Source organism: Cupressus sempervirens, chromosome 10 (genome assembly GCF_028749045.1).
Source record: "Cupressus sempervirens isolate cs-2001-9-10 chromosome 10, ASM2874904v1, whole genome shotgun sequence".
Classification (NCBI taxonomy): domain Eukaryota; kingdom Viridiplantae; phylum Streptophyta; class Pinopsida; order Cupressales; family Cupressaceae; genus Cupressus; species Cupressus sempervirens.
This window is the reverse complement of record NC_143127.1, coordinates 390,233,360-390,305,448: the sequence shown is the minus strand read 5'-3', so window position 1 is coordinate 390,305,448 and position 72,089 is coordinate 390,233,360. Positions and strand designations below refer to the sequence as shown.

Here is a 72,089-nt window from a genome sequence, read left to right as displayed (position 1 = left end):
AGATAGAAAATAGTTCTAGAATCAGCGTAACAAGCAACTATACATGTGTGAATGGCATAATGGTAGAGGAAGAAAGTAAGAACTAGGAGGTTATGGGTTTGAAACCCATAAAATATTTTGACAGAAAAAACCACCTTATCTTCCACCAAGGTGCCACATGGCACAAGCTAGTTTGCATGTTTTTGACATGTCACTACCATAGTAAATGTTCTGTAGATGCCACATCTTTCATTTGTGAACATTTTTTACTACCACATCACTAGTCATCTGCCATGTGTCATTTTTTGGTTGGCTAACTCTATTGATTGGATTTTTGATGCCATGCTAATGTCATCTGGTAAACCCTTTTCCTAGGTAACTTTGATCGACCATAACTTTTGCATATGTACTCCACTTTTTAAATAAACAATAGCTCCAATATTAGTGCAATGAGCACTACAATTTAGTTTCATTTTTTCTTGGATTTAGGACAATCCATTTTTCCACTTTTTTTCTTTGTCAACCTTTTTTTAGCTAGTTTGACCAAACCTTTGAGTGAGCATAACTTTGGCATATGAGCTCCTTTTGACCCCATTCAAATCACATCAAGTCCAATTTTATGAGCTCTTTGCAATTATGATAATTTTGAGATATTTTGAGACTGTGATTTGTTTTTCTTTTTTCTAGATCTACCTAGATTACCCTTTGATAGAGCTATGTAGGTTACCACTTGTTTGGGTAAGATTTGTTGGCTTGCCTTTAAAATTTTGGGATGAGAAAATTTTAAGGTGGACAGAGAACTCCTTTGGTCACTATGTATCTACAAATATAGTTACTTTATAAAAGTCAAGACTTGTGTATGCTCATTTCTATGTTAATGTGGCGATTAACAAAGCTTTACCTAACTTTGTTACTCTTAACACAAAATGGGGGGAAAAATAAAAAGCCATAGTATATGAAAATGTTGGACTATATTGTCAAGAAATGCTCAAAGTCTAGTCATGTGCCTATGAATTGTAAGACCCCTTAGCCAAAGGAGAAAGAGAAGGTGAGATCTCCATGATTCTAAAGGAGATTGTGGTGTAGGGAGGGTCTTCAACTTTTCCTCCCATTGAGTCCCTAAAAAAATTTCTTGTAGAGAAGAACGACCCAAGGAGAACATTGAAGATAATAAAATCGATGACTATCCTTTCTAGCAAGGCATTGATGACTTGTTAAAAACCCTTAATAAGGTTTTAGAAACTAAGACCTCAAAGTATGATGTCCTTTTGGAGGAGGGGGAGATCCAAGAAGCATAAGGTGGGCTAGTAGTAAATGCTGAAGTAAGTGATAAGTGCATCACTAGGGAATCAGGGGTCGTAGGGGCTATAAAACAACAATGTTGGGTGACAGTTTTTTCTCTTCTAGCCCAAAAGGGGCATTAGTTATGTTTGCTCCCCTTGCACCTCCTCCCAAGAAGATGATTGACTTGGTTGGTGGAAACTTATTGGGATTCCAGATGGCTCCCTCCTCACCACAGGTTAGTGAGGCTAGTGAATGGAAAGTATTAAAAAAATGACTAGAGGAGGTAAGAAAGTTGATGTAGGTAATGAGTTTAAGAAAGGAAGACCTTCTAATAGAAGCAGAAGGACAAAGTAGATTGTAAGGGATATTTCTAGTGGTAGGCAATCAACTTTGGAAAACACCTAAAAAGTTAAGAAATGAAGTTTCTTTCTTGGAATATGTGAGGGTTGAATGGTCCTCAGAAATAGTTTTCCCTTAAACAAGCAATTTTCTCTTTGAAGATTGATTTTCTGCTATTCCAAGAAGTAAAGATGTCCTCCTTGATATTTTCCAAGCTAGCAGAGAAGATATGCCCTGGGGCTATGTCTATTTACAGTGAGGCAGAGGGTGCTTCAAGGGGTGTGGCCACTCTCTCAAATCCTAGGGTGATTTTTGGAAAGACAATGTTGAAGAATTTTTTTAAAAATTCTACTAAACAATTTAATTACAATACTTCCTAGTGTATCATGAATACTTAGCTCCCAATATGAGAGTGGGAAGACTTGAGACTTGGGAGGTAATTTCTACTTACATGTCTAACAAAAGGGATTAGAATTTTATGTACATGGGTGATTTCAACTCACCCTTTTCTCTTTTGAGAAGCTTGGTGGAGTTAGTTATTTCACAGGAAGTATGCAAGATTTGGCAAAGTTAATAAATAGGAATGAACTATTAGATGTGGACTTACAAGGGAATATCTTTAATTTATCAAACAATAGGAAAGGAAAGGATATAATATAAGTTAAACTAGATAGACTTCTTGTCTTGGCTGACTGGCAATTGTTGACGACCTCTACTTTGACAACACTTCCTAGGACTATTTTGTATTGCTCCCCAAATCTCTTTAACTGTTTTGATGGTATCTACAGTGGTCTAAAGCCTTTTCTTTATGAGATAATGTGGCAATTCCACCCTCACTTTAGACAATATGTTGAAGAGTGGTGGGAAATTTCTATAGAAGGAACTACTATGTATAGACTTACTACTAAATTGGAGAATGTCAAGAGGAAAGCTATTAGCTAGAGTAACAATACCTTGGAGATATTTTCAAAAAGAATGGTGAAATTGAGGAAAACTTAGATAAGCTCCAAAAGGCCATGGCTAATGGAGATAACTTTGTTGGCACTCTAGTGGAAGAGGAAGCTTGTAGGGGTCAACGGAAAGATGTCATGGCTAAGGAAGAAGTGTATTGGAAGCAAAGGTCCAAAATCCAATGGCTTAAAGAAGGGGATAGGGGTACTACTTTTTTTCATAGATCAATTTTTAAGCATAAGAAAATAAATATTATTATCTCTTTGGGGGACAAGAATAACAACATTCTTATGGAACAAGAAGACATTGGGAGATGGTATTCTAATTCCTTCTCTAAGGCCTATGCATGTCAAAATAGAAATGTGGATATGGAGAAAAGACAAATACCTATTCATTCATTACTAAGAGTGTTGAAGGAAGAGGATAATGAGTTCATTTTCAGTCTGGTTATTGAGGAAGAATTTAAAAGGGTGGTGTTCTCAATGAAAGCTCATCAAGCTCTAGGACTAGATGGGTTTATGCTAGCTTTTTTCCAACATTTTTGGGAGACTATTAAGAAGGATTTAACCAGGGTTACCAAGGATTTCTTTAGAACATGTAAGATGTTGAGGAGACTTATAACATCTAACTAATTTCAGATCCATTAATGTGGATATTGTTTCCCTAGCCCAAAGGCTCTAACTAATTTCAGATCCATTAATTTGTGCAACACAATCTATAAAGTGTTTTCTAAGATTCTTGTGAATAGAATAAAACTCTTCTTGGGGAAACTTCATTGGCACGCCCCAAAAGGGTTTTGTGTTGGGTTGATAGATTCTAGATGTAATGATAACCACCCATGAAGTTATTCACTCTATGGACAAGAGTAGAAATCCTAGTAAGGTCCTTAAGCTAGATATTTTCAAAGTGTATGATAAGATTGACTAGGATTTCCTCTATGAATTCCTTTAGAGGCTTGGTTTCAAAAAACAAAATTTATTGGGGTGATCAAAACCATGGTCAAAACTACCAATTTTTAGGCCCTGGTAAATGGTACTCCTTGGGGTTCCTTTAGGGTTGGGAGGGGTCTAATGCAAGGGGACCTATCTCCCCTTATCTTTTTACTATGGTTGCTAAGGTAATGGGTAGATCCTTCTCTAGACTTTCAAGCTCGGTGGCACTATCAGGATTAAATTTGCCACCTGCTTACCTCCCAAATTTATTCAACAATTTGTTGATGATACCTTCTTATATGGTTTCTCATATGTGGTTGAAGTAAAATCTTGGTACAACCTTCTGGATGATTATGCGGTTAACTTGGGAAAGCATAAACTTTAGTAAGAATAAGATTTTTTTTTGAAATGGACCAAGATCATCAAAGGTGTATGACTAATATTTTGGGATGTCAATATGTTGGTCTTTCAAATACCTACCTTGGTCTACCCTTAATGATGAAGGAATTCTCTAACCAATTTTTGAACATCATCTTAGAAAAATACAAAATAAATTAGCAGGATGGAAGAGTAAGTTATTGAGTAGTGTTGGAAAACTTCAATTTTTAATTGTGTCTCTTTGGGGGGGCCAGTGTACTTTCTCTCTATCTCTTCAAATTCTCTCAAGGTATGGCTAACAAGCTACAAAAGCTTCAAAAAAAAATTATGGACTGGGAATGAAGAAAGGAATAGACTAAGCCATGTTAACTAAGATACAGTGTGAAAACCCAAGGATAAGGGGAGATTGGGAGTGTAGTGCCTCCTATGTTTGCATTATGTACCATGACCTATTTTGACTTAGGAGATACTTTATAATATTCATGTTATGTGCATTTGAGATGCTTCGATGATTTGACATTATTTTGATTGCCAATATCATAGTTGATAGATGTTAGATGCTAAAAATTTAAGCTTGATCATATTTGCATGATTATGCTAGTGATGTAACATGATGTTTTATGATGATATCTGGGTTTTTTTTTTAATTCAGACATGAACTTTGTTTATGGTTATATGATGGATTTTATCATATTTATTGTTGATGTGTTTTTGCTATGAAGATTTATGTAGTTCTTGCAGTAGACTCTTATTATGATGCAAATGAATAATTTAAATAAATTATTTTAATGAAAATAATGAAAGGATTATCTAAAAAGTTTTGTGCATTTTTTCTTTAGTTATATTATTATTGTGCATCTACACTTGATCGGGTTGTTTGCTTTGCAGGACTTATATCCTTGGCAGTGGCACATGGAGCTAGTGATTCGAATATTCATATTGAGCCAATGTCATCTCAGTATAGATGACATATTAGTGTTAATTAGAATAATAAACTCTTTGATTAATTTTTTAAATTCATATTCATTATGCATTGTGATTAGACCCGTGAGTGTGTTTGTCAATGTAAGAATTTGTAGTGGTTGTGGAAGTTATTAATTTATTGTGATTTAATTGTTTTAGGGAAACTTTATATTTGATTTAAATTTAATTTCTAATTACTGACTAATTTTTCATAGCTAAATCCCAAACAACTGGGATCATCTAATTTATTTTTTATTAAGCAAGATAGTTAGATTAGCTTATTTTATTAATAATATAATTTATATGTCACTTTTTAAAAGTGCATATAGGGGGTAAAAGTGAGTTTATTCTCACTTCTCTCTTTTGGAATTCAGGATTTTGGAGCAAATCCTCCAAAAGCCTTTATGAGCAATTTGGCATTTTGTTCGTTGTGTGAGTTGTGCTCATGGGATCACCACGAGAATAGGCTTATTGGATTCATAGCAGGGAACTCCTCCTTTTTTGAAAATTTCATCACTTTAAATGCCCCTATTATTTTGTGGCATTATTTTTTTGTTTCTACCCTTTTGGCTATGAGGTAGGGTTTTTTAGTTTTAATGGTTTTGGTTTGTTTAAATTTTTGTTTTCAATTTCTTAATAGTTGAGGTTGAGAACTAGTGCTCCCCTTCATTTTCATATGTTAATTTGGCCTGATTGGGAAGGAATGAGTAAATGGGGCTTTTTGATGTTTTAATTTGTAAGTTTCATGGGGTTATGCTGGATGTTTTTGCATACAAACTTGAAACTTGATTTTTATTTAATTTTTGGTCGTTTGACCCCCATTTGAGAAATGGGCTTTAATTTTGTCAATTTTTGTTAGCCTTCATTTTTTAGCAATTTTTGTATTGCCTCATTTGGTGTTTCGCCCAAATTTCTCAATAATTCTTGGCACTTGTTTTTTCCATGGATTTGGAATGTTCGTTAGGTTTCTAATCTGGTCATGGTTTTAACTTGTCTTATTTGGGATTCATGTCAAATAGTCACTCCCAGTAATATGCTCAGTTGAGAGTATTTTACACTTAGTGTTTGTTGTCATTTCTCATCCAACCCTTATTTAGTATTGATTTAGTGTGGATGGTTGTTTCCATACATGAGTGAGTGTGTGTGTGTGTGTGTGTGTGTGTGCGTGCGCGTGCATGCATGCATGCGCGTGTGTGTGTGTGCGTGTGACAAGATCTTGTGAGACCTAAACTCCCAAAATTAGGTCAATTGAGAGTCTGTTCATTTTGGGGTTGTTTGGGAAATTACATTGCCTACAGGCACTCATCATGTGATGGGCATGGGTATGTAGGGTAGATGTGTGGAGTGGCTTCTCTCATGTATCGTAGCTTGGAAGTAGCTGACAAGGTAACATGAAGAGGTTCTAATAAGTGATAATTGAGACTTATACTTTGGTAATTCAACTTAATATAAGATAAGATCATTTAACACCTAGTCTCCCAAGGGAGTTGGAACGAGGGTGCATGTGTTTGGCCTCTGGAGAGAGTTGGAATGAAGACATAGTATCTAGCCTCCTGAGGGAATTAGAATGAAGATATATTATGAGTCTGGCCTCCAAAAGGAGTTAGAATGAAGGCTCAAGGTACTTGTGCTTTCAAGGAAAGTAGTGACACTCCACTAGAGTCCCTAGATAGTTATCCCTTATAGTGTCTTCCCAAGACACATTGTACTACATTATCTCATGATTTGTGTTTAAGTTCCTTGTTCTACTTTGTGTGAGTGTTACCCTTGGATAATTGTTCTTCTTTTTTGTGGTTGAATCACTATCTCCATCAGCATGATAGGAGTGCACCTACAGGTACCACGTGATTGGGAGGCATAGCTACCTATACCATTATTGGAGCTAGTGTACAGATTTGGCCTTCCTCCATATTAGGTCTAAAGCTTGATGCTTCACTTGGTTCTCTGTAGATTCTAGAGTATTTTTCATTGTGATTTATATTCTCATTTGATATCATGTTTAGAGATAGTATCTTGTGGTTCTTTACTTTAGTTCACTACAATGTTGTTTAAGTTCATGCTTATCATGATTATGTTAATGAAATGGACACATGATTTTTTGATTTGCATGTTAGCTTGTTAGGGTTATTATACTTCCTCTATTCTTTCAAGTGGTCACTCCTTGACTTTGGTGATTCTGGTACTCCCTGGTGTGGAGGTTCTAACCCTACCTTTCTATCTGGGTTGGCCAACTGGCCTTGTGAGTTAACCTAGGTGACAGTTGCTTAGCACTGTATGATACTAGAAAGTATTGCATTGCAATACTATGGAATAATGCCCCTAGTTAGGAGAAATGTCATATGATACGACTAAACTATTGTATTGCCTTTATATGGTCTATCTCCTAGTAGTATTGTGAAATATCGCTTCGAAACTTTTAAAAGACCAGCTCTACCAATTAGTGGGTATTCTTGGCTCATCCAATGAGTTTTTTGAAAGATGATTGGATGCCCTTTTGGAAGTTATTTCTCCCTACATATTGACCATTCAGTGATAGGATGTTTAGGGTTCGAGTATTGTCCTTCGTCATCATTGCATTGTCTTAAATCGTAAACTGACTTGTATGAATTAAAACCTTAGGAACCTTGGATGTTGGATAGAAAATGAATCCATAATTGAATGTTAGATGTAAATTGGGAATGAACATTTTATGCTTAATGCATGTAGTTGGTTAATGAATGTGTTGGTTAGTAATGATGCTTGGGGATCTTTGGCGGATGGTTTATGTTCTCTTCCATTGAAATCTTGTGTAGTTGTTGTTTTTGTTTCATCTTAACTAGAAAAAAATATTATCTTTTGTTTATCCTTGTTCCAAGGATCTTCAAGTGAGGCATTATAGGGAGTTAGAAAGATATTGGATCTCGATAGAGCTCTTCTTAGTAAGGTTGGGTGGAGGCTAGCTAAGAATCAAGTGAGATGTTGTGGGATTATGAAAGCTAAGTACCTCAACAATACCCCCTTTGTGTATTGTCTCAAGGATAATGATTGGTTGTCAGGTTTTAAAATATGGAACAACTTGATAAAGATAAAAATCTTCATAGAGAAGGGTTGCATTAGATAGTTTGGAATGGAAATAGGATAATATTTAGGGAGGATAACTGGCTTGGAGGAAAATATTCATCCCAGAGTAAATTTGGCACTAGAGAAAATCTTAAAGCATGCTTGTGAGGAAAAGGTTAGTGATTACATTACTAGGAAAAGGAAATGGAAAAGAATTTTACAGGAGTTGTTCCTTATTTACCTAAGGCCTCTGGCTAGGGAATTGATGAAGATCTTGGATTCCTATAGAATTAAGCAGTTCTCAGGGGAAGATAGGTTTATTTGGGATGATTAGAGGGAACTTCTCAATCAAGACTGTCTACCTCATGTTGTTTGTGAGAGACCAAACCCCCGCCCCCCCGCCAACTAGAAGAAATTTTGGAACAACCAAATTATTCTTAAAGTGAAAAAAAAAAATATTGCATTACATTACATAGAAGAATTCTCACAATTGATAATGTAAGGAAAAGAAGCTTTCAAGTTCCAAATAGATGTTATCTTTGCAAGATCGAGGAGGAGAGTATACAGCATATCTTCCTTCAATACCCGTTTGCTTTATAAGTATGGCACCTAATCCTTTAGAAGTTTCCTTTAGACTGTACCTTCCAAAATGATTTACAATATAAAAAAATTAAACTGTGATTGCCCTTTTATACATTCATTGATCAAATTGCTATGGAAAATGATCCCCCTAATGTTTGTTAGGGAATCCAGAAGGGGGCAAATAACTAGATTTTCAAGGAAGTTGAGAACCTCGAGGAAGTGGAGACCAATATAATAATCAAGTTTCTAAAGGAGAATTTAGAGAATAGTAAATGGAAGCCCCCCTAGACCCCTCCTTCAATTGGTGAACAAAAGATAGCTATGAGTTAAAAACTTCCAGAGTCCTTTCATGTTTATGATAGCTCAAACTCCCTAGTAAGGAGGAACACTAAGTGGATACCTCTCATCGCATGTCGAAATGTAACTTTGATGGAGTTGCAAGGAATGGATGTGTTTCTGGTGGGGGTATACTAAGGGACTCAGCTGGTCACTATCTGATGGCATATGCAAAAAAATTGGGCAATGCCTCTAACAATGTGGTGGAGGTGATGACGCTCTTTTGGGGATTAAAATTGATTGTCAACTTAGGATGGAAACACAACAATATTGAAGGAGATTCTAAAGTGATTATGGACATGGTGAAAGGTTGTATGGACCTAGGTTGATCAATAGATCATGTTATGGCAGACATCTGGAACCTCCTTGACAAGTTGGAAAGCTATGATCTACAGCACATCTACAAGGAAGATAATGTTTTTGTTGATTCTATGGATAGCTTGGGGCTACAAGTCCAAGGATACAGTGTTGGCAGTAGATGGAAACTCAAACGGTGGAGGTTTGAGCCCTTATAGAAGGGGAAGATTTTATTATACAAAGGGATTAGTGAACAACTTTAGGATGGAACACCATTATTGGAAAATTTTAGCACTACTTATTTTTAAAGCAGGGTACGACTTCGTATTCAAATTTAGATTGCATGAAGAAGGATTGGAGTAATTTAAATAATGTTATGGTATATTGAAACTCATGTTATATTATCATTTATGAGAATTAATGTGTGGATGTCGAAGGAGATTATTAGTGATCTTGTCATAAAAAGATTTGATAATCGTATTCATTAACCTTTCATTATTATTTTGCCTTGGCATAGCAAGAACAACCTCTAGAGGCCAACTAGTTGTTTTATTGATTGCACGGAAGGTTGTACACATGTGTTAACCTTCCAAAGAAGGGAAAGGTTTTTTATTTCCACTCTATGTTAAAACTATGGTATCTTTAATCATTTCATTAATTGCATTATTGAGCTTTCTAGGAGCAATTTTTTCTGAGTCAAAGTTGTTGGATTAAGGGAATTACCAAAATTGTCAATATGGAGCTTTCACAGAACTCTGGTCGGGATTCTAAAATGGGTGGTGATATGGTGTGAATCGAACCATCCAAGATTAAGGATTATGTAAGAAAACTATGCACCTAGATGGCTCTAAGAGAAGGATAGGTTTTGTTCATGGAATCCATGGTGGGTCATGACAACAATATTTCTTCTTAGTTTGTCAATTCCTAGACGGATAGATTGGTCACAATCAATGGTATCTCTTATCAAGTGAATGGGGAGATTATTGCTATGGAAATGGGGTTACCCATGGAAGGAAGGAAGTGGCAAAAAGTTGTGAAGGTGTCTAATGAAACAAGCCTAAACAATTTTTTCAAAAGTGATGAAGAGCCTATGAAATTTAGAGGTGGGTTTAGTCGTGAAGACCTCCCAAATCTTTGGGATGAGGTATGTCTTGTGCTCATTAAGTAGCTTACCCTTGAAGGCAAGTTTGGTGTCTATTACTTTAACCATTATCCTCTTTTGAATCATTTTAAGCATCATGATGAAGTATCCATTCGATTTTCCCTTTTACATAATATGGAAGCCACTGTTATGGAGGTTAAGGATAGAAGGAAGAAAGGTAAAATTTTCACCATCCTTCATCTATGTCTTATCCTTTAGATCTATAAGTTTCACCTTTCCCTTTTTCCTCTTTGTTGCATTGCCTTAATTGATAACCAAGGCTTGCAAAATCCTACTAGAACTGGTTGGGGGGGTTTTGTGTGGCCCCACTCCTCAACCATCCCCTTCTTCTACCCCTTATGGTAACACCAAAAAATACAAGTAGATTTCAAATGAGTCTCATATTACTAAGAAGCCTAAAATGAGAAAATCAGTAGAAATTTACCTTGTTGGTTTTGAAGAAGAGAATGACAATGGTGGTAGGAGGCCGTGTAGTCTAACCAAAAGAAGGGCTAGACAAAAACAAAAGGATTATAGAGATATGGATGCTAGAGAGGAGGAGTTGGGGTGATATGCCAGTGAGAAGAATGAGTGAAGAAGTGAAGAAGGATGGTGATACTGAGGTAGAGATGTAAGAGAATACTTTAGACTTTAAGGACTATAAAATTAAGCAAACAAAGAAGCTCAGTCGAGACACCACTCATGTGTCTATTATTTTCATAATGAACATTATCGACTTCACCTCCAGTACCATCCCTCTTACCTATACTCCCAAAGATACTTCATAGTTGAGAACTACCTCCCCAATGAGGATGGAGTTAAAAGTTGAGGGAGTATTTTCTACTAACCCTAATGTGATGCAGGTTCAGGAATTCGAGGTACCTAAAGGAAAATGTGTTGGATGCCACGAGCTAAGTGGTTTGGTTGGAGACATCAAACATGATATGGAGGCACTCAATGCCCAATTCAATTCTTTGGATGAAATTTTTAGGACTCTGTATATTTTTTCTCTGAAGGTGACCCATGTTGTTGCCACCACACTCCAGCTGCTTCACAAGGAAAGTGAAGAAGAAGGTCTTCACACTGAGGATTCAAAGAAATTATATGGATTCCTTGTTGATGATTAGGCCAAAGTACTGCTTGCAAAAAAGGGAAAGGAAAAGGCTAAAGTTTAAAGTTTAAGCCTTTGTTTTGCTATGTTTTATGTTGTGTTCTTTGGAGTTGTTGGTATACTCCTAGATTTAAACTATTTGGACTCTCTGATGGGACTTACAGATTTTATTAATTTGTTAAGTAGTTATAGTAGGTATGTTGTTAGTATATATGATAGGTATGTTTTTTAGTCTTTTAAAAGGGAGAACCATATGTTAGTTGCTAGTAATTTTTCTTTGGTTACTAGTAATTGTGATACTTTATTAGATACTTTTCTAATAGGCAGTATTGGTTTGGGGAAGGTTTTTTTGATATAAAGGGACAGGGTTATGAATGTGTTGGTAGTTTAGTTTATCATCTTCTATTGTGGATGATTTAATTATTGTTTGGTTCTAAGGGCCATCACGTGGTTTTTGGTTGCTTTAATATAAAAATCAATCACCTCCATGAACACAAATGATCCTTATTTTGAGTACACTTAATTGTGGAAGTTAATATTAGTCTCAATTGGTTTTTTTTTTGTCAATAGTGAACCCCTTCAACACTATATGAAATATAAATTAAAAGAATAACTAACATCCTAGGCACTTAGGTACCCCTTGACAATGTTGTTGAAACAATGAATGACATAAAATTTACAAGGTTGTTGACGCCTTAATCCTAACAATATTCTCATGATTCTACCCATTTTTGTTGCTTTTTCATAATGAAATTGAACACAAGCTTGTGGAATGCAATATGTTTCATTTTTCATGTCATGCATATTGTAGATGATACTAGTTTCGTTGTGCACGTGCATGCAAATTCAGAGATGTAACCTCATTAAGAACCTTGAGAGGGTGAACATATTGTCCAAAATTGTATCCTTGCAAAATATGCTTTCTAGTTACCTACTATCTTATTCTAATGTAACATGCATGATTCATATAACTGATATAGATAAAGTGTATGTTCCCCACTTATCTTCTCACTTTGGTTACATACTTAGACCGAAGGCATATTACACTCACATATGGATGTAAAAATGTTCATTAATAGAAACTAGAAGCATTGAATTTAACATGTTTATCACAATTACATCTAATATATAAAAGCGGTATCATAATCAAATAATGATATATTACCTTAACAAAAAAATTAATTTTTAAGAGTTTAATATAAATAATAACAATTTGATTGAAAATATAAAAGATAATTAAAATGTAACAATATAATCATATTTTTATGATTATATAATAAATAAAAACATATTAAGGTCCCTAGTCTTCACTTTGAAATCTTGTTAAGTAACAAGTTCTTGGTGATCCTTAGTCTCTGGTAACATTGAGCTTTTCCCTAATGCAAATGAGGTTATTATTAGTACACTTTATTCTTTTGAAGAATATGGTTTGGTGTCAAGCAAATCATAAGTTTGGAGGAATCCCTCTTTTTTGGCCAAATTTTAGACAAACTTCTTTAATTCTCTTATTGAACCACTCAATGTGCACTTAGTGTGGGTTTGTCTACCCAATCTTCCACTCCATTTTTGGAAGATTTCTTGCTTTACGGTCGTTAGAATTTCGTTGGCTATTTCTTGAAGGTGGATGAGGCTACAATTTTGTTAGGCCTCTACTTTCCTCACATTTTGGTTGACATGGATATCTCCACACCACTCCCAAGGGATGCGGTGCTCATTGTTAGGGACATGCCTTGGACTAAACCATTAGGTTAAAAGGGGGGCACCTTCTTTTATCAACAATGCTTCTCTACTAGTCATCTAGCTACATACTCTCATCTTTTACATCATAAAGGTGTTGCTACTTGGTGGACGGATGCAAATGATGATCATTTGATTTTACAAGCTTTTGACTCTATCTTTAAGGATTCCTCACAAGCTGATGATGATTCCCCTAGGGTGATGCTTATGTTGAATGGTCTATTGTGATCTAATGGACCTAACTTCATCTCTCATTGTTGGTGTGGTCCCTTTTGGTCGCACAAACCCTTCTCCTATTGTTGCCTTTGATCTATACTTTAGCTTTTGGTGGCTGATGTACGAAGTTCCCAACACTCTGTCCTTAAGTATTGACGATCCCATAATGGGGATTTCACTACCATGTGGTAGGTACCCTAGTGATAGAATTGCTTGAAAGTTTGTCCCTTGGTGAAGGAAAAAATCACTCTCTTATTCTCCTCCCTGTATTGTGAGTGAGTTGGTTTCTCACTCTTGATGTGAATTGCTAGTTATGTTGCATTTTTGTTAATGGTATATTTTTTACCTTGTAAATCCTTCCCTTATACCAACACCTTTGTTAATGTGGTGTTGATATCTTCACAACTTTTGTTTGTGATTAAGGGTCAATCTATTCGCTAAGTTGTTGAACGTAATTAATAATAATAAAATCATAATGAATATTTAATAATTTCACAATATAATAATGATTTTATATTGACTAAGGTCATTCCAATGTCGTGTAATGCACTCCACCCTGTATTGTGTGAATGGTAACAAGTCAGGCAAAGAGTTTTGGCGAAAGTGTTTCTTGTCCTACGTAATCATCGGATCTCCTATATATTTGAACCCGCAATGAAAGTCCAATCTCCTTCAGCATTCATGACTACTCTAAATATATGTCATTTTGGTCATTCTGGACATGCATTTTGATTTGAAGTTCCATCGTAACGTTAAACTCGATAGTGACAATTTATGTTAATTTTTTTCAGTGCTCACAAAAGTGTTTCATTTTAAACCAATCACAATAAGGGTTGATAGTTCACGAAAACATCCGAACAACAAATACTCACGTGACAAGTCAAATAAAAATCTGCAATGGAGAAATTTTAAAAATATAAAAAAGGTGCTTTGATAAATAGAGGGGTCATCGAGTTTGACTCAAAATCACACACTTAAATCCTGATATTCACATCACAATTTGACTAGCTGTGGAAATCATCTCCTACTTATCAATTGATGAGCTTAAGGGGCTTTCTAATGAATGGTTCATAAGGCACAACACTTGGTGAAGGTTTTGCAAATGGGGTTGCAAGCTTTGGGTTTAACTGTGGAGGAAACTCCGTAGTTAAGCGCGCTCAGGCTGGAGTAGTACTGGGATGGGTGACCTCCCGGGAAGTCCCGGTGCTTCACCCCTGTGAGCATCACCTAGATCTAATGAGTGCTAAGTGTTCCATTTATTCTCATGAGAGATGGATTCATGTTGAATCACTATTCATGAAACATGGGTCATCGAGTTTGACTCAAAATCACACAATTAAATCCTGATATTCACATCACAAATAGAGGGGTATTTGTAACGATATATTTAAATAATAAACTGTGCACTTTAATTTTATAAAATTATGAAATATTATGTAAATAAATATGTTTGTTTTATTAATTTGTAATATATATTATAGTCGTCTACTTTCATTTACCGGTTCTAATTTTTTAAATGAACAATGCATTGTATTTCAAATTAGTTTTTTTGGTTGTGTACTATGTGAATGTGGAGTTTTAAGTCTTAGAGATTATAATAATGTTATGTATAGGTATCTAATATTGGTCATTTAGAGGTGTGCATTCTAAATAATCATGTACTATGGTTACAAAAAGGTGTCCAGTATGTAATTCAAAAATTACATAACTTAAAATAAATTAGATACATACTAAATGCTGAATTCTTGGCTAACTAAAATAACTACATGTTCATCTCTGATAAATAGTAAAAAATGTAAATCTTTCTTTTTCAATTTTTTGTTGATTACATGTTAAAATATTATTGAACTTTTAAATATGACTTATTTGAATTTCGTTGCATACTTTTTAAATATTGTTTCCAGTAGTAAATGTCATTACTCATATAATATAATAATATTATTTTCTTATTCTTTAATAGAATCTATATATAATTATAGAGATAAATGTTGCCATCGAAATAACTAATATATTTTGTAAAACTAAAATCACAAATATATATTCATCTTCAATACCAAGAAGAAGAATGAAAGAAAGAAAGGAGAAGGGTAAGACAAAGTGGAAGAAGAAGCCTTTTAAAGGAGAAGAAAAAGGAGGAGGAGGAGGGGAAGGGGAAGGGGAAGAATAAAGGAAGAGAAGGAGGAGAATAAGAAGAAGAAGTGGGAGAGGAGGAAGAAGAGGAAGGAGAAGGGGAAGGAGAAGGAGGAGAAAGTTGAGATAAAGTGGAAGAACAAGAAAAAGTCAAAGAAAAAGAAAATGGAGAAGGGTGTGGTGGAAGAAGAAGAGGGAGAAGAAAAAGATGAAGAAGAGGAAGAGGAAGAAGATGAAGAAAAATTAGTATCATTAGTTGAATTCTACAATAATGTCACTACAAATAGTTGAGAGGTAATAGAGTGTAAAGCTGAAAAAACACTTTTTTGAAACTATGCAAAATTATGAAATTAAAATGATATAAGTTATCCAAATATATCACATAACGTGTGGGTTGTTGGAAACTCTTTTTCAAATGATTCAACATATATTGCTGTCGGCATAACTATTGCACCTCCTTTTGGTGCGAGTGCTGGTAATATTTAAAGGTGATGAGCGCATGTATAAAATTTAAACTGATTAACCTATCATCACCATCAAGAACTAACCACCTAGTAAGCTCTACTAATTTTCCTAATGCTTTGTCATGTTCTGGATTTTGATTGACATTTTCCTAGGATAAGATTATAATGTTTTATATATTGTTATTTATTCCTTTGATCAAAACAATTTTATATAGAGATGTTTATTCCTAGGAAAACATTAATCAATATCTATGAAAATGTTATCCCTATTTCATTTGGTGATGGTTTAAATGCAAGAACGGTGAAGAAATTGCAAACCCCTGTACCCTGACCTGTAGGAAGCTACGATTTAATACTATGAAGAATTAGAAACTAAATTTCAAACCCTATAATCAGATAAATATATTACTCAAGATGCTTCAATTTATACAAAGAGCATTATCACTAACATGGAAGACTACAGTTGTCATCAACCTGCTGCTTGCAAATCTCGTGTTCTGAATTCTTTTGTTTGATAAATTAGATTGTCATTTCGAAACTCCATCCCTATTGACAAATTATAAAATAATCTATTAACAGTTTTAGGTCATGAATTGAACATTCATGTCTACATTAATCATTTGATGTTGCTAAATTGATGTTGACCAATCTGAAAAAAAAGTTTGTCTTTTGGATGATGAGCCCAGTAGGATCAACATTGTTATATCAATCACTCGTAAATTACTGTACCATGAAAAAACAAAAATTGTGTCCATACATATTCATTTTACTCACACAAAATTTCAAATAAATGCATTCGACAAGCTACAAATTATATTTTACTAGAAAACATGATAGGCAGAAAATGAACTTTTCAAATCAGACTAGTCATTTACGAAATAATAAAGATTTAGTTTTCATACCACACCTAAGATTGATCACTACTCTGATACTGTAGCGAAAAGTAATGTCAAATTTCACACCATATGAAGTGAAAATATTATTTTTAGTTCATAAATTGATTTCACTACATTATTCCAAGAGCATGAACCACAAATTATGCACACCGCCACTGTCCACTATACAATATTAAGACTACAGAAAGAGCAAATGATCTTCTGATTTTTAAATGCTGTTGAACAGGATTCCAGAGTGCATGTCCGCCAATTTAGAAACAAAATCAACCTTAAACAAATTTTTGAGAGACTACTAACATTATTACAATATGAAGAGAAACTGGCTAAACTAATGTAAATATTCTTCAGAGAAGCGCCAAACAGTAGACATGGCATTAATCATCAGCAAAGGCAATATAAAAATTACACACGTCATGTGCTTGAGCCTGTCATTTAGCCAAAAGCATGCTTCTGCGCCAACTAAGAACCAAATCCAGAAGATATCGGGACATGGGAAGCTGCTTCGTGGTCAGATGAGTAGTCTAAGACTCGTGTGGTGCCTCAAACCTTGCTGGTGTTTCAATTCCCATCATACAGCTAAGACCAAACAGCAATATTATCAGAAGAACAAGACCCTGTAGAATTAATACAACAGCATTAGTTATGCCCAACAACAAAGTTGTTACATTAAATGACCAGAATGATTTTATATCCGGGGCCACCTGAGAGGTTCTATTTAACATGAAAGCATATATATAGTTAGATAAATAATCTAAAATAATTAACCTTATTCTCAGGAATAGAACTAAGATGACATTTCGAATAAACTATTCTGTCTAACAATTAATTATTAAAATAACAAATCTTAAACTACAATGGCCATAAAAATACACTGTAGTGACCAATTGACAGAAACAAATGTATTATCATATTTTATTGAACTGCAGGTCATGACAATCTCATTATGCTGCGAAAATGGGCATATAATTTTCCTTTGAGCTTTTCATGTAAAAGGTGCATCAACAACCCTATTTAGTTGTACAAGCATTGTAATCAGAAACTAAGGATAAAATATTGAGCCTTATTTTCAAGTATAGGACAAAGAGAACATTTCTAATTGACTATTCTGGCATAGAGCTAATTATATTAACAAATTCATTTACCATGAACATAAAATAATAATATAGCTATCAATTAACAGAAACAAAAGTAGTATCAAAATTTATTGAACTGCTGGTCATAATGGTCTCTTCATCCCACAGAAATGGGCATGTAATTTCGTTTGAGCTTTTCACTTAAAAGAATGCATCAAAAATCTTATCCGAGCTTTTGTCTCCATTGGTAATCATCGCTTGAAAATTCCTGACCATTCAAGGGAAGCAATTTAACTAGCTAATCAACATCTTGTCAATAAAATTAAGATAACCTAATCCGATGAGAACACTAAGCTGTTTTTTTTACATAATCATTGCCAGTCCAAGACATGGGGTAAGTTAGTGCCAGTAATGTGACAGGGACACCATTAAGATTAAGGAAACACAAATAAATGAACACTGAATATGGGTATGGCTACACAAATGTAGTCGCCAAAAATTGAGCGTATGGGACCAAAGATGTAACCCTCAATTCACTATCTCTAGGTTGCAATAAGGCTAGCTAGAACATGCAAAGAAATGATGGCCAAATCCAGAGAGTCATCATCTAGAACTTCCCTTGGCTCTTCGTCTACTTGATCTTGAGCATCTAGATTCTACAACAGTGCCCCTTCAACAACTACTACTAACACAAAGCCTCAACTTTATGTTCTTTGGATTCCTTTGAGGAAATTCTAACAATGAAGTGGCATCTTCTCAATCACTAGAGAATAAATAAAGCTAAAGTTGTTGGCAGGTTCTCAATCAAACTATACATGCTAGCAATTACAATAGATAAAGGACCAAAAATAATTAAATTTGCTCAACCAAGAAAATGCCCTGATACAAATTGTAGTGAAGCTTCTTGATCAATGGAGAATATAGATCAGAACAAAGCTTTACTAAATATTTATCAATTTGATGGGTCAATCTCCCATTACAATAATACTCAAATGCTAGCTTCTAACACAGAGCCTTGGCTCTATGTTCTTTGAACTCATTTCAGGAAATTCTAACAATGCAAAGGCATATTTTCAGTCATTTAAAAAATAAACAAAGCTAATGCTGTTGACAGGTTCTAGCTCAAACTATACATGCTGGCAGTTTCAATGGATAAAGAGCAAAAAATAAGTATACTTAACCAAAATGATGACATGACATCAATTGTAGGGAAGTTTCTTGATCGGTAGAATATGTACATCAGAATAGAGGCTTTACTTAATATTTATCAATTTGATGAAGCAACCTCCTATTACAGTAATACTCAAATGCTAGGCATCATTCATTGATAACAAAATAGTCACATGCTACCTAATATAACAGAGATGAAGAAAAGAAGAAAAAATAACAGATACTCACATGCTACCTGATATATCTGGAACATCTAAAAAAATATGAATAGTCCATCACATGATACCTAATATATATGGAATTAATAAAAGTATTTAAGGGAGAAATGGGGAAAAGAGAAGAATTAAGAGACAAAAGGGATAGAAGAAAACATGAGATAAGAGGTGGGGTATATGACAATGTGTAGTAACGCTATGTCTTCAAATTATGTGAGCAAATCAAGTGGGAAAACTCTTAAAAATACAAAAGAAAACTGCAATGACCCTATAAAACCTAATTGATAGGGTCATGACATCTTCGTTGTGACATTTTTTAGAAAAATAAACCATTGAAAAAAAAATTGTGAGCAAATCAAGTGGGAAGACTACTAAAAATACAAAAGAAAATTGCAATTACCCTATAAAACCTAATTGATAGGGTCATGACATTTTCTCACGACTTTTTTTAGAAAAATAATAATTGAAAACAAATTATTCCCAATGCACTTTTATCCTTTTAGCTCATAATGAAAGGAAATGTATAACAAGAGCTCTTGTATGTTTTCCTAGTGTCCTTTTAAATATGTAAATTTTTTGCCATATGTCCTAAAAAATATCATAACAAAAATGATGACATAAGAACTAAGCAAGAAACTTACAACAAGAAACCCTTCTAATATTGATGCTTTTGATTGACAGACTTTATCACAATAAGTCACATTTGTGGAGGCATTCCCAGAGGCATTGGAGATAAGGAGTCTTTCCAATTTCTCAAACCTCAGAGCTGGAGCCCTTTCATATGGATCTGATGTATACAAAACAGAGTATGCAATCCCACTCTGTTTTAGGCCCATGAGAATACTGGCTAGGTTTTTTCCTGCAACAAAGGTTGTCATTTGGGATATGAAATGCAACACAGGATATAATTTGTTCAAGAGATTTTCATTTCTGAAATAGGCTCAAATAGAAGAATTAAAAGTGGCATACTTTCCACTTCGGTCCTTGCAGACTCTTCCATAACTGATGATTTATCACTGCACACAAAGATCAAATTGGTATCTCCGCCTGCTTTTAGCTGCTTTTTTTCATTGACATACTCCTGAAATTTAATGCCACGTAAGCTCCAGACACTTTACAATTCAAAGAAAAAAAACTACTAAGATCTTACGCCTTACTTTGACAGCTTTTAGGTCAGATAACTTTTTGATATTAGCACCCTCGACGGAGCATGAAGCCGTTGCAGCTATTTCAATGTTTCTAAATCCATGGTCACAGTTTTTCATAAATCCCGAAAGCAAAGAATTTGTTACACTCCCCCTGTCCTCAGACAAAGCTACGTATGGAAATGCCATTGAAAAATCTGACTCTTTAAAAGATTCCTGTTGAGGGAACAAAGAGTAGAATTAATACTTGATTTCATCAAGTATAAATCAACACTAAATTAAATGAAATTTATACCAATACATATCTAAAACAACAAATAAGAGGCATAAAATAACTTTAGTAAAACTCGCATTAATATAATCCATAAGAAATTTCACCCAATTGTCATCCTTGTCCCACACTATATCCAAGATAGTGAATCAAAAGTACAAAACCATACAGCAAAATAATCACTAAAGCTGCTAAAAAGAAGCAAATGTCAAAATAATGAAAATTTAATAGACTAAGTGCAATTTCTAGAGATAACTGCATCAAAGCTTTTTATGTTCTGTGAGTTCTGTCATTTGGAGTTGCAACACTGGAACCCCTTGTTGGCAAGAGACACCTTATAATCAATGGTATGTTGTCATTGATGGCAACTACACACTTACTCTTATGCATGTATGATGCTATGTAACAAATCTATTTTGGATTGTAGTCCAAACTTGGGTTGTAGCCCAATTGTTTTGTAATTGAATGAGTTGTTGCTCATAGGGTTGTAGCCCCAACTATTGTAATTGAGCTTTGTGCCTTGGAGAAAGTCTAGAAGCTTGAGGAGAATCCTAATGGAAATCAGTAGCATTCAAAAGAAGCTCTTGAATGCACTTGAAGATGTTGATAAATCAAATGCAAAGAATACTAAACTAGAGGACAAGCTTAAGGAAGCTGAAAGTTTTATCAGAGCTCTTAAGGATCCGTTAGAATAATCTAGAACTAAAAGAAAAGAAGTTAGAACTCATAGATCAGATGCAGACAGATGGAAGCACTGTTGTTGAGGTAATTGAAAAAGATAAATATACAGCAGATCAACTTGAGAAGCTTATGATGGAAAAAGACGAAATGTGGCATGAAATGGAGATGACAATCCTAAGGATGTCAAAGGAGATTGAAGAAAGTGAGTAAGATAAAGAAAGGCTTGAGAAAGCTTTGAAGGACAAATCAGATGAATGCCATAAGCTGAGCATTCAGATTGGTCAGATGCAACTTGATCTTGATGAGACAAAGCACAATGAGCAAGAACTTGAGAAGGTGAATGAAATTCCAAGGAATGAACTAGCAGAAGCCAAGAAATTTAAGGACAAATTCAAAATCAGCACAGAGAAGCTTGATGAACTATTGGAAAGGCAAAGACCAGTTAGTGACAAGGATTGGGATATGAAAAAGGAGAATGTTCTAAAATCTGTTGATGAAAGAGTAGTTGATATTAACCAACCTAGGGAAGCACCTAAAAGGCAAGCAAATGGACAGAGATTAAATGGCAGATGTATCACATGTAAAAAAATTGGTCATAGGGCAAAAGAATGTAGGGCCACTACTTCTGCTACACCATTTACAAGAAATTGTTTCACATGTGAAGGAGGATAATATAAACTGAATTTTGACAGAGCCACAAAGAAGAATCTAAGCATCTATGGGGCTGGAGCAATCATTCACAATGCAATAGATCTTATCATTTGTTTTGTATCTAAAAATAATAGCTACAAGTATAATTCTAACAATGTTGTGGAAAGGGAAGGAATAATTGTAGCAATCCAAAATCAACACCTCGTGATAGAAGGTGACTATAAATTGTGGTAGAAGGTATTAGGTCTGATATGTTTCCCAAATAAAGTTGGAAATATTTCGTTTGGAGGCCACATCTCCCCTCAAGAAATGAAATTGTCTGTTTCCTGAATAGTTAAAGAAGTGGGAATAAACTGTTGCAGATTAACTAGAAAAGCTCAATTTCAATCAAAATTTTAGTGAATTTCATGCAGATAACAGATCCTTTTGAGTTCAAATCAAGTTTTCCCTCTCTCTGCAAGCTTGTGCAAAATGATAGAAGGCAACTTTAACTGCTTTTTTATTCGACTTTTTTTGTATTTTGGTTTTAGAGATTATCCTCAATTACTCCACGATTAATATGATTCCCCTTTTATTTCTATATAGAATGCACAATAAAAGTTTTTAAGCTGCTTTACCCTTTGTTCATTTTCTCTTCTGCAAAAGACATAGGGTTTGCTAGAATCTAACATTCCCAGTTCCCTGTCAAAAAAGAAACCATTATTCTTAGGATAATAGCATAAATCATCCTTCTAATTTCATATGGCACTGACCAAGAACGTAAGATTTTGTGTCGCAAATTTCTGAAGAAATGAAGTCTTTTGGAAGGTCCCAATCTCCTTGGTTTCATGATAAGATCTAAAAAATGTTTTAGAATGTACACAATGCCAGTGATCAGTCTCGATTGAATTACTATCTTTCTTAGAAAGGTCCTCTGAGGAGGGGATGTTATTGCTGGGATTGCCTGTGGCTTCTTTAAATGTGTATCATTGCCTCTGCTTTTAGCTTCTGGTACACCTGATTTAATGCTTACTGTCTGTGATTTATTTTAAGTGCTTTTCTCTGCTGAATTGAGCATCATGAAAGATCTTCTGGCTACCCTCCTTGGCTTTGCAGTTGGATATACCTTCTCAGCTCTTCCAGTTCTCAAAAGCCTCTCATTGCATCATGTCTCTTTGGCACAAGTTCTTCGACCAGCAGTATCCCTTTTAATGCAAGTCAAGAGGATGTGGTGCTCCAGGAGAGCATCTTTGCCTCTCAGGTACCCCAGGTAAATCCTCCCTAAAATTTTCATCTGCATTCTAATCAGTGTGGTCCATCAAGCATTGAGAACCAAAGGAAACTCAAAAGGGTCTAGTTTGAATGAGTGTCATCTCCTTCAGGCAGAAAAAACAGAAAGCAGAGCCTGTGGAATCTTGTCTTAACAAAAATACTCAGGGTAGCTTGATTGGAGAGTAGGAAAGGTGGTATTTGGAGGACTTAATTCAAAAGTCATTAACATTTTGCAGGTCCTAAAAGCTGTCCTCCAAAATTTATCTCTCTATTCAAGACAGGAAGAGGCTAACCAAGTTAATTCCTTGCCCTCTCTCAGTGATTTTTCATATCAAGTTTCAACCTTCATCTCCATAATATCAATAGTGAGTCCGTGGAAGGTACTCAAAGGCTTAAGGATATCTTTGATACCTTAAATGTCATCAATGTGAATAAGAATAAGCTTTAAGTTATCCAGGCGCACATAAATTGCCTACTCCGTGACATCCAGCATTACTTTAACCATTGTTTCTGCATCTCAGACCAAGGGAATGGACATAATGCTGCTATACAGACCTTGAAGAAAATGATAGACCCTAGCTCTCTGTCTCTTTTGTCATAATGTTATAATGCTGGTAGTTCTTTTGGTTGAAAATTAAGATAATCAGGATCTGATTATCATGTAATACAGTAATAGTGATCATATGGTTTAAATAAGAAATTAATTTTATCAAAAAAAGCAATAAGCAGTGAAACATGTGCTAAGGAAACAAATACCTTGAGCAACTCAATAAGTTCTGCATCTGTGCCTCCATTACGTGAAATATCTTGTGAGCGTAGCTGAGAATGGTAAATGCTTATTAGCAACAATAATGCACACTAATTAAGTACAGATCTAAACAAATCAAAATATATCAGGTTATCTCTTGCCAATAACTGAATAGAGCTCCAGTAGGCAACTCTATAAACTGCAATATAAAATGGTAATTTTGTATGTCAGGCATTTAAATATGTGGCTTTCCAAATAAACTTACATACCTTACTACCAATAAACACAAGGGCAACTTCTGCTGCTTCATCTCTCTTCTTTTCAGAACACTGAGAGAACATACAAAAACAAGAAACATAAAATCACTGGAAAAAACAGCAGAATAAAATTTACAAGGTTAATTCCAAATCAACAAGTTCGATTGAAGCACTGGATGCAGCACATTTGACAGAAAATCAGAATACAAAAGGGAAACAAACTTAAATACTGATGATTCATACCCCAGCAATGACTAAATCTAGTGAATCGTTACAGAGAACCATGTTATCTGGCTCAACAACCTAACAAAATCAAAGGATTGTGGTTCCACGTTTGGAATAAAGAACACAAATATTACCAGAATCTGTGACCAGCCTGCCATTTCGAGGACATTCTTGGCCAGATCTCCAGGAGAGATGGTGTTGTAATTCACTGATCCTTCGTTGTCATAACCTGAATATCTATCCACCAAGCAGGAGGCATCAAAAGCAATAAGGTCTCATGGCTACATATTCATCTCTCCATGTTTTTACACTTACAATGGGAAAAAAACACTCAAGTGTTGCAACATCTCAGATGCCTAGATTCAATAAAAATCTGCATGGTGTTTATTAGATGCATCACTGATGCTAAGACAAAATTTAAACTTATCTGAATGCATTTTATGATATAATTTGCATGGGCCCCACAAACTAATATGCTCAACGACAAACATTTTCCCAATGAAAGTTGAAACTTTCTAATTCTCTAGCTACTAGGTTTCTATTCTCAGTCCGAACTTCAGAAAGAATGGAAGATAAAGATTGATGTCAGGAAAACTTGAAAGAAAATGTATAGTTCTCCTTCCCTTGATTTTTTTATTAGGAAAAAGCAACTGAACCAGTTATCCATGATAGTCATTTAGTTTGGGATAAAACCCAGAAGGCTATATGCAGATTAATTTATAGTGTTCATTAAATATGGTAAATGATTGTTATCAGTGGGAGAAATGGAGGTAACCCAAATTTAACTCTCACACTTTCATGGGCAGCAAAGAGCTAATATAAAAGATCACTGTCTTTTCAAAGCTTATTTAGGGTAGAGAGACTAATTTCTTTTGAGCATGAACAACTAAAACTAATTACAAATTATATTCCTATCCAAAAACATGAAAATTTGAATAGTCCAATTCGAATCCTTCACCTTAAATTTCTTGTGTCAATTAGCATTTAAAATGCAAAATTAGTAGAAAAGAAGAAATACATGTTGACAATATTTACAGAAAAGGGTCTAGGTATATTATTTCAAAAAGCTAACCGCGGAGTGATACAATAAGAAGATAACCAGAATAGTTGCAGCAGATAAACATGTAATCAAAAGAAAGATTATACACAGATCTATTCCAATCATATATTCATATCAAATACTTTTGATATACAATTTCCATTTCATACTGCAAGCATGTGTGTGTAGTCTTATCTTTACAATACATTCATTCATCTGTATTTACTTCTCCTCACCATATCTCTTTGCAGTATCACTAAATACTAATATAGCTCATGAAGTTTTGGATGTGTCTCTCTATTAGTCTGTGTCTTATCAACACATTGTCAAATGCTACTACTAAGTACTTCTTGAGTGCTTACCCGACAAAAGTGGTGTGTCCTGTCTTGCTTTTGATTCATACCTACCCATCCTCTAGTGACTTCCATTGTCTTGTCCTCAAGACAACCAACCTCAGATTTGTTCAAAAAGGTCTTCCGCAGTCTTCAAAACCTTAATTAAGATAGGTCCTCTGATATCTCAAAACTTGGTAAAATATTGAGACTGGATTATGGTAGCATATCCTTCTAGGCATTCTTAACCTGCTCATAAAAAGTTTCCCAATGTAAGATAGTTTAGTGGAATTCAAAGTAGACTTTTCTACATAAGTAGGAACTATCTACCTAATGTTCAGAAAGAGATTTGGTACTGTGGAAAGGTACACCCCACCCCTGTAGCTGGCCAAAAAATTGCATGCTTTGCGTATTCATCTAGCTAAGTTGTGCCTTAAGGCTTCTTAACTGTTCACATTGTAAATCATCTAGGTCACTCGCAGTATTATAGCTGCCTGATAATTGTAGAAGTTGGATCTTTGTGTTATCCATCTAAACAATTTGTTGCAAAGTGATCTCTGGCTAATTCATATAATACTGATATGGAAGTAAAATATAATTGCAGGTGTTGTGTAACTTCTCCACTTATTTCTCCAATTGTACCCTTATATTTCTCCAATTCTTTTTTACTTGAATAACTTTTCTGCCTTGTAGTCCAACTCCTAAAAACTTGATTGTTACTTCTCCTTTCCCAACCATCAGTTTGTTTTAGTAATTACTGTAGTACTCCTAGCTATGTTGTCATAGCTACAAATAAATCAAACTAAAGTTGTGGTTGTTTTTGATGTATTAAATTAATCATTTTGCCCATGCTTTCTTCTATACTGGCATTGGTCTATTAAGTCTTGCTTAGCACTGCTCCCAAACTTCACTTAGCTCTAAGTTTTGCATTAAGAATTTTGGTGAAGTTGACTTGAGGTCCTTTTGAGGTGTTGAGAAATATATTTGGGTTCATGGTCACTACAGGAGCTATGTGTTTTTCTTGACATGTATGCTCTGATCTTGTTTAGAGGATCATTGATGGTTGATTCATTGGGGTGATTACTTATTTAGCAACATTTTCTTTCTCAAATCAACCTACTCTCACTTCTGTATTTGAAAAGACTGTCTTGTGTCCCAATGTCAAGAACATTATTTTCTGGCAACTGCTTCATGTGTTCAGGCTCATTGTCCTCTCCCTTCTCCTTGTGTCTCTCTAGTTATCTTTGCTCTTCTAAAATTGTTAACTGCAGTGAACATATTGTATGCTGTGAGGATGGCACTGAAATAATGTCCTTAGTCTCGTCCTGTACCTATTTGATCTAAATTACTCTGATATGGGCATTCTTTGGTTGCTTAGACTGCTTCTCAATATAGTATTTGTTTCATTTCATAAATTCATTGCCAATGTACCGTCACACATTCATTCTCACCTCTTGATCGTAAAGAGCTTGAACCTAGCTAAATGTTTCTGATGAGAGGTTCAATTCAATGGCCATTTCCTTCATTCCTTGACTTTTGACTGATAGTCAATTTGACACATTTCGTCCTATTGTGCAACTACTTGGTTTGAAGTATACTACCCTGGTTCTATTGGAAAGTTTTTAATAATTTGATTCATTAGGTATTCATAACTGGAAATGAAACCCATGATTCCTTGGATTATGATCTATTTGTTTGTTGCGGTGGTACGAGGACCTGATTTTGCTATGTCCAGTGTTCCCAGCTTTGGAAAGAGACTTGAGTAGTTTATAAGCATCTAAAACAATCTCCTGTGATTTTTCAATTTTTTCTGCCACTTGGCACTGTAATGTCCCCTTTTTGGGACATTAGGAATTCTAAAGTCAAATTCATAAAATATTAATTTTGACTTAAGGGAGCTTAATGCAAACTTATAAAATGGGTCAAGTTAATATTATGAAGTGATAAAGGTGACAAGAAGGAAAAGACAAGAGGACAGGAGAAGGAAAATGAAGAGTCGCCATTTTGAGAATAAAATAAGGATGAGGACTTCATTTTCAGATGCTTGGATTTGAGACTTATTTTCTGGTTTCTATTTGGAGAACTTTGGGAAGCTGCTAGCTTTCTCTTCTTGAGGATCCTGAGGACGGAAACCTTTGGACTCTTCTTGGGTGGATTGGACCTAGCACCAATTCATCTTTGTGGTGGATTCATATCAGAATTCTCACTTGGGATTATAAGTGCATTTTACTGTTATTTCCAATCTGACTGTGGACTTGATATCTGGTTATTGTATTGCTGATGTATAATGCAATAACATATTCTGAGGCATTTTAATGAGAATTTTCTGGTTATATTGCTGGTTACTATTTCATAAATTCTTGTTTATGATTCTGAAATTTAAAAGAGGAAGAATTGAAAGACGATATACGGGTAGGATATTACAATGGTACCAGAGCTAAAAATCTTGCCATCCTATGAGATCTATTCAGAAAATAATTATCAGAGCTGGTTTTCCTAGACGCCCATGAGATTACTGGAAGTTATCAACTTTGGGAGAAGCCAGAAGTATTTGTTCTGAAAATAACAGGGTTATGAGGTTCCTTGAGACAGAAGGTTGTTAAAAGAGCTCTATCTTTGTGGGCAGATTAGTTGTTCCAATAATATTTCATTACCCGGAATTTAATCAACGTAGGGTGATTACTACATCTTGAAGTATTTTGTTTTGCTGTCAAAATTTCTCAGGAATTAAATATTTAATTCACTTGCTGTAGATTAATATGAAGCTTTAATATTATTTTTGGGAGCTTTCAATTTTGCCCAGCAATTAAATATATGTTGGACATCTATGCACAGAGTTCCGTTATGGACAGAAATATTGTGACCACAGGCGAAATAAGGAAATAGTTTGAAATTCTAATATTGAATCATCTGGCCTGGTGTTTACAAATCTTCAACTGGGTTTTGGTATTGCCATTTAAGGTGTGTGTGTAGGCGTCTCTTAGTATTCCTTTCAGCAACGGAGGAATAAATTTATACATGTTTCTATTTCCAAGGGTGATAACATTTGCTCGGTTATTAAGGGTCGTGAAATATTCTTCTGACGGAGCCTGTAATGGATGAAAGATTGGTGCAATCCAAAGATTTGTCGGGCCTTAATGTATAATGGAGGCTTTAAATTTCAGGAAATATATTTGTGTGGGTTGGGCGGAAGTGAATAAGCTTGCCATAGATTTATCAACGTAAATATTTGCTAATTTGTATTAGCCAATTTAATATAAGGGTGCAAGCTTTGATTGGGCGATACAGGAACAAGAGCAAACATTAGCGGATACATACAGGCTTTTAATATAACCGTGCGAATGTTAAGGAAATAAATTTCGACATAGATTTTGTTAGCAAAAATAAAATGCAATGATTAATGTTTGGTAAAGAATTATTTAGCATTTGCGGGCCAAAGGACATATTGATGATGACATATAGTTTTTATAATAATCCAGGTGGGCCCCATACACCATTTTGATCTTCTCTTATCCTTCAAAGGTTTAATATTTAATTTATTAATGTGATGAAGGTGATTTTCCATAGCAAATTCTCAAATTGAAATGCTGGGTACTTTGGTGTGGAGCACTAATAAAACTTCAGGGCCAACTATTGGTATCCCATTGTGTGCAGAAGTCTCGTTCCTGAGCACGATTCTTTCAAAACGGAACTAATGCCCTGGAAACAGTCTGAACAACAGCCGTCTCATGTTTTCTGAGTATTCTGGGAAATGTTGATGCAAGGATTCAAAAAAGAGAACTTGTATTGGTGACTAGAGCTGCAGGTTACACCGTTTCAGGCAGAAGAGAGTGTGTTGTTATAATTCAACAGAATCATCTCCTAGGTGGTATTCAAAGTTCAGATGATACCATCGCAGTGAGAGTGATTTGATTTAATAAACAGGTGTTTAGCAGTGAAAGCCGGGCATTCTATAGAGGAAAGTATTTAGGACTGTTGCCAGGAGCTTATGCGTTCCCTAAACAAGAGTGAAGTTTCTTTCATGGTTTTGTGTGGACTCTCTGTTGTGAACACTCTTCGGGGTAAGTTTTAATAAACAACTGTTGTCTCAAAAGAAACAGTAATAAACGTGGACACTTCTTATTTCCTGCAAGGTCTGGGTGTTTTCTTTTAAAAGTATATATTGCATTAACAGTGGCTGAGCGTTGCTTTAATTACATAATGGTACGAGAGTGGGTATGAAGTGTTGCTGGGGGAAATATAACATGATTGTACAAATGACTGGGCAAATATATTCATGTTGATTTGTGTGCTCTTTTATAGATAGAGCTGTTTATGCGACACAGAGAGAGTGGTCACAATTGTGTGGAGGTTTTTGGAAATTAAACATATCGTATTTGTGGAGCAATCTGGGTAGTTGTTTCTGCAAGAGAAGTCCCTGAGTGTTGAGCTGTTTGATGAGATGTGCTTAAGTCTAAACTGAGAATTTTCTGCTAAGGCACACAGAAGTTGTCTCAAGAAACTGCTGCACTCAGTAACAAATTAGAAGAGTTTGGGGGTGCTGAAAACGCAGTCATATCTTCATTATTAGAAAAAGGTCTTCTGAAAATAGCATGCTCTTGGTAATTCATATCGCTATAGCGTTTACAGTCGGAGTTTACTACTGCTTTTCACTTCTGGGTGATGTTGGAAATGCTTGCTCGATTCAACAATTCCATTAACAGGAAGAAGCCATTTTATTGCTGTTTGAAATCTAAAGGACTTATACATCAAATTGTACAGTGGTGTTACTAAAATCAGGAATACAGGCATACAATAACCGCTGAAACAACTATTGGAGAAAGTTAAAAATTCTCATTTGTGTATTGCTAAGAGGCCTAGCCTACGATTTGGAAAGGTTCTAGAAAAGAATCAATGAATGAAGTCTGAAAGCATTTCCTATCAGCAACCCCTACTATCAGTAACAAATAGAAAACATGCAACTAGTATGCCAACAAAATGTTTAAAAAACAGACTTTCAGTTGGAATCTAAAATTGCAGCTACAGCAGGGATGTTCTTACAGTTGTGTTCAGATCATTCAAGCGGTTCAATTCTGCACTGTGCATATTTATTTCAGACCAGAAGTTTGTTTAAAGTTAATTCATGAATTTTTAGTGACCCAAAGAGGGTAACCAGTTACATTGGTACAGATTTACAGACAACCACCTAAATGCTACTGGTTTACTGAAACGAAAAGTAAATTTCCCTACAGGGGTATTCAATTTGGGAAAATTGACAAGCAGTATTACAAGACAGCATACAAATATGTTCAGGCGGCTACCAAAGTTTATTACTCAAGACAAGGAACAAGTTCTTGAAGAAAAGCTTTATAGTATCAAAAGGAAACTTGTATGTTTGCCTCAATCAAAATATGGGTTACTTTGCAATTTGGGAGCAATAGAGAGTTGTTTATTGACATAGAACATATGGGTTCTAAAAGTAGGCAGGTGAACATCCTCCTTGTTGTGATTCCCTTGGCTAAGCCAGTGTTCTTGTGACATCCAGATAGAGAGGTGAGACTTGCAGTCAGCAATGTATTGTTCATGATATGAGGAAAACAGTGCCACATAATCCATAAAACAGGGAAGTAATGAAAGAAGTTCTCCAATTGGTTGTAGAAAGCTTTCAAGGATTGAGTGATATCCATAATCCATCTTTTGGTAAGGTAGTCTAAATTGTAGAATCAATTGCAAACCTTTGTGCTTGTGTGATTATGTTGGATCTCAGTTGTGAAGATTTAATTCATAATATTTTCCCTCAATTCTTGATTGCTATTACAATGGGCCACAAAAAACATGTTTTATCATTTATACAGTCCATTATGTTATTGATCATTAAAGAGAGTGATGATGATTGTACTTTGGTTACCAATGCCATCAAACAATGTGAGCAAAAACTGAAATCATTCTTTGCAAGGGGCAAAATTGAGGGAGGAAGAAAAGAAGATTTGTTTCAGCTTATAGAGAGGGATCAAAAGAAAGTTAAAACTCAGTTATTTGGGCAGCTTATTAGGGATGATGCTGCTGATATTCTTAGGGGTTACAAGGCTGGAAAAGACACAACCATGGATCAGCTATCTGAAAGTTCAAAGGAGTCTCCATGCATTATGACATTATGTACACTGGTTGATGAAACAGCTTTTGAATCAGCTATCTGTGTAGCAGCAACAAAGGGTAGGCATGAGGATATTTATTCTTATGGTGATAGTACTTTCAGAGAGCATAATGTTGATTGGATGAAGCATAATAATTCACTTTTTTAGATGGATGCTGATTGGATGTTAGAGAATTCACTATTTGAATTTGATGATGGAACACCTTTTGATATTGATCAAGAATCACAGATTGATACTGATTGCAGCCAAAATTACATTTCACAGAGGGGCATAACGCTAATTACAAATCAGCCTTGGATAGTAACTTGGCTAACAGTATGGCCAAGGAGCATATAGGGAGAGAGGATGGTGTTGATGGGTATGCACTGATTAATTCTTCTCCTCATTTATCTAGTGCCTACAGTTACTCTACCGTCATAGATGTTGTGCATGATGATAGCACTTGGCTTTTTACACTTCCCTTCATGAAGAAGGAAACCATATCATGCTTGCTTCTTCAGTACAGTTACAGTTTCGGCATACATGTTAGAGGAGTAGTGTTGTTGCAGCTAGATATTGTGGGCATTCTACTTTTTTCTAGTATGAAGTGACAGGATATTCAAGACAGCTAGAAAGGTGGATGGTCTTTTTGTTTGTGGGACCCAGGAGGATCAGCCACATGGTCAGTATTATTTTAGGGAGCTAGTTTGCATGATGTTGAGTTCCCATCTCTATTTGACTCTAGCAATGCTTGTGATCTCGGTTGGAGTGAGGTTCTAGGTTGGATTGAGGATTTTCTCACATATGATAGCATCACATAGCTGATTGATTCGATAGATTATGAACATGGAGTGATACAGGATCTCGGTATTAGCATGATTGGTACATTGCGGATGTGGGAAATTGATGAGCAGCTTCACAGTTCTGGACATACTGTTTGTATCAGAATAGCGAAACAGATTGGTGGAGCAACTTCCTTGAGATTGAAATGGGACCCAGGAATTAGATTGTGGAAGCATGATTGCTTGAGGGCAAGCAACCTCGAGGAGGGAGGACTTGTAATGTTTCCTTTTTGGGACATTACGAATTCTAAAGTCAAATTCATAAAATATTAATTTTGGCTTAAGGGAGCTTAATGCAAACTTAAATGGGTCAAATTAATATTATGAAGTGGGTTAAAGGTGACAAGAAGGAAAAGACAAAAGGACAGGAGAAGGAAATCAAAGAGTCACCATTTTGAGCATAAAAGAAGGATGAGGAGTTCATTATTCAGATACTTGGATTTGAGACTTATTTTCTGGTTTCTCTTTGGAGAACTTTGGGAAGGTGCTAGCTTTCTCTTGTTGAGGATCCTGAGGACGAAAACCTTCAGGCTTTTCTTGGGTGGATTGGGCATAGCCCCGAGTCATCTTTCTGGTAGATTCATATCAAAATTCACACTTGGGATTACAGGTGTATTTTATTGTTATTTTCAATCTGACTATATTTTCTATATTCAATATTGGACTTGATATCTGGTTATTGTATTGCTGATGTATAATGCAATAACATATTCTGAGGCATTTTAATGAGAATTTACTGGTTATATTGCTGATTTACATGTATCATTTATCTGTTTATGTTCTGAAAATTATTTTGAGAAAAATTGGAGATAATATCCTACTGCGACATTACAAGCACCTTGTCACTCTTTTTTTGATGGGTCCACTACACGTATGTTTTCAGTTTCTTCCTCCTCTTTAATGAACTACCAAATTATATTAACCCCTCGTGTGCCTTTTGGTTTTCCGTCTTGGGTAAACATGTTGTTTTTACCATTTTGTTGAACTCGTTTGTAGCAAGGTTTTTGTGATTTCTTCTTGAGGTGTGCTTTGTGTCGAGTGGGTGGATTTTAGCCAATCAATGTCTTCTTCTTGATGCTCTCTTTTCTTTCATTTCTTTTTGTCTACTCTTAAAAAGTGTACACATGCTTTGTAAGACCTTTTAGCCCTCTTTAGTGTGGTTTGGTACATTACGACCTCTTGTAGCATTTAGTTTCTTAAATCTAGGTTCTTTCTTCTTCCAATCTTGCTCAAAACTCTATGTTGGCACCAATTTCTATGCACGGTTTCCCATTTATTCCTCCAACCACATGAATCGTGCTTTAAATGCATTTATGGCTGTTTTCCCCGCATATGTCATCATTTTCTGTCAAATCCGCAACATTTCTTGGATCCAAAGCCCATTTATGGGCCCTTTCATCTCCACGGCATGGACAAGGTCGTCCTTTACCTGGGTGGTAAGGGATGAGGTTGTCCCTTACCTAGATATTTTCTCCTAAAAAATCTCAAGCCTGAAATCAAATATTGCTTTTCCCCACCTTGCATAGTTGGCCCTTTTCGAATTTAGTTCCAAAATCGCTACAAAAGGAGGCCTTCTCTCTTCATTTGGGCATCCAATCTATATGCAAGCTACCCATTATCATCCATTATTCATGCAAACTATCCATGCTCAATCTCTCAAGGTGCATTCAAGGAGTTTTCAAGCAAGCAAGGCATCATCATTCATCCAAGGTTTCAAGATCTTCATCATGCATTTTCTCTTCTAGATCTAGCTTCATTGTGGAGCTTGTCCATCAAAGGGGAGACCTAGCTTCATACAAGCATTCATCATTGACGCATATTGCAAACACATACATACATGAGGTTTTGTCTTACATGATTTCCTTTTTTGGTTCTGTGTTGAGTCAAGGCTATTGTACTAACATGCTTGAATACATATCAAACATAATTGCATCAACATTAATATGGTACTCTCTATAGTTGAATTTACTTCTACTACATGTTAGCATTCATTTATCAGTTTTTATCTTAATATAAGGTTGATTCCTCAGTTGGGGCTTGACTCAGGCAAGCCCCTCACCACCAACCAATTTTCCCTCTCTAATGTGTGCAGGTGCAGGTTTGGGGCATAATCTTTAGCATAGATCCGAGGATTATTTTTGAAGCACTTTCCAGATCCATATTTTATTCCAAATTCTGACATTCTAGGATTCTAACACCAAGTCAGTTGCAGATCCAACAGTCCAAAGTTCAAATCTGGGGATTCTAGCACCAGTTTTGGTTCAGATGAAGGACAAAGTTGTCCTTCCACCCAGGGTCAAGGTTGAGGTCGTCCTTGACCTCCCAGGTTGTCCTTGTCCAATGCATAAACAGAGGAGGGCTCAAAATATAAATCAGGTCAATATGGGTTTCCGATCAGCAGTAAATCAGTCATTTGACTTTCTTCCTCCATTGACCTCCATGGTGCACACATTTCTACTTTCGTTTCTTGTATTTGTTTTCCAAAATCAGATTCACACACATTTTGACTTACATTTATCTACACATTTGGGATCAATATAAAGAGATCTCCAAACTTGCAAGGTTGAGGTCCCATGCTTTTACCTACCTTTCTTAGTGGCTCTTGGCGGATCTACTGTGTGAGCAAGGATTCCTACTCTTGATCCCGTAATGTAATAGTGGAGTACCTACCATTTCATCTATTACACTTCTCATACCATGTTGTCTTTTATTGTGGTTCTTCTTGAACCACTTGTTCCTTTTGTCTTTATCTCCTTCACTTCCACCTTTTTTTGTGATGAGGTCGTCCAAATCTTCTCATTGTTTTTATTCCTTCATCTTTCCCTTCCTTTGTGCCTCGTTTCACTATTAGGAGAAGGATCTTTGTTTGCATTCGCTTGCTTTGTGATCCTTCTTTTTATCGATTTTCTCCCAAGCATTCGTGTAACCTTCATATCAATGTACGTGCTAAATATTTCTGGACTACAATCTTATCAATGTCATGGAGAACTAGTGTTGTCTGTTCTAACAATTAATTGCTGGCCTCATACAGAAGTGTCAAAACAAAGGTGGTCTCAATTCTATTACTTCTAAGTGGGTATAGTCTTTGTTCATCACAAACACATCATCTTCTAACTTGTAAACCATCAAACGACTTAATCTTTCTAACTGTTGCATTCTTGTTTTAAATTTCACAAAAAAATAAGTTGTAGCCATATTTACAAATTGTCTCATCAAAAAAGATGTATTTCTCTACAATTCAGTTAGCTACTAAATATCTTTCCTCCATATGCATTTACCAATTCCTATTAGCTGACTCAAAATGTAAAGAACTAGACAAAAAATGAATGAACTATACCCAAATTTATGATGGTTCTTTGTTTTCAATGTACTTCTACCATATGTCAAATGTTTTTTTAAATGCAATCTTGAGGATGGACATGGAGAGTGAGACTTGTATTTTCTAACAATTGATTGCTTGCCTCATATGGAAGTGTCAAACCCAATAAGGTCTAGATTCTATTACTTCTAAGTGGACATAGTTTTTGTACATCATAAAGACATCATCTTCTAACTTGTTAACCATCAAACAACTTAACCTTTCTCATGGCTGCATTCTTGTTTTAAACTCCATAAAAAAATAAGTTGTCGCCATAATTACAAATTGTCTCATTCAAAAGCTATATTCTTCAATTCAGTTAACTACTAACGTATCTTTCCTCCATATGTGTTTACCAACTCCTATTAGCTGACTTAAAAATTAAAGAATTAGACATATAATGAATGAACCATACCTAAATTCATGGTGGTTCTTTGTTTTCTCTAATTTGTCCATTAGTTGCTTCTCTTATGGCTTTGCATAAGTCTAACACTTATCATTATTGACAATCTTGTACAAAATCCTCCCTATCTATGGGAAAATTTTGTACATGATGCATTTGGTGGCACATCTTTACTCTAATTTCACAGTTTTGTTTACTGCCAAAATTCGACTAACAAATGTTGCCCTTGTCAACACTATCATGCACTCATTCTCTACCCACTTGGGTTTCTTTCAAGTCTCTTTATCCTACTGCCCTATAGCTAACTTAATTGCATCCTTAGCTATAAGGAATGACCTATCCAAGTGCATGAAATCTCCATGGATTTGGCTTAGAATTATTCGAACTCATTTGTGCTCAATTTCGAGGTTCAGAAAAATTCTTAGATAGCCACTTGTAGCCTTCCAATGTATTTGTTTGGTTCCAAATACTTGCCTATGGTGAGGGCTTTGAGATCTTGACCTTTCTTTTGAAATTCTAAGTGATCCACCTCTATTAACTTTGGATATGGATGTATTTGCAAACATCTTCATGCTATACACACCTACAAAACCATTCGAGAATGCACTTTTTGAATCGTTCTCCATGGCCTTCCATGAGAATGGTTTGTAACAGGTCTCTTGATATCTCACCCTATACGACTTGTAGGGCCAAAGTATTGATCATGATTATAACTTATGATACAATTCTTCTATATGCTTTTCTCAGCCATTTGCTCTTACTATTGCAGTTTGTGCCAAGCTTTTTCATTCTCTTTTATTGCATTTGATTGTATGCTGCAATTAACCAGTTATTAAAACGATCGAAAGATTATTTTGTGTACTGAATAATCAATGAATAATTACAACGAGCTTACAAGCTCATATATACAGAATGGATATACAGAAATTAGAAACTATTAGAAAATAGAAACTGTCTACATACGATAGATAGAGCATTATTAGAAATATTCTAATACCCTCCCATAATGCTTTATCTATGAATAACACCAATAGCCTCTCTGAATTTTACAAATTTATCAAAACCGAGAGACTTGGTGAAGATATCAACAGACCCCTCTAAGGTGGGAACATACAACAACTGAATAGATTTGTCTTCAACTAGCTGACGAATGTAATGACAATGTGTTTCAACATGCTTGGTTCGTTCATGGAAGACCGGATTCTTTGCCAATTTGAGTACTCCCTGATTATCACAGAATATAGGAGTCGGTCTTGATTGAGGAACATGCATATTTGCAAGCATCCGCCAAAGCCAAACTACCTCACAAGCTACCTCAACTACTCCCCGATACTCTGCTTGAGTCAAAGACAGGGCCACCGCCTGTTGCTTCTTACTAGTCCATGTCACAGCAACAGATCCTAAATTAAACACATATCCGGCGATAGACTTACGATCATCAACAGAGCTGGCCCAATCTGAATTTGTGTAGCCACATAGTGTAGAATCAAAATTCTGCGTGTATAGAAGACCCTCATCAAGAGTACCACTCACATGGCACAGGACACACTTTGCAGCTATCCAATGATCAGTCTTGGGTGCTGTCATAAAGCGGGAGACATAGCTTACAGCAAAACTAATGTCAGGTCTAGTGGTAGTAAGGAAAATGAGACTACCCACTAATTGTCTAAACAAGGATTCATCTACAATAGGTGAATCAGACTGAGCAGATAATTTGAGCCTGGGTTCCATAGTAGTGAGAGCAAGTTTGCAATCCTGCATTCTAAACTTGTCTAGAAGACTTCTGGCATACTTGGACTGAGAAAGAAAGATACTGTGTTCCGTTTGCCAAACCTCAATTCCAAGACAATAGTGCAAGAGTCCCAAATCTATCATATCAAAAGTGCTGCACAAATCCTATTTGATTTCTGCGATCAAATGTGTTGAACTTCCAATAATGATCAAATCATCCACATAAACAACGATAAACAAGACATCATCACCTACATGTTTGATATATAGGTTTGAATCCAATGGACTCCTCTAAAAAACATGGTCAGTTAAATATTTATCAATTTTCATGTACCAAGTCCAAGGAGCTTGTTTCAGACCATAGAGAGCTTTGACAAGTTTACAAACTTTGTGTTCCTGACTAGCAACCTTAAATGCAGAAGGTTGCGTCATGTAGACCTCTTCCTGTAAATCACAATTCAAAAAAGCACTCTTGACATCCATTTGACAAACTTTCCAACCAAATTGAGCTAATAGAGCAAGAACAAGTTGTATGGTACTCATTTTAGCTGTAGGAGCAAAAGTCTCCTCATAGTCAATACCTTCACTTTGTGAGAAACCTTATCGTTTTAGGAGCAAAAGTCTCCTCATATTCAATACCTTCCGTTTGTGAGAACCCTCAAGCAACAAGACGAGCCTTATACTTGTCTAAGGTGCCATCAGCTTTATATTTGACCTTGTATACCCATTTGCAGCTAGCGGGCTTCTTCCCTGCAGGAAGATCAAAAAGAACCCAAGTTTGATTTTTCTGAATGCTCTGAAGTTCAGCCTCCATAGCTTGTTCCCATTCAGGAATACCTTTAGCCTCGGAATAAGTATGGGGCTCATAAACACTATGAATGTTAGCCATAAGAGCAAAATTAACTGTTTGTTTGCGCTTATTTCGAGAAACTCTACCTTCGATGAGCTCATCATCCCTTAGATCACTAATAGCTTTAACCCACCATTTGGGTCAGAGAGTAGAAGAGCTGACCTCTGGAGAAGCTGGAGGAGCTCGAAGAGGTTCAGGAGCAACAACGGGAGGAGGATCATTCTCAGGAGCCTCAACAGGATCAACATCAGGTGTCCCAGGGCAAGCATAATTTGTATCATTCTGCCCATGAGATGGTGCTGAAGGAAGGGGAACACTGTGAGGTTGTTCCTCAGAACATTGCTCAGAAGAGGACAGAAACGGTCCTCGAGTTTCATCAAAAACAACATCACGACTAAACATGAGATAATCATTGTCGATATCTATCAATCTGTAGGCCTTATGGTTGTCACTATACCCTGTCATCATGAGTCTCTGAGTCTTGGAATCTAATTTGGAACGTTTAGCATCAGGAATCCAGACATAGGCAAGAGAGCCAAGAATCTTCAGGTAGCTGATCTTGGGCTTCCGACCAAACCACAATTCTTCGAGAGTTTTGTTCTTGACGACCTGAGTAGGGGAACGATTCAGAAGGAAAACAGCAGTAAATACTGCTTCTGCCCAATACTTATTAGTAACACTCCTGTGTTGTAACATAGAACGAGCCATCTCAACAATCATACGATTGCGACGCTCAACAACATTGCTTTGTTGAGTGTAAGGTGTGGTGAATTGGCGCTTGATGCCATGTTCAGCACAAAAACCGGAGAATGCATGAGAACAAAATTCCCCCCATACTCTGTTCTAGGCGAAACAACACTGCAACTAGACTCATTTTCAACCAACAACTTAATTCCGAAACGTACTAAGTGCATCTGATTTTATTTTTAGAAAGTACACCCACATTTTTCTACTAAAATCATCAACAATAAGTAAAAAATATTTGCAACTAGTAACTGAAGATGTATTCATAGGACCACAAATATCAGCATGAAGTAATTGAAGTACCTGAGATGCACGCCAAGAATCTCCATCTTTGAAGGGAGTCCGATGTTGTTTGCCAGCTTGACAGGCATCACATACTCTAAGATGTTGCAACTGAATCGAAGGTAGTCCAAAAACAAGTTCCTCCCGAGATAGCTAAGAGAGATACTGGATGTTGAGATGTCCATATCTCTGACGCCACAAAGTGCTGAGAGATAAATCACAAGCTACCATAGCTATTTCAGGAGAATCACTAGTGTCAGTAAGCCAATATAGGCCATGATCCTCTAGACCAGTAGCAACAATAAGACGAGTCTCTGGATCAATAATGGAGCATTTGTGGGCACTGAACACCACATCCAACTGAGAAGAATTTCTCATGATCTGACTCACAGAGAGAAGATTGAGTGCCATACTAGGAACGTAGCAAACATTGAGAAAGATGAGTTGACACCCACCAGAGTGTATCTGTACATTTCCTCTGCCAATAATTTTGAACTCTCTCCTCCGTCAAACACAACCGAATCGCTGTATGGATAGAAATTTGTAAACCAGTCACGTTGATGAGAGAAATGACGTTGAGCACTAGAGTCAATATACCAAGTAGAGGATTAGGCTGAATCGGAAGGGCTTTTAGCCATAAAAGCGTAGAACGCAGACTCCTTGTCTCAGAATGTTCAGCAACATTGGCCTACTGATTGGACCCTCCCATCTTCTTTTGTTCGGAAGCAAGTCGTTGACAACAATATTTCATGTGGCCGTACTTACAGCAATAATGACACTAAACACTCTTCTGCTGAAAACTGCCTGAGGATTGATGGGAACTACAATGTGGAGATGACTAAGATGGCTGAAACTTAGCTGCAAAGGCTTGTTCTGACGAGGGTGAGGAAAAATGACTGCCAAAATCCTGCTTCCAACGAGCCTGCTATAGGAGTTTGGTGCACAACTCTGGGAATTTCATATCAACATTAGTTGAGGTAATGTTGAGAGTCTCTATGAAATGCTCATAAGATGTTGGCAAGCTTTTCAGGGTAATAACTACCATATCTTCTTCCTCCATTGTCTGACAGATGGCTTCAAGCTGATCACGAATGTCCTTAATCTTCATGAGATGTTCCTGTAAGGACATACGTTCATCCATCATAATGGAAAACAACTGATTCTTTAGAAACAATGCTCGAATCTTGTGGGATGTTTCATGCAGCTCCTTTAAATATTTCCAGATATCTGTAGCCAACTTGCCAGAGGGAATCTAAGGTAGCTGATCATCTGTGACAGAGAACTTGAGAAGCATAACAGCTTCACGATTCCGATCATCAAACTTATCCTAATCTGTTGTAACGGAGGTCCCACCAGGCATGCTAGTGGGAGCAAGACGAGTTTCTATGCCTAGAACAAGTGCATCCAAACAACGATACTCGAAGATGGTTAACATGCACTACTTCCAGTGGTTGTAATTGCTTCCATTGAACCGTTGACTATTTTCTAGCATCAAGTTGATCAACGATGCCATTTGCACAAAGTTCAAGGCAATGTTTATGCTGACCCAAAAGAGAAAAAATGAGTACCCAGAAGAGTAGACAGAAAACCCAAAAGGAATCTGTAGTCACAATGCAAATTTGTTGGCATGAAAATCAAGGTACCCAGAAAAAAGGACAACCACCCAGTTGAGCTCTCAAAAAACCCACCAAGAATCTACAAACAAAACAAAAAAATTCGACCCCAAAATTAGGGCTCAAGCAAAACCCTAGTCGGCAGCTTGGAAGGTCGAAGTTGCAAGGAAAAAAATGGCGGATTGAAGTTAGTTTATGCCTTGACGTCTTTGCAAACTCCTAAATGCCATAAATGAAGTCATGTTTGATGTCTGAACACGCGACTAGACCAAGAAAAGGTAGTTGTAAAACACGCAGAGCCGTTTCAAAAATGACAACCAAAAAAAATGCAGACCTTTTCCGTGATTTTGCAGAGATAGGAGGTCGTTGCAGGGACTGGAGGTCGCATTTGTGCTGCAATACACAGACCACGACTAAGAATCTTGACGCGGGCTGGAGATTGAAAGCAAACACAAGTGTTTGAAACGCCTTTTCCAGGCATGAAAAAAAATGCAAAGCCAAAAAAACGAACACCAAAGCCATGATTAGGCAAAAGAAAAAATCCGGGATTTTTCAACAAACAAACCCATGATTTTCCAAAACCCTCAGACCAAAAAACCAGTACAAATTATAATTTTCGAAAAAATTAAGAAATATGCTTTAATACCATAAAATAATCGAAAGATTATTTTGTGTATTGAATAATCAATGAATAATTACAACGAGCTTACAAGCTCATATATACAAAACGGAGATACAAAAATTAGAAACTATCAAAATATAGAAACTATCTACATACGATAGATAGAGCATTATTCTAATAATTATCACATAACTTCTCCAATTCCATCAACCTTTCTTTAATAGATCCTCCTTCATGCAGGAGCATCTTGCATGGCATTCAATCTCGTGGATATTGCTAGTCTTAAAATACAAAACATGTAATACATTCTATACATTGTGCAGTAGGCCCAGAGTATCACAGTATCTTTAGATCCCAATATAATGTATCATCATTACATACTAGCGATAGCATGAACTATATTCTATACTTTGTGTAGTTGGAACAGAGTATCACACGTATCTTTAGATCCCAATATAATGTATCATCATTACATGCTAGCGGTAGCACAGAGAATAGGTGAAAGGGTATAGCTAATAGTGGCATGCGGTCAATCATTTTAAATATGTGGCAGTGGTGTTCTATAGGAAAGAATTGCACCTTTATTTGAACAATTTGCGCCAAGCGAACAAGCATTTGAGGTGACTGCAAAATTGTGTGACTGTCTTCAATGTTTGACGGCATTCCAATGTGATTTGCCTTTGAATCTGACAATAATTTCAGCCAGCCTAAAGTCTCTCACTCTTGTTGGAAGCTGACTTTAAATATCTTCAGCATTTGGTAATAGTACCATCGTTGAGGAATACTTTGTTGTATGAAGGATGATGTTGTAGCTGTGGGGAATAGATGTTGACAAATGGTGCGATCAGAAGCTCGAATGATAGATAGAAATTGTTATGCCTACATCATGCTAGTTGTTCCTTCAAACTAAAAAGAGGGTAATGTGATGTCTTCTGCATGCTAAGGACCATTTTTAAAAGTTTGGCTAGGGTTTTTTCTTGTATTTTCAGAGTAGTTTGAAGCTATTTTGACAAAATAAATTCATGTACGCTGAGTGTTGCTATTTTTCAACCTAGGGTTTTTGCAACTCTACCTCGGTGTTATGTGATTCTCTCCCAAAAACCATAATTTTTTTGGAAAGGGGTTTTTATAATTTTTTCCAAACAGGGATTTTAATTATATCTAGGGTTTTATAAAACCTCAAAATTTATATGAGGGTTTTGTCTGGATTTCTCCTATTCATGATTGTTTTCATTGTTTGTATATTTTTTCAAATGAAAAATTGTGGGATCTTTCTCTCCAAGAGGATTGTTTGAAATTTTCCACAAAAAATCGTGGCTGATGTTTCAATGCCTGAGTTTTTATAATTTTTTATTTAAAAATCATGTTTGGGTTTTCTCGATTGTCTCCTTACAAACCGTTTATGAGGTTTGATTCATTTTTCTCTTCAAAAATCACATCTGGTATTTTTCTATTTTCTCCTTAAAAAACATTTCTAGAGTTTATAAATTTTTTCCTAAAAAAATTACTGTTATAACTTTTTTCTCATAAAATTACTATTGAGATTTTTTATTTTTCTCCTATAAAAAAAATCAGGCAGCTTTTTGTGGACAATTTCAGCATCACATCAAGGGTTTGGCAATTTTTTCCACAAAATTTGTGGTTCCTTGCAATCCGTTTACAAGTTATATAGTGCTTATCTGCAATTTTTGCAAATTTTTTCAACAAAATTGTGTCTGTTTTTTTCCAAGCATTAGAGGGATTGATGATTTTCTCCTGAAAATCGCAGTTTCAGTTTTAGAAACTAAGCTCGGTGTCTTTGGCTACAGGAAAGGACATTTTTTGTTTTCCCAACATCAGATTGGAAGACTTTTTGTTATCTTAGTCGTATGCAAAAGTTCTGCAGAATCAGGGAGGGTCTCGGCAGCAAGTTCATTTTGCAAAGCATTCTGAAATTCTATTCATTTGTGACCAAAAAGGGGCAGCCCTCTATGGATTTGTGACCAATAGACCTGCGACTTGTGTCTTTTGTAGGGTGGTTAGAATGATGGCCATTAAGGGGCGGCCTTAAATAATGTAATGTTTCTTTAAAGGTCATCCTAGTTGGTTTAGAAAGTTCCCTTTTCAATCTCTTATAAATAGAGACTTTCATCACTATTGTAAATATCAATTTATAATAACAGAAACTCAGGGTAACGTAGATAATGCCAAGCTCTCTTGAATGTTAAAGACTCTAATTCCCTGACCCATAAATCTACTTATTTAAAATTTGTATGTAGACAAATACCACATATAGAGATAGATTGAAAATCTCCCTACAATTAGATTCGTGAATATTCCACAGTTCATAATGATCAATATACTTTCTTTTGTATTAGACCATGTGGATTTTTTTGTCCGTGTAGATTTTTTCCTCCCTTCTAAAACTCCTAGGTTCTCATGTCATTCTTCTTAGTCCTCTTTCTCTTTAATTATTTATTCTAATTGATCTACTAAAAATCTTTTCAATTTTCTTCTCTTGCTATCTGCCCTGATGAGGAATCGCTGTGTTTGTTCTGACACGTTTTCAATGTCAACAAAAAATCTACACGATTTAATCCAGCTGAGAGCGCATTGATCTCCCCACAAGTCCAGCAGCCCATGGTCTGGTAGTTACACAAATCGACTACCATGATAATGACTGAGGATCAAAACCTACTATTGCATGAGACACAATGGAAGGCAATCTTTTAGGTCACAGCATAGCCAGTAAACCTCTTGAAGAATAAAAAGCCTTTGAGGGAACAAGCAAGCTTTACACTTCACTTTGACTATATAGTTAAAACACTTGGGTTTTAAACCTTTCGACAAAGCTTGTGGTAAATTAAGCTATATCAATCTTCTTTGTGTCTTAGCCGACCACAAAAAAGCCTATCTAGAACTGGACTGACCAGGCTAGGCGCGAGTTGGAACCAAAATTTCGTGAATATAAATCCCTAAGAGTGGGCTCGTCGGCCAAACAGTATTCTGATTTCGATTGCTAACCATACAAATAAAATAAAATAAACAATTACAAACTGAGAGAAATTTATTACCCATAAAACACTTATCAAATGATTGAAATTGAAAAGAATTAATGACTTCATGTCTTTGCAGTTCTTAATTGTTGAGACAATGGTTTTCTGCATAAACTGGGTACAAAGATTTTTTTTTTTAAGATTTTCATGTCACATGCCACATTCCACATCAAGCTGGACAATTATTTTCTCAAAAACTTTAAATCTGTATCAGAATAAATCCAGATGCATGACATTCAACGTCTCATGCCCCAACAACAAGATTGAAGATCTAATACCGGTTGAAATGGGGTTCAAGCTCTTAACCTAGATCACAATTCAAATCGATTTCTGTCTATCATGTCCAAGCCCTTTCGAAATTGAAAGCATAATTATCACTATCATTGTGAAGATCTAAAGGAAAGAACAGAATGACTCGCTTACCTGGAAGGATTGTCAGACCAGATTAACGCCGGTACAGTTGAAGTGTAGCATAATACTACATTGGCAAAGGCAGAGAGTAGCAAGAGCCTCGCAACAACTTGCTTCGCCATTATTTTGAATTACAGCTCCTCCTCCGTTTCTATTCGGAAAACTTCTAAACTCAGATTGAGAGAGGAAATCAATTATAAACAGATACGCATACAACTGATTTTTCAGACATCGGAGGTGATTATTAAGCTTTCAGCCCTCGTGACCCACAAAATTGGGCTTATATGTGTGAGCTTGGGATTTTGTATCATATTTTTAAAAAAAATTAATTATTTTATTTCTTCTTAGTTCTTTAAAAAATCTTCTTATTCTTATTTATTACTGTTATTTCTATTCATTTATAGGAGATCCTAGAAAATATGGACAAGTAATGATGGTTCAAACTGGTGGTTGAAGAGGGGCTAGCTCGAAGAAAGAAAATGTGGATATAGCACAATGGAAAATAGCTAATTAAGTGGGACAATAACATATTAGAACTCCCCAACACCAATGAAGAGATAAAAAAGTTTGTGCTGGAAAAAATTAAAAAGGTCATGTGGACAAAATAATAGAGAAGAAAAAGGCCCACTATGTGAAAGAGTTCAACCCCACGTGGTGTCATGAGTTTAAAGATTACCTTCGTGTAGATATGAAAGGTAAAAATAAGTTGTCAGTGGCACAATTACAAACAGGATCCCATTATTCACAGTGTGAGATAGGGAGGTGGACGGTGCCCAAGGAGGATTGGAAAGAAAGAAAATGCATCTACTACAGTAAAGGATGTGTCGAAACGGAATGGCACTTCATCTTTGAGTGTGTGGCATACCAAGATATTTGGGAGCAGTTCAAGGACAATTTGAAGGAGGGCTAATTACACCAGATTTTTTAGGAAACAAGACTACATAAAATAGCGAGCTTCTTAAAGCAGATTCATAATAGGCAGGTGGACATTGAAAAGAACATGAAAAGGGTCCCATAGGCTAGTTGGTCTCGAGGACATCATTAAAATACCTTCATTCATTCATTCATTTATTCTATTATTTCTATTTATTTTGATTTTTGTCTCCTCTGTAGGCTTTGTCTATCAATACAATTCGTTGGAACTGGTTTTTACCTTCCCCATGCATAGTGTTTTTATGTTGCCACATTTTTAAATTTCCTCAGTTGTTTTCAATTTCTTCATTTAGCATTTCTAGAAAAATCTTCTACAATGATGTTATGGCTACATTTTGAAGACTTGAACTCCTCTTAGAAATGTCATAATCTACATCTGTTATTCAATCTGGTGATTTTTTATCCATTTATGCCCTTTTTGAAGTTTTTATTCTTTGATGTCGTTTCTAGTATCTCTATCTAGGTATTTTCTTCTATGAAAACTTCAAACCCTTATTTTCTATTTGCAAACATTAGCATTTCCTTCTTATTTATATTTGCATATTTTCATTTCTTTGATTTTGTGTAGAAGAAATGATCAGGAAGGAGAAACCCACAATCATTTGTTGTCGAGAAATGGACACTACAAATTAAACTTAAGTCTTAAGTCTACTATGAATATTTTTGAGCTAATTTTTTATTGTGAGAAAACTTTTAGTACTTCATTAACAATGTATGTATAGTTTTCTCTTTAAATATTCACCTTTTATCCAGCGTTGTCCTCCTCACATATCTATTTTTTAAAGTATTTTTCTTATGTTTTCATATAGTTACATAGAATATTTCAAATACATAAATATTATTTTAAATAGTATGATATTTTAAGTCAACAACAAATGAAAATGAGTTGGTTAAATTTTATTATAAGTCAATAAATTCATTTCAAATTTTAATATCAAATTATGTGATTGGCACAAAAGAGATATTAGTGAAACATATTTTAAAATTATAACTTACAAAGAATAATTTGGAAATTATTTAACTAAATATTTGAATGTCTTGTAGTAATAAATTTGTCGTTAGCCCCTTTATTTTATCAATAATGAAAGATAGCAACTTATTATTGGTTTCTTCAACTTTTTGGGAGTGAAATTTGTTGGAAACTTAAATTCTTAGTCTTTTTAGAATTACTTGGAAACTTTCTTCATTTTAATATTGCATGTGATATTTTTTAATGAATTAATTAGAAATTCAAAACTTTTCAAGAATTTTCTCTTTATTTCAATTAAGATTTTATTTGGCAAGCATTTGCAATAAATAAACAAGTGTCACATAGTGGCATGTATTTGTTGTAATTTATAATAGATTAGTTTAGATAGAGTGGTAAAGTTTAAAATTTGGTAAAATCTAATATAATTTTATTAATTTTTAATTTTTAAATTATACTTTTACATAAAAAATCTATTTTTTTATTTATAAAAAATTAATTAAAAATAATTTATAATTAAATATAAATGTCATCATACTATTATACCTATGTATGTTGTATCTTAAATATTAATTTTTTATTCAAGCTAAAAAACATTATATATAATATTATTCATAAAATATAATCATAAGTTATTATAAGAGAAAATTATTTTATTAAAATAATTACATAGTAACATATTATTGATATGATAATTTTACATAATAAAATATTTTTGCATTCTAAAATATCGGGTAGTGCTTCCTCAAAATCTGCTCCTATAAGACTCAAATTTATAAACCAATGAAATTCAAGTAAAATAAATTTTTTAATTTTTAAAATTAGAAATCTCATAAATGAACATTACAAAAATTATATGTTAAAATGAAAAATACTTACATCTAATTGGTTGAGATAGAAAAGTTTAATAACTAGTTAAGTACAACTGATTGCAGTAGTATAGCCCACGGCAAATACGATAAATGAAGATGTGTTCTATGCTACATTCATTATTATGGGTTACAAGCTTATGCCTTAGATGTACTCCTATAAAAATCTAATTAAGTATTTTTTTATTATAAATATGTGTTTGAATTAAATTAATTTGTTTATTTAAATTTATTTTACCAATAAATTTAAGTATAGTTGACAAATGTTAAATATGTCTATAAATTTTAAATTATTTATATAAATCTTAGAAAATAAATTTACTAAAATGAAAGATTATATTTTTAAAATGATATAATGCATTAAAAACTACTCTGCTCTGAAACCATGACGAAAAAAGCGAAATCGAACTCCAATCTCAGTTGCCCCTTTTCGAAATTAGCAGCATATCAATGGAAGATTATTACACAATCCCCCTTGGCAACCAAAAACAAATTCGAAATCCTCGCACAATCAAAATCAAAGGAAGAAGAAAATGGCAAAGCTATCAACAATAGCTTCGAAACATTTGTACAGTTACATACAAAGCGAATCAAGGAAATTAGTGGAATTCAATCACAAAGCCAAAAAGATGGATGGCAAATAGTGAGGAAAAGAAAAAGTCGAACTCACATACGGCAAAAATTAGAAGTAAAAAGGAAAACTTCAATAAAACAATCTTTCAATTATCGATCTAAAACTGCGGCAAACCTCGAACCAAACCCTAGATCTAGATCTAAGAAGAATATCATCCAGATGGAGCTTCTCAAACAACCCCGATGGATATCAGCAATCAATGCCATCCCGCTGGGAAAATGGTTGGGAAATCCCCCCACAAATTCGAAAGTTCCAATGAAACAGCCCACTGAGGGAAAGAAGCAACCCACCTTCAATGAAAGCAAAAAATCAATATACATACCTCCGCACCGAAAAACAAAACAACAAACGGACACAGGAAGAAATAAACCTGACCCTAAACGGAATGCCACTGAGCAACACACAAATGGAGAAGAAATTATTATAACTAATCCCTATAATGAAAGAAGATGGAAGGATTGCGAGGATAAAGGTATCTATGTGTATTGGAATGGTATGCCAAGGAAGAGATCAAGGTTGGTACGTTGAATTTCCATGATTTGGGGCTGTAAGGTAAGTACCCTAAACTCCTTTGCAAACAAATTATGGTTTATTTTATGTAGAACTAAACAGGACAAGGAGGAAATTACGAAGTTTGACACACTATTTTATAAAGGACATCATATTAAACTGGTTAAATGGCAACCTAATTTCCACAAAAATCTCATAGGAAATCTGGAAATGATTAAATGGATGGAATGTAAAGAAATCCCCTTTGAATTAATGGAAGAAATAACCATCAATAAAATCTGTAACTCATTAGGAAATGTAATTGGATTTGAAGATAACCCAGATAAAGTTAGTAGAATAAGGGTATTGGTTAAATCTGATCACAATCAAGTTATAAACAGAAAGATAATAACAAATCGATCCATATATAAACTTAAATTTGAAGAATATACAGGAGAAATACAAAAATTAGTAGATGCTAATTTGATTAAATTACAAATCACCAATAACATTAAAGATCTCATTAAATCTAAAAGAGATGCAGGCAAAACAACAAAAAGAAAGGAAATGGATATTGCAATCAAGCCGATAGCACAGAAAGAAGAGATATGTGGTATTACAAATGAAGAAAAAGGGGATAAATATAAGGAAGCAGAAATAGAAGAGCAAATAAGCTATCAACACTCATTGAACAAAATCAAGAATTGCATGGACTGTCAAAAAGAAGAAGAGATCATTAAAGAAATGGAACTAAATATAATTAACTTAAACCAGCTGCAACATGAAATCTTGCTAATACAAAATGATATAGTAGATCAGAGTCTATTAGCAAAACAAGCACATAAGGAACATAAAGGGAAGGAGCTACTAATTACCGAATCATTAGACAAATCGAGAACAAGTGCAAAGTAGGCACAGGTAAAGAATCTGGAGGTAGAATTGATTCACACTGAATCCATTGAACTTAATGTAAAAAACCAGAAGTCAGAAAATAGGGAAGAACAAATCTTAGAAACCATGCAAGAATCAGTCAAAACGAACAATGATATTGGGAATGAAGTTAACATTCCACCAGCAAATTCAGCACATTGGAGCAATATAACCATAAGAAAGAAAGGAAAGGAAAAGAGTTACAAGTTTTGGAAAACCCCGAGCAATGGGAAAGACATGTTTGCTTCAAATAAAGAGGATAATGGATCAGTTTGTAAAGCAAAACCAAGCTCAAAAGATATAAATTTGAGGTTGGAGATATGAAAAATAGAATACGTCCACCAACACAGAAGGCAACAAAGGAAATGAGTTAGGAACTGAGGAAGACCAGCAGATAAGTAAATTATTAATAACAGAAATAATCGCAAAGGAGCAGCAAGAAGGGGAAGTCTCTTCTATAGTGGAGAAGATATTAGATGAGCATAATCTTGATAAATTAGGTATTTCCATGGATCAAGAGGGATTAATAACACCAATCTGTGGAAAAACTAAGCAAAAACAAGGAAGAAAATCACTTAAAGAACTCAGAGAAGCAGCAGGGCAAGTTAGGGATCAGATAAAGATCACAGATATACTAAACAATGGGAAGGGGAAGTGCCTTCCCAAGGAGTAATGAAGATAACAACTTGGAATGCCAGGGATTTCAATGCCCCTAGCAAAAAATGCTTGTTAAAACACAACCTCACCCTATTTGACTCAGATATCATATTATTAAAAGAAACAAAACTTAACAAAGAAGAAGGATTGAAAATGAATAAAAAATTGGAGAAATGGACATAAGTTTTTCAGCAGTCCCAAGGAGCTTCAGGAGGATTAGGGATAATTTGGAATCCCTGACTTATCAACATGGAATTACTCACCCTTCAAGTAAACTGGATGGGAATGAGAGCTACTAGTACTAAAACTAACCTACAATTAATACTTATTAATGTATATGGATCGACTTCCATAGAAGACAAACTGTCAGTTTGGAATGAGATCAACCATTTCCTTAACTCAATTACACAAGAAAAAACCATAATTGGTGGAGATTTCAATGCAGTTGTAAGTTTGGATGAAAAATTGGGTGGAAGTAACCACACCAATAAAGCTATGGAAGAATTTAGAAACTAGATTTCCAAGGACTCCCTTTTGGACATCAAAACCAAGAATGGAATTTATAGTTGGAATAATCGCAGAAAAGGAGAATGTTACATTGCTGAAATATTAGACAGATTCTTTCTAAAAGGTGAACTAAACATGGACAATTTGATTATAGCAGAAATTTTACCTATGGCATGGTTCGACCACTTTCTAGTGAAATTGGAAATAAAAGAGTAGAGTAAACCCAGTAGAAGCCCTTTCAAGTGCCAGAAAATGTGGTTTATGGACAGAAGCTTCATGGACCAGATTAGAGAATGGTGGAAGGAGGATCAATTTGAAGGGTCAAGAATGTTTTGCCTGGTCTCTAAATTAAAAAACTTAAAGCAAAAGATAAAAAATTGGAACAAGATACATTTCAAAAACATATTCCAAGAAAAATTAGACATTGAAGAAAAAATGAGTAACTTAAATAAGGAAATTATTGCGAAAGGAATGAATAATGAATCATATCTATTAGAAAAAGAATACATCCTCAAACATGAAGAAATTCTAGCAAAAGAGGAAATATTCTGGAGACAGAAATCCAGAGAAAAATGGCTCCTAGGAGGAGACCGTAACACAATTTTTTTTCACAACAGCACCATTAATAATAGAAATTATATCAATATAGCTAAAATTAGTAACCAAGAAGGGGAGCAAACAAAAACCCAATAGAAATTGCAAGAATTCTGTCAGAACATTTCTTCAAGACACTTAACAATTTTGACTCATCAAACAAATGTGCTCAAGAGGAAATGCTAAAACATATCCCTAAGCTAATTTTTGAAGAGGATAACAAATTTCTAAATGAATCTATCTCCAGTGATGAGGTGAAAAATGCACTATTTAGTATGAATCCAGATAAATCACCTGGACCCGATGGTTTCCAAGCCTTTTTCTTCCAAAAATGTTGGGACATTATAGGAGAAGATTTGTGGAAAGCTCTAGAAGCAACCCGTAAAGGTGGATCCATCTTAACTGAAATTAATCACACCTTCCTAACCCTTATTCCTAAAAAGCAAGAAAGTATAACCCCGAGAGACTTCAGACCTATTGCTTTATGCAACACTATCTACAAAGTGTTCTAAAAAATTCTAGCTAATCGTATTAAAAAAAATTTGCCAAAACTTATCTCAAAAGAACAGACTGGTTTTGTCCCAAGCAGATCTATTCTAGATGGGATATCTATTATTCAAGAAACTATCCATTCAGCAATAAAAAACAAAGAAGCTTGTATGCTACTCAAACTTGATATTCAGAAAGCATACGACAAGGTAGACTGGAGATTTCTATGTAAAACTTTAGAGGGGTTCGGATTCTCCAAAAGATGGATTAACATTATATATCAATGTATTTCAACCCCTGAAATTTCTATTCTTCTTAATGGTACCTCGGAAGGTTTCTTTAACATATCAAGGGGTATCAAACAAGGAGACCCCCTATCACCTTTCTTATTTATTATTATGGCAGAAGCATTTGGAAGGGCTATCAAAGCAACGCAACAAGAAATGAAAATCATTGGGGTTAAAGTCACTGAGGGAATTGAAAATACTACACATTAGCAATTTGCGAATGACACAATTCTAGCTAGGGTAAGTTCCATGGAAGAGGCAAATCATATACAGTACATATTAAATACTTATTCAAATGCATCTGGACAGATGATTAATGCCAAAAAATTTGAATTTTTCTTCTTCAGTACTGATTCTGAAGTTGAAAACCAAATTTGTCAAAAACTAGGATTCAATAAAGGTAAATTCCCATTCAGATATTTGGGGATATACCTCGATAAGAACAAACAAACCAATTCGGGATGGGAGCACATCTTGAGGAAAATTGACAATCACACTAACTCTTGGAAGGATAAATGGTTAACCAAGGCAGGCAGATCAACTAAAATTAAAGCAATTTTGGTAGCTATCCCCTCATACCAAATGTCATGTTCTTATCTACCTAAACATATCAACTCTAAAATGGAAAGCAAATTGAGAAATTTTTTTTGGAAAGGATTGGATGACAAGAAAAAAGTGGCATTAATTAGTTGGAATAAGATTTGTAAACCCAAAGACTATGGAGGATTAGGCATCAAGAACCTCGAATGGCAGAGTAAAGCAGTAGGAGCGAAGCAAGTTTGGAGACTCTATCAAGAAAGAGACAAGAAATGGGCAAAAATCATATATAATAAATATATGAACCCTTTAGATAAAACCTCACTATTTAGAATCACTTCCCCCCTGAAAGGATCTCCTGGTTGGAACTTTCTACTAACAAATCGTAGTTTAATCTCTAAATACCTAACATGGGACGTAGGAAATGGAGAGGAAGCACTGTTTTGGGAAGATTCCTGGAATGGTAACCCGTCTTTGACAAGTTCAAATATCTCTCCTGATACTATAAGTCTACTTAAATCCACATGGGGCACCAAGGTTAAAGATTATTTAGAGGAGTATGAATTAGAGCAAGGAAAGGAATGGAGATGGAAATTTGTATCTGAGTATAACATTAATACAGAGGAAAGAAAAAAACTATAAGTGTTACTAAAATCTCGGACTATAGCATATAAAGAAAGAGAGGATAAACGTGTCTGGGCTACAGCAAAGGATGGAACCTAAAAAGTCAGAGAAGGATACAAAATGATAACAAATTCTCAACAATGGGATATTAGCACCCTTCCTCTAAATTTATGTTGGGATCTAGCGAACCTTTCGAAAGCAGGAATGTTTCTTTGGATAGTTATGCAAAAGAAAATATTGACAAAAGATAGGATCTGAAAAATGGGATTTGAAGGACCATCTAGATGCTCTTTACGTAGAGAGGAAGAAGAAAATGTAGAACATCTATTATACTCATGTAAATTTTCTCAAGAATGTTGGAGATGGCTATAGAGGAAACTCAACTGGGCATCCCCATTAGCAGGTCAATGGGAAGATCACTTAATGGGATGGCCAAAAGAAAACCCTAAGAAAGTATATGGCAAACTTTGGAATATATCTCTGGCAATATTCATGTGGGAAATCTAGAAAGAATGCAATCGCCAAATTTTCTCAGACCAGTGTCTACCAGTAAAAACCTTATTAGCCAAAATAGAAGTAGCAATTTCAGAAGTAATAAATAGTGACCTCAGGAAGAGACCCAGAGAAGAAGGATCCTTCTCGGACTGGGATGCAAAAATGAAAAAACTCTAGCCACTATTAATTAATCCCCCCTTAACTTATAAAAAGAAGAATGATCTAGCTAGATTAACATGCAAATGGGAGCCTCCTCCTCCTGGATGGAAAAAGTTAAATTTTGACGGGGCTTCAAGAGGAAATCTTGGAAAAGCAGGAATAGGATGTATCATTAGAGATGAAGCAGGTAAGTGGATTGCTAAAAGATCAAAATCACTAGATATGACCTCTAATAATATAGCAGAATTGGAAGCAGTAGAAGAAGGTATTAATCTATGTATTAAATTAAATATTAAAAAAATTATAATAGAAGGGGACTCCCAAATAGTCATTAATGCTCTTAGGAAAGGAGCCACTCCAAATTGGGTACTAAATTCTAAACTAGAAGTAATTATGAATTCACTCCTAGCATTTGAAGACATAAGATTTGCTCATATTCACAGAGAAGGTAATAAAGAGGCTGACTCCCTCGCTAATCTTGGTATTGACGGTATTAATTCATTAACTCTCAATAATCAATAGATCCTTAAAATTAAGTTGGATTAATTACTTCCTTATATAAACACCTCGATACGATAGTGGGATTTCATACATACCAAATCAATCATGGTTAGGAAATCCCTCAACTCTGCCTTGTAATCACATTATGATGTATTAGAAAGGAGCCTTTTAATCAAACGCATGCCTCTTCATTATTAGGCATCTAGGTCTTTTGAATCACCCTATTTATCAGGCAGTTAGGGGCTTTTCTCAATATTCAAGTTCATTTTCAACAGTAAATCTATTAGGGATATAGGTTGAAAAATGGATTCCAACATCAGTTTTTTTCATGCTTATGAAAATTGCACCATGGCATTCTATGGGCCTATCATGCAAGAGAGATGGAATAGGATTCTAAGGCCCATAGATGACATGAGTCGAGTAGCTATCAGTAGGGCTTTAGGGGAAGGAATTTTTAGTTATGACTACACATGGAGAACTAACAGTGACATAGTCGGGCTCTGGGTAGGCTGTTTCGAAAGAGCAGGGATTGAGAAATGGGACATTATCAAGATAACCCATAACATTTTCGACCCTTACTGGTTAGTGGGTTTAGAACTAGCTATCGCCAACATTGACGTTCAGCTCCGCATCCCTCTTCCAGAGGCATACATGGAACTCGAAGTAAATAGGCAGGAACTGGCAAGGAGCTCGAAACATCCTTGCATGGTAATTAGGGACAATATCCAATTCTATAAGGAATGGTCGCGAATGGAGATGAGCATCAAATTTCTATTGAGATGGAGAGGCATCATTGAAGACCCAGGATGGGATTGGCTAATTGATTATCTGAAGGCATATGACACCTATATCCATCCGGAAGTGGATTTCAATGAAATGGAAAATGTGGAGTTTTGTCTCCCAAATTATGACAAAACCAGCAAGGGAAGGTCTTCTTATGAATTTCCTCCAATATCAAAGGCGAGTTCTATGCATGAAGCTTCAAAAATTATTATGGTTTTCAAAAAACTCGACTAAACCGCAACATGGGTCATTTGGCATGTTAAAATTATCCATATTTTGACTAGTAGCACTCTGTTTTAAGTTGGAGTGCCACTGTAGATAATTTGTCCATACTACTAAAATGGGCAAATCAGTTGTTTACTACTTTTTGTCAGTTTCCTTTTAAAAAATTAGACAGAAGATGAAGCTTACTATACATATTATTAATATATATAATAGAAATCATGTTTAGATATAAATTTGCTTCCAATTTGCAATATGTTATTCAGTTCTTACCTTTGTAGAAATTTATGATTGACATACTCACATAACCAGGGCACAGAGTAATTCGGATCTCACACCAATAACAACATCTGAAATCTTAATTAAAGATTGGAAGTGACGTTTCTGACAAAATCTATGGGTTTTCGGTTTGTGCTCATCTAGGATCCTGATAATTCGTTAAATTTTTTATTACTTTAACATACAAGAAACATTTCTTTTAATGAATAATGAAGTACGTTGTCAAATACATTCTCATCATTATAGCTTAAACTTCAGTAAAACCTATTCAAGCAGATATCAAAATAATTAAGCTACGACATATTAAAGAATAATAATAATAAACAATTAAATCAACAACTAAATCAAAATATCAATCTCATTAAATTAGTTTAATATGGAATGTATGTGTTGATAATTATTCCCTTGGATGCACATCATAGTTAGTTTTTTTAAAATTTTCATTAACCTTTGACATTTGTTATTGTTGGTGAATTTAGACAGATGATCTAGAGTTTATTTGGATGAATTATGTAATCATCAGATTATCTATTTTAAATTAAAACTGGGGTATGCCCCTTTTATTAATGTATAATATAGGACTAAGGTCCTAGGCAAGACAGGAGGTTTTCTTTCCCCGTTCTTTCCTACCTGTGCCTGTTAGAACGGGGGAATTCTTTGTAATTACTTTGTATTAATAAAATCAATCAAGGCTTAGGCCATTTACCGAGCAAAAAATAAATAGATCAAATAAATAGTTTTATTAATTCCCTCTATTATGTAGATATACTAAATTACTATTGGCTTATTGTTCCATGTACAAAAGCGTACAATTGCTAGTTGCAAGGTGATATGCTCCAAAATCAGGATGGGAAATAGGTGATGTTAATTTTGAACTTCTACCACAATTTTAGTAGAGATGTTTCAAGATTTATATGTCAATATTCTTAAAGATATATTAAGATATTTATGTTAGGATATGTGTGTAAAAGGTCATCAAAATTGGGTTAGGAAAGATCGATGTTCTATGATAGTAGAGACATTATGTCATTTACTTATTATAATTAAGAAAGATTGGTGGTATATGATAGTAGAGACATTATATTCAAGTAGTACCAATTGTTATATATTTAAAGATAAATTGTTTGCTTCCTTGTTTGTGCATACTTTAAAATAGAAATTGCATGCTTATATAAAAGATATTTTATTAGAACCCGTTAATGGGTCATCAATGGTTAAACCTTAAGAGGGATTAAGAGAGATAGTGAACAAGGAGAGTAGGAAGGGGGAAGTTGGATTAAGGTTCACTTTGACAGAGCCTCTAAAATTAATTTGGGTCATAATGGAGCAAGTTGTGCAAGTTTAGACAATGAAGAGAACATTCTAGATTTAGGAGCGAAGGTTTTTCCAGTAGGGAGGAATAATGTTGGAAAATGCATGGAAGCTCAATTTACATTACGCATGGCTAAGAAATTGGGAGGAAAGAAAATACATCTAGTTGGTGATTCACGTATTGTAATAAATGGAATTATTAAGAGTAAGATGGAGACATGGTTTCTTGACAATTATGTTAGAAGGATGGGGTCACTTTTAGGAAGATTTGAAGACTTTCAAGTTAATCATACAAGGTGGGAGGGGAATGCACTAGCAGACAAAATGGAAAATGTTGGAGTAGATTTGAAAGAAAATGCAGATCTAGTAAAAGACTATCAAATGATATATTTATTATCCCCCTAAAGTTTTATTTTGTTATGATTCCAACATTCCTTTATTGGAAGTGACAGAGCAATTATTAGTTGGAGGGTTGGACTAGTTGATTGGAGTTATGGTACACAGACATGTGTTGGTGATCTTGGGTTGTGAATAAAGATAGCAATGATAGATCAGTGTCATTGCTTGTGATGCAAGGAAATGATGAACTTTCTAGATTATGGAAAGTTTTAAGAGGACCTTCAAAGAACGGGTCCCTATCAAACAAAGAGGTGAAGAGTGAAGTAGTTGGGATGGAGGCAAAAAAAAATTGAAGATGTCAAAGAAGAAGCAATTTCCTAGATTTCAAAGTGAAATCACTCCAAGGAGTTTGAGTGAGATGTTTTGGATTGACCAAGAGGATTTTATCAGAATTATGTGTTAGTTGTTTGGGAAGAAATTTATTGGAGAAGATTTGTATACAAGGACAAATGTAGACATTTTTTCTTGGTTTTGTGCATGACCTTTCTTGCCAACACAAGATAAAGCTAAGGTGGCAAGAGTGATCGAGCTCTATGTCAAACTTGAATGGTATTTTGATATTTAAATGTGGTTGGATTTATCAGAGATAGGAGTTGGTTTTCATACAATAGAGGCCCGCTAGAGGCGCATTGAAGGTCCAAAGGAAGGGGTACAATCTCTTGGTTCCCAAAATCGCAGATTGGAAATCCAAGAGCCTGCCACTTCTCTGATAGGATTTCCTGCAATTAGTTTTGGCAAACGAATGGGAATACTTCTCGATTCCCCTACACTTCAAGCTCCACTACACCTAGGCAGGTAAACCTTCACCTCAAACACTAATTGCCTAGTTCAAGGCTTTTCTAAAGCGAATGTAAGCTTTGGAGTTCTTTGGCTAGCAAGGTCCTTGAACTCGAGTAAAATGAAATTGGATGTTGAGTGTTTGAGTTGAATGGATTGTAAAATATTTATAAATAATCGATTTGATGCTTGTAGGAAGGAAGTTATAGATTTTCTGATTTCAATACTAGAAAGAATAATGTCTCTACTCATCTAGGCAATAGAGTCAACTTTAGTGAATTTTCACGTACAACTTTGTAAAGTTCTTATGCACTTGAACTGCCAACAATTAAATAATCAAGATGCAACAGACCAAATATTATACAATCTTAAATTACTCCAGATTGAGCTTTAACTACCCTGGTAGGGAGACAAATTGGACACAGATACAGAAACAATTTAATATTTCACAGTATCTGTAATGATTGAATTTAAAATGCTAAATGACCATGTCCACTTATCTGACAATTAAATTGTATACAAATTTCCAAAAAATAATTACAAAAGACGATTCATATGCAATTTAAATCTCCATGCCATTTAGTAATAAACAAAAGACATTTTATTTTATTATAAAATAAAATAATTGAATTTATATTACAAATATTATAGCCCTTATTCCTCCATACAAGTAGATATAAAATACTCCTTGAAAATATATTTTTCTTGTATCGAATGTCTTTCTTACAAATGAATGTCTCCTTATTTATATCTTAAAAATATGGAGATATGACTTTTCAAAGTGAATAGCCACACTATTAAAAATAAATAATTACATTGTTTTAGTAGTAAATTTATTTTAGCTTGGCTTAATACTATCATTTCCCTCAAATATTTTCCTGATATAAGCATATGCAGTATATTGACGTCTCCTTGAACATTATAACTCCTCATTTATGTGTGTGCGTTCAAGTCAGAAGTTCCCCTGTTGCTCATGAGGTTCCATTCATACTAAAAATGTGTTATTTTCTTCAACGTAGAAACAATAGACTCCATTGTGATATATTTACATCTTTGCATACATATTGATATCCTTCGTGGCACTAGATTTTTTTTCATTCAATTCATGAATTATTCTTCATCACTAGTCTCTTTAGAGGCAACAACATATCCAGGCAGATATTAGTCTTTCGTATTATGGTGCAACATTATCAATTTTCTTCAGAACTCTACATTTTATATCTGTATGGCTCCTCCAATCTATGTTATACCAGATCCTTCACAATTTTGGCTTGAGATACAAGTATGTTTGCTCCCTTTGATTTATGTGATGTTTTCCTATTCTACTCCATAATGCATCTCTTGATAGTAACGTTATCACCACATTGAAGGTGTAGGACATGTCATGTGTTATGTACAGATGGAGAGGGGATTTGTAATCTATTTGATACCCTTACTTTCTTGGCAGAGGATTCCTAGTTATTATTTTGGATCTTTCACATCTTGACAGTAATCATTAGATATATATTTGATCTTGTTCAAAAGGCATTTTTTGTTCATCGATTGCGCAACTGGTTCTTGAAACACTAGTGGACAACAGAGGAAGATGTCTTGATATCCTTATATAATCATTTTTGAGATATAAAGGCTTATGATGATAAATTTTATCCCACTAAGAAAACTTGGGAATACTTCATGATTTTGTCGCATACACTTTCACAGCTTTGAAAGGAAACTCACTACTACAGAGCAGGTTACTAACGGGGTTTGAAAATGATGATATAGGGTTTTTTTAATTGTATCATACTTGTTATTTTCTATGGCTTCAATGTTTTTTCTTTATCACATGCCTGTGATTGCTTGTATTTTTTAATGCATGGCTTACATGCTATATAGAGATCTTGAAGGTATACCAAGTGCAGGAGTTAATAAAGTGAAACCATCAAATATTCTTTTGTCTTGGTTCAAAATTAGTTGCTTGACCATTTTTGACAGGCCATACTAAGATGGATATATTGCTTTGGCAATTCTATTATTATTTGTTTTTCTCAAACTTCGAATTGCAAACATTCCTACTTTGCTATGATGAATCGTAAGATTGCTAGGGCCATTTTGGCTTGAAAACTAATATTTGAAAACATATATTTTCAATGTATTCTTCTTCTATCTTCAATAGAACATCCCTCTTTATGATATGCTTGTTTCTAGGACATTAATGGTCATATTTCCATAGTGAATCTCCATCATCATTTCTTAAATGGAGGCCAAAATTTTGAGTTCCATCACAACCATTTATATTTTTTAGGTTGAGATACCTATTTGTAAGTAGGTCGAGATACCTATTTGTAAGTGGGTCAAGGAGGCGAGGATGACGTGGATGCAACTCCTACATTTTATGGCCCAAAGAGAGGTGGACCAAGGGAGGATGGTGTTAAGTTTGTAGCTTTAATCATATTGATTCGATCACGAGTTATATTGTTGATGGTAAATCATCACTTAGGCAAATATTCTTATATAGTGTATATATATACTAACTATATACTATATATATATATAATATTTATTATATTGTGTGTGTGTGTGTGCGTGCGTGCGTGCATGCGTGTGTGTGTGATTATTTATATTATTATTATCTAATAATGATTAACCATAGAGACATGTCTCTTCATGAGACATGTCTCCTCCCGTCATATTTATAGGTCTTCAAATCTGCATTTGGAACAAACTAATAAAATGGCAGTGTTATTACATTTGCAGAAAATGATCTACAAAAAATCCAACATGGTATCAGAGTCTGACTGTAAATGCAGAAAAGGAAATGAAAATAACAAAGATTTTTGCAGAATGTTATTAACACTGCTAACATAAATATCATACACATATACAAGCACAAGAAGATATTTGCTCTGTTAAAAAATATAAGCAAAAATTATAAGATGGGACTATACCTTTCTAGGTGATGATTAAGAACTTGAAAAATAGCATCAATGTATCTCTTCTCATCAATGATAAAGGAATCTTCCAACCTACTACGAAGGAATATGATGGTTTGTCTACTCTAGAATATTTTAGGAGATTCGTCAACACAATGGAAACAATATATTTCCATTGATAACAAATCTTTTTTTTTCTTAGTCATATGGGCGCAAAACAAGCAAGACATAGAGGCTCATTTTTTATGCAGATGAATGTGCCACATGAGCATATCACCTCACATAGTCCTTGATAAACAACATCTAAACATTGCACGTATCCCCAACTAGTGAAAGCCAATTTGTGCACATGAGCACACATAAGCATCACATGACGCACGCTACTAGTAGAGAAGGCAGCTCCAAATCTATATATTTTTGAGACATCCATATTTTATAGGAATCGAGTATATAAGAGAACTCTTCATAAGCGTGGAACATATATAGTCATATAACCAGAATCAATTTCATCATTTTTAGTAAACCAAGAATGCCCTTGTTAGTGAAATTGGTGCTTATGCAACAAATCAAGTTTGTACGAGGAGGGATAACTTTGAGAGGATACATAGGTATTTGTAGTGTCAAAAAAGAAGTATATAAGACAATTTTAAATCAAGAAAAGCAATCATCATTGCAAGTCTTAAAGAAATAATAATATTTGGTTGCAAAATTTATAGACCCAATTTTGAAATTATACATAAGCACTATTATATTTTTTAAAGATGATTCATATGTGAAGGAAGTCAAATAGGAGTCATATGTTTTATTGAGAAAAGGAAGCTAATAAAGATTATCATCAACCGTAGCTAAGGAGGGTTTGGATAGAACATGTCGAGAAAATATTGTTCATCACTATTTCTTATTCCCATTTGATTTGGATCATTACCATAAGAAAATAGTGGTAAATGTATAGTACACCTGAGATATATATCATCAAACATAGTATTATCAAGGTTTATTGTGTGATTCCAACATCTCTAGGCATTAACTTAATATGACCTTTCTGGTCCAAATCCATTGATTTAATGATGGCTGGAAATAATGAGTGTTTGAAATGAATAGTGTTCAATGACAAGTAGAAAAGAAGATAAGGAAATTAGTCACAACTAGTTATGGGTTATCCACCATGAAGTTCCTTATTTTCAAGAACCATAGGCAGTGATAATATGAGATATATTTTGGATCAGTCAGCAACAAGAAAGGAAAGGTGCCACAAGAATGCAAGAAAGAATTTGACAATATGAATTGGAGGGACCGTGATTAGTCATTTTGAATTGCATGGATAAAAGTGGTATACTTATTTAAAAGAGGATTAACTTATTCGATCCTAGCAATGATAGTATTTAGGACAAGACTACTATATGCCATGCTCTTCCAATGAGCCCATATAGATCAAAAGGGAAAAACATAAGTTAATATCGACTATCAATATGACATATTTTGATGGATCACATTGCAGTCAATAAACATCACCAGGCATTTCATAAATATCTTTCTAAATATTTCATAAATAATATATCAGGCTTAGCTTGAGATGAATTCACATATATGATTAGGTAGAAGTTAATAATATTTCTTCTTGAAGATATCATTATTATCATTCTCTTAGTAGTGGAAATGAAAATAATATGATCATAAAGACATCACACTCAAGTGCCATGAGTTATGCAAGTAGATCATACGGTAATGTTGAGGTCTAAGCAACACATAAATCCATGACAAATAAAATCAGTGAACCAATAAAATCACACATTTTGATAGTTTTCATTAGACAATGAATTTTATCATAAATAATTAAGTTGGTGAGGTCAACATAAATACAAGGAATATTAGTCAACAAGCTTATGAAATCTCAAGTGTATGGCCAGACCAATAAATAAATGACTCAACATATTTATTATATTAGTGAAGATGGCTTTAGTAGTATCTACTTGAAATCTCATAACCATACATACATGAAATATCTATTGGGAGAACAATTATCAAGTCCTGGTGGATTATCATTTGAATGCATAAATATAGAGGAAGAGCTTAAGGGCAAATCAAGCAACGGTAACAAATAAATAAGATGTAATTTAGAATGGTAATATCTAAGCCAACAATACAAGTTAGGGGCATATTAAAGAGATTATTTCTTTCAAGAACAAGTCAAAGGAGCAAGTGAAATGAAAAGAAAAATATGAAGGGATGTGATCATAGGTCCTCGAACACAATAGCCTATAAAGGTTGACAACCATTAAATAAAATCATCCCATGGTGATAATACGAGGATAGTAATGATCATGTCTATACAAATATACATAGAGATCATAGATGGATTACGTGCTCACTCATAAAGCAAACTAGAAGAAATTTTACTAACTCAATAAAATGGAATGAGTGAAAATTTTATATTGTGGGGATAATAATAACCAATGTTTCATTTTCACTTAGACCATCTTTAGAAAGGAGATATTCCATTCCCAAATATCTATGCATAAGTATTCTTATCATTGACATTTATCTACTGATTGTAGTCTCTTTCCTACTTGGAATTCTATACATACTATAAGAGTTATTTGTCTTGATATTTTCCTTTATGTCTAAGGATGTTCTTGCAAGAGGGTTGGTACTTTGCACATGGTACCAAATGTTGTGTAGACTCAATATTATGATAGTATTTCTAAAGAAGTTATAATCTAGAATTCATTATTTATCTAATAGTTAGGCATGATAAAGTGAGGTTCGTGAAGCAAATATTTTTGAGATTAAGACTAAGAGTATTTGTATACATTAAGAGGGAATCTAACACTTACTCAAAGACAATGTAAGAGCTCAAAATATTGATATTCATAGGGAGTCTAAAATACATGTGTGTGACTACATAATCTTGATGGGCCTACCCTTGTGTACATCATGAGGAAGCAATGACTTATCACCAAAAAATCAAAAGATTAATATCAGATTTAGAGGGAGTCTGAAAGACATCCTTGGTTGAGTACAACCTCTAAGGGAGTAACTACAAGACCTGACTTCCCATGATTATTGTTTAGAGGGAGAACTTTGAGATGCAAATCCCTTGTAAATGATATCTTCTCTATGAGGGAAAAGTTCTAAGTGAAATTCCTTGTAATGCATTCTTCTCTGTGAGAGAGAAGTTGAGGTGAAAGCCCTTGTTCTACCCTCTAACTTGGTTTATGGTGGTTACTATTTTGCATATGTTGATTATGTCATGAAAGGTGATCACGATCTTTCATTTTATATATATGGAGGATTATTATTGTGAGGTGATGATCTTATCAATAGCTTTACCTATTATCATGACAAACTACATTAAGTTGTTGTCCCAGAGTGTTGGTAGTCATGATAATGAACATTTCATGATCATACTACATTAACTTGTTGTCCTAGAGTGTTAAAGATCATGATACTTGTCATGATAGAGTTCATGACATTTGATTACTAGTTATATGATTGACTTCATTAAGTTGTTGCCCCAGAGTGTCAGAAATTAAATAACTCATATCTTACTAGGATATAACATATTCTTTTGTTAGACATCAAGGATTTGATGCTAGTACACATACCAAAAGAATATAAGTATGATGAATATCATATGATTGATATTTCTTGTTGAATCATACTTCTGATTATATTGAAAGATAACATCTAAGTTAATGGATATATGTTGATATCCTTAACTATGTCATTCTAGGAATATCATACTGAAATGATATGTGTTCATATACTTGAGAGCATAATGTGTTCTATAACAATCCTCCTTAGCTAAGAGGGAGTGTTAAGTTGGTAGCTTCATTAAAATTGATTCGATCATGAGTTACATTGTTAATAGTAAATCATCACTTAGACAAGTGTGTGTGTGTGTGTGTGTGTGTGTGTGTGTGTGTGTGTGTGAGAGAGAGAGAGAGAGAGAGAGAGAGAGAGAGAGAGAGAGAGAGAGAGAGAGAGAGAGAGAGAGAGAGAGAGAGAGAATTTGCATTATTGTTAATTTATTATAATTATCTAATAATGATTAACCATAGAGACATGTCTCCTCCTTTCATATTTATAGGTATTCAAATATGCATTTGGAACATACCAATTAAATGGTAGTGTTATTACATTTGTAGAAAATGATTTGCAAAAAAATTAACAAATGAAAGAAGAACAGAGGAGAAAGACACCTAGTAAATTGCTAAAATGAACACATGCTTAATTCCCAAAGTGGTGCCACCTTCAGTCTTAGTAAGGAAACAAACTAAAGTTCAAACCATGGGAGGTGTTATGTTGAACAAGTCCAGAGAGACGATGCTCAACTGCTAGGTAGCCAAGATTAGGCTCTTGTGTGTGTTCATACTCGATACCCATTTTCTCTCTTAGGGTTATGTTGTTAGTGTAGTTAGTGTGGATGCTTCAAGACTTGTTGAAGGATGGTTATTAGTTTTTGTTTTCTATAAGTTTAGATTGGATAAGGAAAATCTACGCTCAAAGGCCCATGTTGATGTGAATGCAGAAAGACTATGTAAATCTTATTTTCAAGCAATAAAACTTTTTTTTTTTAAAGACATTTTATTATTAGTCAATGGAATTTTTATAATTTGTCATTTATTCATAAGCATTTGATTAAGTTTATAAATTAGGTGGTGGCTCTTTTTTGGGGGTGTCAATCTTCTACAATAAGAAAGACCCTACACCCATGCATCAAACACTATATTTCAATAATGCAGTAGAAACCATCCATGTATTACAAAATTTATTGATCACTTTGATAATTTAGATACAAAGATCAACCAATTGTTTAAAACCCCCATATGTGAACATAACTTGTAAAAATGACATAGTTGCATTGATATGTAGGAAAATGTGTGCAAGGTGTAACACTAATGTAATTTCTCGTTTGCCATTTTTTCATCAATGTTTTTAATAACTTACCCTTATGTATTGTTCCTTCTTAGGGTTTTTTACACATTTTAAATTAAATATTTTGGCTCAAATGCATATTATGATCTCATTAGTTACCTTAGTTCAAAGTTAGTTGGATGTACTTAAATCATCGCAATGGTTGTTCCTAACAACACAAAGATTAAACCTAATTGCAAATAAAATAACATCTCAATTTATAAAAAGATAAAATAGTTTCTTTGTTGAAAGAGCTTACCTTACCTTACTAGATTGTTGATTAGACCAAATAAATACTTCATTATTTATCAACTTGTTTGCCATCCTTGTGCATGGATCATCTTAATCTAATGCACATAAATCATATTCAAGTGTTTATATACCATTTATTTCAAATATGGCTCAATTAGGTGACAATGGTATATTCATTCAATAACATGTATATTATTATTTTTTCTATTGTATTTATTTTGTTTGTCTATCTAGATAAGGAATGTGTTTACATAGCATTTGTATCAAAAGAATTTATAGATATCATATGTCATGTGTGATAGTACTCTCTTGTTCGTTTACATCAATTCCAATTATAAACTTGTTTACATAATGTTGAAGTTGATGAAAGATCAACCCCACAGCTCCCAAGAACTGTAAGCAAACACCTATCACAGAAAGAGAGAAGCAAAAGCTACAGAGACTGGGATTCACAGATCCATAGAGGAGACATTCTTGATGAGCAAAATGAGAAATTGTTATCAATCAAAAGTGAATGAATGAAATATTACAAAGAGACCAATCCTTATAAAGGAGATCAAAATCCTAAAAGGTAAAACCTTTTTTGCATGATAATAATTAATTATTATATGCCTAAAGTGCCAGATAACTGTGAGGGGGGTAAATCAGTTATGTATAGTTATATTATAGCACCTTCAAATAATTTCAATACCAAACTAACTTCATAAACATCATAAATATTCACTTGGTGTACACATTCAATTTCTCAATTAACTCACTTAATCAATTTACTCTAAATTATTCATTCATTGTTCTGTTATAACCAAATGATAGTAATAAAACCTAGTTATTCCCAAACATTAACCTAGTTGTTACTGAGTTGCAATAAACTGAAAATAACATGTAAAACAACTTGCAACATAACAATATTTACACATTTGACACCAAGAGTTTTAACGTGGAAACCCTATGAAGGGAAAAACCACCTGGGACCAACAACCCAAAATTTTTACTCTTCTAAACTGAGCTCTACTAGGAGCCAACCTTGTTAAAGGTTTACATACACATTGTTAATGTGACCTTGTTAGAGGATTTACACCAAAATATCATCTAATCCTTATTACTCCTTGATATTTTCTAATGATTGGCTTGCTTTAAAGGACTTACAAACATCACTAATCAATGTTACCATATAGGATTTCACAGACTTTTTAGGTCCACTTGGCTAATGATATTTTTCTTCTATAATGATTAAATAGTAATAGTACAAATTGATTTGTTAGGTTTAGCACTACCTTCCTTATTTAGATCTCCTTTATATTTCGGTCTCTTCCTAATCTCTATGCTCTGATCTCTTCACTGGATGATTTACTCCTTCTATCTTTCTTCTTATTTCAACTCTTCTCTATTCACTTCTCTCTTCTTTCTTCTTCAATAAATTTGCACTTTCTTCTTCTTTATCATTCAAGGAGCAATTAAATCAACAACATCAGTATCAACATCAATAACCAAAAAAAATTCTCAACTCCTTAAATATTCATCTTTATGCTTCCAGATTCTTCCAATTATTATTGTTTAATCATGATCGTTATGTTGGAAATATAAGAGGAGAAATTGAGAGGGGAGGGGTGAATCAATTACCACAAAAATAAATCCTAGATCCCTTAGATGTCAGAATAAACTTCACTGAAAATACTGATGTTCGGTAAACACACAACCACTCAATTTACAATAGCAAATGTTGTAACTCGACAAACATTGAAATAACTTGACAACTACTTAACATGAAAATCTTAAGATATTATATGTGATTAATCTTACTTAACTTAGTTGCATAAACACAAAATAAATAACATGAACACAAGTGACACCAAGATTTAACGTGGAAACCCAATTTGGGAAAAACCACCAATTGTAACTAGTTACTGATTTTCACTCTTCTAAAGTGAGCCCAATTAGGAGTCAACCCTGTTAAAGGTTACAAAACACAATATTAGGTGTGCCCTGTTAGAGGATTTGATCACCTTTTTAGGAGTGGCCTTGTTAGAGGTCTTTAGAAACTTCAATCTAGAAAAGCCACCTTGTTAGAGGGTTTACAAATAGCTATTAAGCCAACTGTGTTAAGACATTTAGATCATTACTACAATGGTTGGAGAGTAACAATGAGATGACCTGATTTTTGATGCAACTAAATTTTTGATTAGAGATCTCAATTCTAGCTTGTATACTTGATCCTTTTTGATCGAATGTCTCTTTGTAGCTCAACAAGGATCTTCTACTTATCCTTCTAATTCGCTTCCTCTAAGCATCTTCAAATCTTCTATTGTGTTCCATACATTCAATTCTCAACTTGACCTTATATTTATATCTTAGACATTATCAAGTCGAATTGAATACAACTTAGAATACTTAATATTCATTTCTCGAATCAGTTAGAACCAACAATCAAACCAATTGAACTCAATATGCCAAAACAAGAAAATCCTTCCCTAGCTGACCCTGCTCAGTAGACACTAAATGATTTTTCTATGTTAACCAAGTGAACTCGATCAACATTGTATATTCACAAAGTTCCTTTGGTAATCGAGTGATCTTGGTTAACATAGGTTCCATCCAACTCTTCCTTCATTAACCGAGTGAGCTCGGTTAACACTCAACTTCTGCGATCTTCCCTTTAACGCTTGAGTGAACTCGGTAGTCACTGACTTCTGAACTTGGCAAACTCTGGAATGCTTAGCAGACACAGGAAACTATCTCCATCGCCCGAGTGAGCTCGATATACATTGACTGGCAATGATATGACATTTTGTGTAACATCAAAGACAATAGATAATTAACCAATTGTTTTCAACATGTTGATCTCATATTCATACCAAATGCATTGAATCTAGACACTCATAAACTAGAACTTTGTTTCCATCCTTATCCTTCATCAATTTCCGTCATCAGATCTTCATAGTAAATGAACAGTGAATGAACATAACCTTTCATTCAGGTAATATAATACTTAGTCAATACTAAACTTACTAAACTTACTCAATTAACATTGAATTTCTAGCTATACTTTGCGAACTGTTCAATGAACACTGTTGTCACTCGATGAATATTGTCTACCTTCTCTAACCTTGTCACTCAGTATAGCTTGTGTAACACATTATATTACAATATTTCACTCAGTCAGTACTAAACTTACTCAGTTAACATTGAATTTCTAGCTATACTTTGCCAACTATTTAGTGAACATTGTTGTCACTCGACGAATATTGTCTACCTTATCTAACTTTGTCACTCAGGATAGCTTGTGTAACACATTATATTACAATATGTCATGATTGTAAAACAATCAAACTGACACTATATTATCATTGTAAAACTCATTCAAGTGCTTGTTGAATACCATACTTATCAACTTTGTCTTCAACACACTTTCTTCAAATCCTCTTCATCAATCAAATAATATAGCGCTCAACTAAATTAACATATAATCTAGCCGACTAAGACTTAACATTAATGACAACATAACGACTGATATGACTCTTTTACATGCATTCATAGCATCATCAGTATGGGTTAACAATATCCCCCTTTGGTATTGATGGAAATACATACAAGACATTACAAAACATTACATAAGATAATCAACTGTATTCATTAACAATAATACAACTATTTAGTTCTTAGTCTTCATTCTAATTCTTAGCAACAAATGTACTAGGTTTGTATCTTCAACAAGATCAAAACATCTTCAACATTTGCCCCCCTCAGGATATGTTCTATCTTTTGTTTGGCATCATTGTCATTTGTTCTGACATCGTAAATACTCTCCCTTTTAATTTTTTTGCCTTCTTTACTAATACTCCCCCCCTCTACATTCTATTGATATTATCCTTTCTCCCCCTTTGGTATACTTCTCCCTTTAGTAATCTTCCCCCCCTTTGACAACAATGCCAAAGGTCACTATAAGTTCCAATAAGAAACTTATAAAACCTTGTAGTTATCCGTGTACCTTGCCTATACAATATACATCAGTTTCATCGCAATCTTCTTCACAACTTCAAGAAACTCCTAAAGAGTGAACTCTTCCATCAAGTCCACAAAGATATTCTTGTTCATCCATGAATTGATGCATCATGCATCTTCACCTAGTGAATTTTGGATAGGGGCGAGACCCCCAGTTTACCTCTTAAATACTCAAAAGCATCCCTAGGAAATGGCTTACTAAATATGTTTGCAATTTTCTCTTTAGACTTCACATATTCAAGCCTTACTTGTTTCTCTTATACTTACTCCCTCAAATAATGATACTTGAATGATATGTGCTTTATTTTTGCATGCATCACCATATTTTTTGATATATTAATTGCACTATTATTATCACAATAAATGGCAATATGCTCGGTTATCTCTTCTTACATACTTTCCAATAGTTGCTTAATCCATATAATATTTAAACAATTGATTGCAGCAACAACATATTTAGCTTCAACAGTTAATTGTGAAATATAACTACATTTTTTGCTTATCCACGTTATCAGTCTTTCTCCCAAAAAGAAAGCTCCACCACTTGCACTTTTTTCTATCATCAACATTACTAGGCCAATCAACATCAGTGTAGACTTTAAGATTAAAGTCATCATCTTGTTTCTACCATAGGCCAAAATCTTTATTTCTTGTTGGATATTTGAATATCCTTTTCACAACAGTCATGTGTGTTTCCTTAGGATTAGATGAAAACCTTGCAACTATACC

At 34.6% G+C, this 72,089-nt stretch overlaps 1 protein-coding gene across 1 annotated transcript; it reads right to left on the bottom strand.

Annotated features, from left to right (window-relative positions):
• Window positions 1–16,845: 16,845 nt before the first annotated feature.
• Window positions 16,846–46,113, bottom strand: LOC149534306 (uncharacterized). The gene is made up of 8 exons (XM_089807616.1): window positions 45,850–46,113; window positions 24,597–24,699; window positions 24,250–24,309; window positions 23,989–24,051; window positions 20,391–20,594; window positions 20,203–20,314; window positions 19,875–20,092; window positions 16,846–17,389 (listed from the first exon to the last, which is right to left on the bottom strand). The coding sequence occupies exons 1-8, from the start codon at window positions 45,957–45,959 to the stop codon at window positions 17,297–17,299; spliced, it is 963 nt and encodes a 320-aa protein (XP_089663742.1). The 5' UTR covers window positions 45,960–46,113; the 3' UTR covers window positions 16,846–17,296.
• Between the last annotated feature and the right edge of the window lie 25,976 nt (window positions 46,114–72,089).

Bases quoted from the DNA above. Each gene is read 5' to 3' on its own strand.
- LOC149534306 (XM_089807616.1), bottom strand. From the start codon at position 45,959: ATGGCGAAGCAAGTTGTTGCGAGGCTCTTGCTACTCTCTGCCTTTGCC. The intron at 24,052-24,249 runs GTATGTAAGTTT...TACCATTCTCAG, and splicing joins TTGTGTTTATTGGTAGTAAG to CTACGCTCACAAGATATTTC. The intron at 17,390-19,874 runs GTAAGTTTCTTG...TTAATTCTACAG, and splicing joins TATTAGAAGGGTTTCTTGTT to GGTCTTGTTCTTCTGATAAT.